Source organism: Pleurodeles waltl, chromosome 2_1, assembly GCF_031143425.1.
Source record: "Pleurodeles waltl isolate 20211129_DDA chromosome 2_1, aPleWal1.hap1.20221129, whole genome shotgun sequence".
Taxonomy (NCBI): Eukaryota; Metazoa; Chordata; class Amphibia; order Caudata; family Salamandridae; genus Pleurodeles; species Pleurodeles waltl.
The window spans coordinates 700,347,357-700,419,445 of NC_090438.1; positions in this window are offsets into that span (position 1 = coordinate 700,347,357).

The following is a 72,089-nucleotide window of genomic DNA, read 5'->3' on the forward strand; positions in this document are numbered from 1 at the left end:
ACTCTGAAGGGGGCGAGCATTAGGCCTACCCATGCAAGTGAGGTACCATTTTTATCGGGAGACTTAGGGGAACACAGAATAGCAAAACAAGTGTTATTGCCACTTGTTTTTCTCTACATTATTTTCCTTCCAAATGTAAGACAGTGTGTAAATAAAACATTTACTTGATAAATGGCCTGTAATTCACATGCTTGCATTGGCACCCCGGAATTCAGAGATGTGCAAATAACCACTCCTTCTCAACACCTTATCTTATGTCCATTTTGGAAATACAAAGGTTTTCTTGATACCTTTTTTTTACTCTTTATATTTCAGTAAATTAATTGCTGCATATTCCCCGTATAGAATGAAAACCCATTGCAAGGTGCAGCTCATTTATTGGCTCTGGGGACCTAGGGATCTTGATGAAACTACAAGCCCTATATATCTCTGCAACCAGAAGAGTCCAGCAGACATAAGGGTATATTGCTTTCAAAAATCTGACATTGCAGGAAAAAGTTACAAAGTAAAACATGGAGAAAAATGACTGTTTTTTTCAGCTCAATTTCAATATTGTTTTATTTCAGTTGTTATTTTCTGTAGAAAAACCTTGTAGGATCTACACAAATGACCTCTTGCTGAATTCAGAATTTCGTTTACTTTTCAGAAACGTTTAGCTTTTCTGGAGCATTGGTTTCACACCCATTCCTGTCACTAACTGGAAGGAGACTGAAAGCACAAAAAATAGTAAAAATGGGGTGTGTTCCAGTAAAATGCCAAAATTGTGTTGAAAAATGTGTTTTTCTGATTAATGTCTGCCTGTTCCTGAAAGCTGGGAAGATGGTGATTTTAGCACCGCAAACCCTCTTTTGATGCTATTTTCAGGGAAAAAAACACAAGCTTTCTTCGGCAGCCCTTTTTTTCCATTTTTTTTTTTTTATGAAATTTTAGCTGTATTTTGGCTAATTTCTTGGCCTCCTCCAGGGGAACCCACAAACTCTGGCTACCTTTAGAATCCCTAGGATGTTGGAAAAAAGGACGCAAACTTGGTGTGGATAGCTTATGTGGACAAAAAGTTATGAAGGCCTAAGCGCAAACTACGCCAAATAGCCAAAAAAGGGCTCAGTACTGGGGCGGGAAGGACCAGCAGCTAAGAGATTGAGGGTTCCAATGTCAAACGTGCACCGCAGACATCCCTCTTAGTGTCCAACATGCCACAACAATGTGTATACCTGGACCATTGCGGTCTGCTCCAGCCTGATGGTGCATACAAACACATCCTAGTCACTGTAGATTCTTGTTCTAGATTCCTGTGGGTATGGCCTAAGCGGTCAGCTGACACTCCAACTTGTTGATCTTTATCGGTACATATGCAGTTGCAGCACTCCACTCAGACCAGGGCCATGCCTTTGCCTCTAAGGCATTCAGGGACACCATGTGGTCAATGGGTGTTGAAATCCATTACTCCTCACCATTCCACCCGAGGGAATTTCAGTAATGGAGAGGAGGAATTGAGATCTAAAGCCAGAGTATTAGGTTCAGGCTGTGGTTAGCTTCATCACCTATATGGGGTCCAGAGAGCACTGAATAATCTGCCAAGACGGTCTTTGGGGGGACGCACTCCCTATGAGGTTTTCTTTGGGATACCTATGCATGTCCCAGATCCTGGTTGCCTTGGTATGGTGGCAGCAGGTACACCATTTGACATAACTGAACGTCTCACTGTCTTACAGGAGCTTTTGCAATTTTGTGTTGATAATTCATCCTCCAGTGCTGCCACCTTAGGAATAAGGGATGTACCAACAACTTCTACTGGCTGGATTCCTAAAGTTGGGGATCTGGTTCATGAGAAGATCACTGTGAAGAAGGAATTCGCCCATCCTGCAGAGCACCACTGCCAGGCTCCAAAGCGAACAGATTAATTTCCATTGATGACGTCAAACGTCACCATGTGGCCGATCCTGCACAGTAGACCCAGAGGTCCCTTCGGTAGTTCCCGGTCCCCTCTCACTACCCAACAGGATGTACCTCTTCAAAGCAGAAGTAACAACACTACTTTGGACTACACAAGTGTGTCCCACAACTCTACAAATACCTCCTCAACCATGGGGACGGCTGAAAATTAGCTTTTGCTGATTCCTGTCACCACTTCAACGACATCACCTATCCAAGATGTGGCTGTTTTCTTTCACGACACATAACACACTAAAGACGACATCTACTATGAGCCTCCACGTGAAATGGACCCATCCACCGGTAATGCACTTGTTCCTGCGTTAGCAGAGACTGCTTCTGGTTATTTCATCAACATTAATGACTTTTGTTCCACTTAATCTACTCCTGTGATTGAAACTGTTTCAAAGACCCATAAGCTGTACTTATGGCTTAAAAATAACTATCTAGTTCACCAACGGAACCCTTTATGATTATCATTGACACTATTTGCATTGTTTCTATGGATTGGTTTTGTGACTGTTTTCTGTCAGCTTATAAATGGTGATTACCTACCTGAACACTCCTCTGTTGAGCCTGTCGATGAAGTCTTAACTCCATATCATTCTTCACATAAGGTCCGTAGAGACTTATTCCCTATGAACATTTCAGCTGTGACAATATCTAATGGGTTTGTGTGGGATAAAGTTACATTCTATATATATGGGCCTACTGAGGTCATTCAAATTCCTTATGTTTTCAAAATATCTATGACTGATGTAATTAAATCTGGTGTTGTATCTGATGATTGGGATGTTCATACAGTTAATTCAATGTTAACTGAAATGAAAGACTATGCAATGTTTGAAAGTGGTGATGTGTATTCCAACACAAAGAATTATGGGGAAATGTTCTGCTACAACAACTGCGGAGATTACTACCTGCACCGTGCACCTAGACATAAAACAGTACACACAGTGGGAACTATGTTCAACACTGCCTGTGGGGAGTCCAAAACATTATGCAAACAAATTCACATATTTCTCTGGGCATTACACAAAAAATGCAGAGTTATATTGCTTCAAATTACCACCTTCATAAATGAGGAAAGTTTTGCTAACTAATACAAAGTTAATTTACTCAGATTCGTTTGTTTCCTCTCTTGCAGTTGAAGGTTACGAATACTGGAGGAACACTATTGATATAAAGAATACATGGGGACCACAAGACTGGCAAATACAGGGTAGGGAAGCTTTATTTAGAGTGTGCATAGATTCTGTGCAAATTAACTTTTTGAATGAGACCATTCAAGAAACAGTCTGTCTAGAGTTAGCAAAAATGAAGCAAATGAGTGCGCCCAGTATCCCCACACCAGTAAAATTTTAAAACTGGCAATACTTCTTGAATGTCACCGAGGAAGAACTAGAAGCAAAGGTTCAGGCTAGAACCTATAATTCTTCCCTTCCCAGTCCCGGCGGGTAGTTAATATGGCCAATAGGCACAAATGGGTATCAGGTACATTTTGTGAATTCTTCAGGGGGTTTCAAAATTAGCCGGCCAGACCCTTGCTTTGTCTTGGGTCAACACATGGGTATAGTTACAACTTACAGTGGGGGTAAACTGTGCCAACAATGGGTACAGACTAACATGTTAGCTGCAGTTAAGAAACATCTTAACACTCTTTCGGAAGATATAGACTTGCAGGACTTCTTGTTAGGTCCTAGAAAGCCACGCTCTAAAAAATTAATCTATGCCGTATATAATGAGATCTGGAAGCTTTCTCAGATAGAAACTGCTGCACGTTTAAGGCAGATAGACAAGGAACACTTAGCAAAGGCTTTAGTTGTTGTGAACAGAGGCATGAACACTCTGTCCAACAGCATTTATTCCCTAACAGACATAGGCCCTCATTACAACATTGGCGGTAAAAGGCGCTTACCGCTGTGCAGAAGACCGCCAACACACCACCGTGGCAGCGGAATTCTGCCACGGTCATTATGACCCACAGCTCGGAATCTGCCAAAATTGAGACACCCACACAAGTCCGCCACACCAAAGGTCAGTGATAAACTGATGAAAACAAAACCTCCACCGTCACGCCAACAGAAATACGCCCACACTATCACGACCCATGAATCCGTGCTCACAATACCCGCACATATACAAAACACAACCACATTGGACAATTCCAAATACAAACACCTGATACACATACACACACCACTCCCACAAACCCAATGCAATATAAAACACACACCCACATCACCCACAAACCCCTACGACCACAATAGTGACTGAAGGCCAGAGAGAGACACCACAATCTACAACCAAGCATCCAGAGGCACACAATACTATCATCCACATAACATCCACGCACCTCACACAACACACCACTAAATATCACCCCACATATCACAACACACACCACCCTACACATCACCCACACCACCCCATGGCACGGCAAAGACACCCCAGGTTCTCTGAGGAGGAGCTCAGGGTCATAGTGGAGAAAATCATCCGGGTAGAGCCGCAGCTATTCGGGTCACAGGTGCAGCACACCTCCATAGCTAGGAAGATGTAGCTATGGTGAAGAATAGTGGAAAGGGTCAACACAGTGGGACAACACCCAAGAAATAGGGATGACATCAGGAAGAGGTGGAACAACCTACGGGGGAAGGTGCGTTCCGTGGTCTCAAGACACAACCTTGTGGTTCAGAGGACTGGCGGCGGACCCCCACATCCTCCCCCACAACTAACATAACATAACATGTGTATTTGTAAAGCGCACGTTCACCCGCAGGCATCTTGGCGCTGAATAACAGATGTTTATTGTTACCCAACTCAATGGTACTCATTTTATCGACCTCAGAATTTTGGATGAAAGGCTGAGTGAACCTGCCGGGATTTGAACCTGTGACCATGAGGTCGAACACAGGCCCCTATAGTGGACGCATTAGTCCACTAAGCCACCAGACCAGACTAACAACATGGGAGGAGCAAGTCTTGCCTATTCTGCATCCTGAGGGCCTCGAAGGATTAGCTGGAGTAATGGACTCTGTTAAGTCAAACCTTAACTACTATATCCCCCACACTACCTGCATGCCATCACATACCCCCTCCCTCGCCCTCACCCCCATCACTCCTATTCCTCACAAATGTCCCAATATCACAAACCACACATCTCAACACCAAGCCCTGCACGCAACAACAACGCATGGACACCTATCACCAATGTATGGCCACTGCACATACCCATACACCCCCCTAAACCATCATCACACAAGGTCCACACAGGAATGCAAGCACTGGGGTACACAGTTACCCACCCATTGCACACCATGGTACACCCAGATGCAATAATCATGTATTTACACCCCTGCAGGACCCCTACCCAACGTCACCGCACAAGAGGGTCCACACATGTCCACACCACCAACAGAAGAGGCCCACAGTGATGACAGCAGCTCTGTCCAATTGGATCTAGACGACCAGCCCGGCCCATCCGGGACCTTGGGACAGTCGGTTCCCCTCACACTGGCACAGGCCACTACGGAGCTTGCCCCCTCTGGAAACACCAGCACAGCACCAACCCAGCGGGCCCATACCTCTGTCCCCAGGACAAGTCAATCAGCAGTGTGTCCACCACTACAGGGAACCAAGGCTAACCCACCACCCCAACAACAACTGGGACCTGGGGCAGTGGCAGTGGGCACACCGTTCAGGGGACAGAGGCCCAGGGAAACAGGGGAACTGGGAGGGCTGCTGTGTGACAGGGGGAGGACAGGCCCAGGGAACCCACTCTCCACGAGGCCCTCTCCGGAGACGATGGCAATGGTACTGGCCAAGTTTCAGGAGACCCGGCGGCTGCAGGAGGAACAGTATTTGGGGTTCAGGGAGGAACTCAGATCCATCAATTCCACCCTGGGCACCATCATAGGAGTGCTGAAGGAAGTCCTCAACACCAGGAGGGACACTGTGGCACAACAAGGGGCCCCTGACACTAGCCTGGATGATGAACTGCCCACCACTTCCGCCGGCGCTAGTGGACAGGAGGCACCGCCACAGGACCACCACACCAGCACCCCACCCCCTGCAGATGGAGAACCACCCCGCAAACGGTCCCTGAGATCCAGGACAAAGACAGAGAACGATGCCAAGACCCCCGCCAAGAAATGAGACCGCCCTGAATGTCATCCTTTTGTCCCACCTTGTCACCCTGTCCATCCTCAAACTGCCCCAGCTCTACTTCCTATGCCCCTTTGGACAATGCACCTGTGGGACTAATAGACTGGACTCTGCCATGGACATTCCTCCACCATCACCCCTGACCATTTTACAACCCCCTCCAATATTGAGCACCTAAATAAACACCCTTAAAGCACAAAACAATCTGGAGTCTGTCTGTGATTTCGAAATAGTGTATTAGCAATTACAGTGACAAAATGCTCTTTCAATTGTAATGTCAACATACCTATGTCACACAGCTGTCGTCCATGAGGAAACAAAGCAGATGTCACACAGTGGGGCCCGCATCTGTGAAATCGTAAGGGAAAGTGGCAACTCAGTAACCATACACTGGGTGAAAAGGACAGACAGTAGAGAGGTAGTAGTGTTAAAGTACATGTAGTAGCCAGGTTTGACTTCTTACCTGTGTCTCACTGGAAGTATTGCAGGATCACAGAGTTCCTGTTGTCGATGTCCTTTTCTTCTGCTTCCTCGTCTTCGCTGTCCACAGGCTCCCCAGCTGCCACAACACCTCCATCTGGACCATCCTCCTGCAGAAAAGGCACCTGTCGTCGCAAAGCTAAGTTGTGAAGCATACATCAGGCCACGATGATCTGGCACACCTTCTTTGGTGAGTAGAATAGGGAACCAGTTGTCATATGGAGGCACAGGAACCTGGCCTTCAGGAGGCCGAAGGTCCGCTCTATAATCCTCCTAGTTCACCCATGTGCCTCATTGTAGCGTTCCTCTGCCCTTGTCCTGGGATTCCTCATTGGAGCCAGTAGCCATGAGAGGTTGGGGTAGCCAGAGTCACCTGCAAATGGCGAGGGACAACTGTTAGACACACACTAACTTGTAAGCATATCCCCAGACCCAGACAACTATTCCCACTGATTTGGTTCCAGGTGCTCACCTAATAGCCACACACAGTGCCTCTGGAGTTGCCCCATCACATAAGGGATGCTGGTATTCCGCAGGATGTAAGCGTCATGCACTGAGCCAGGGAATTTGGCATTAACATGGGAGATGTACTGGTCTGCCAAACACACCATCTGCACTCTGTAACTCTTCCGGTTTCTGTACACCTGTTCACTCCTGCGGGGGGTACCAAGGCCACATGTGTCCCATGAATGGCACCTATGCTGTTGGGGATATGTCCAAGGGCATAGAAGTCACCTTTCACTGTAGGCAAATCCTCCACCTGAGGGAAAACGATGTAGCTCTGTACGTGTTTCAGCAGGGCAGACAACACTCTGGACAACACGTTGGAAAACATAGGCTGGGACATCCCTGATGCTATGGCCACTGTAGTTTGAAAAGACCCACTTGCAAAGAAATAGAGTACTGACAGCACCTGCACTTGAGGGGGGATTCCTGTGGGATGGCGGATAACTGACATCAGGTCTGGCTCCAACTGGGCACATAGTTCAAGGATTGTGGCACGATAAAGTCTGTAGGTGATGATTACATGTCTTTCCTCCATTGTCGACAGGTCCACCAGCGGTCTGTACACCAGAGGATGACACCATCTCCTCACATGTCCCAGGGGACGGTGCCTATGAAGGACAACAGCGAGCACAGAGTCAACCAACTCAGAGGTACGTAAACACAGCTTACTCAGAAAACCATTCATAACCCGATTTTTGCCTGTCTAAGTGTTGAGCCAAGGCCTAGGTATGTGTGACGCAGTTAAAAATAAAGCCATGTGGGCCCCTGAAATGGCAGCTGCCTGACCTGTAAAGTGGGACAATGGGATGTGAGGTAACTGCGCTGGCGTTGTACACCGTCACAGTAGGCGGTCGAAGGCCGCGGCTCAATTCAGCATTGGTTAACATTGGACCCTATGGGTCCCAGGAGCCAATGACGATGTACGCCAGTGGTGACGGTATGCACCGCCGCGGATGTGACCGCTATTTTCTATCTGTTCAATCACTCGATACCTGATCTTCGACAGGAGAGGACCTACACTGCAAGTGCTGCTGTGACCTCGGTCTGGAAGAGACAATGGCTTGTGCGTCTGGGGAAAGGGCCCCTGCCTTGATCACGGAGGAGTTGGAGAAACTCATTGATGGGGTCCTCCCCCAGTACACGCTACTCCACGGTCCTCCAGACAAACAGGTAAGTACACTGTGAGCATGCTGTATGGGCAATGCCTGTGTGGAGTGGTGTGGATGAAAGATAGGGGGGGAATGATGCGTGCATGAAACAACGGTGAGTGCATGTGCCACATGGCAAGGATAGGGAAGCGGGCCAATGACTGTGACGGTGCAGTTGGTAATAACTTCTCTTTTTCCCCTGTACAATTCATGTAGGTCAGCGCCCACCAGAAGTACCAAACGTACACCTCATATAACCACAACCTCTTCCTCCACTCCCAAACCCCCTCCAGCTACCCGTCCCAGTGTTCCTAAGAAACTTTTCCTGTCCACCCTTGACCTCTTTCCCTCAACTTCCCCCCCCGTCAGTCTCCTAGGGCCCGACTCTCCAGGTCCCAACCTAGCACCTCAGCCACAACATCAGCGGGACCAGTGGTGCCAGTAGTCACTGGATTCTCGAGTGCACCAGGCAGCAGGGCAGCCAGTGTGGCAAGGAGCCACGGCACGGACAGTCCCCCACCTGTCAAGCATCAAAAGTTGGCCAGTGCCTGGCGGCAGAGGGGGAAGACAACAGCCACCAAAGCTACTCCCAGGGGTACAGGTGGGAGTGTGGAGTCAGCTGTGACACCTTCCAAGGTGGGGAAGGGGCACAAGAAACCCGGCAAGTCTGGGAAGATCAGCACGGCGGAGAAGACCGCCATCAGCGCCACTGCCCAGGAGGCGACCACCAGCAGCCCTGCTGGCCCAGACAGGACCGCCAGCATCAGCCCTACTGCCCAGGAGGTGACCGCCAGCAGCCCCTCTGGCCCAGACATGACCGCCAGCATCAGCCCCGCTGCCCAGGAGGTGACCGCCAGCAGCCTTGCTGGCCCAGACAGGACCGCTAGCAGCTGAAGCGCTGCCAAGGACACCGCCGCCACAATCACCGCTGCCAAGGACACCGCCACCACAAGCACCGCTGCCAAAGACACCGCCACCACAAGCACCGCTGCCAAAGACACTGCCACCACAAGCACCGCAGGCCCATGAGCACCAAAAGCACTGACGCTTCTGAGGCCACCACAAGCAGGATGAAGCACTCTGGAGATTTACATCCACTACCTCTGTCCTTGGCAGGATGAAGCACTCTGGGCACAAATCCCCCTCCAGAACCAGTGGAGATTTACATCCACTACCTCTGTCCTTGGCAGGATGAAGCACTCTGGGCACAAGGCCCCTCCAGAACCAGTGGAGACTGTTATCCACTTGAGAGACTGTAGCTTTGCACTCCCCAGGATTGAGCAGTGTGCAACCCACCCACTGTAGAGACTTGAGAGACTGTGGCTTTGCACTCCCCAGGATTGAACAGTGGGCAAACCACCCACTGTAGAGACTTGAGAGACTGTGGCTTTGCACTCCCCAGGATTGAAAGGTGGACAAACCACCCACTGTAGAGACTTGAGAGACTGTGGCTTTGCACTCCCCAGGATTGAACAGTGGGCAAACCACCCACTGTAGAGACTTGAGAGACTGTGGCTTTGCACTGCCCAGGATATAGCAGTGGGTAAACCACCCACTGTAGAGACTTGTGAGACTGAGGCTTTGCACTCCCCAGGATTGAACACTGGGCATGGGGCCCCATCGTGGATTTGGCGTCGTGCACTCAACCGGCTGAGGTACCCACGCTTTCTCTTCCCCCTGAGGTGCCTGTTTTATTTCTATCTGATGCCCTTTCAGTGTTCTCTCCGTCATGTTCGGGTATCTTATGTGGGCCTCGCCATGCAGTGTGGGCCCAGTGGTCCACGGACTTTAAGGGTGGAATACCTTGGACTAATATTCTTGGTGTATATATTTGTAAATAGTGTATGTATATTATTTGACTACTGAATTTTAATATATTACAATCGTTCACCTCATTTCTTTTTGTCTTTGCATTCTTCCGGGGGGCTGGGTGGTGTAACTGTAATGTATCATGCTGTATTAGTGTGTGTGTTGTCGTGGGTGAGGGTGGGGGTGTTGCGTGTTGCGTGTGTGTGTCACTGTTTTTTCCCTCCCCCCTCCCCGTGTCGTAGGTGCAGTACTCACCGTGGTCTTCGCCGCCGGCGTTCGTGCTCCTGGTAGGTTGCCGTGGCGGTTGGAGTGTTAAAGTGGCTGTCTTTGTTGGCGGTTTCCCTCACGGTCGTAATTCCATTTTTTTTTCCGCTGGCCTGTTGACAGTCTTACTGCCGCTTTAACACCGACCGCCAGGGTTGTAATGACGACCATAGTGTTGTCTGCGTTAGGTATAATTCAGACAGATATGTCCCTTTTATATCATGGGCAAAGTCAGCTACATTCCATCATGCAGTTAGGTTGGACATTACAAACATTGAAAAATGGCTGCGTTCCATGGAAGTAAATTAACTGTAGTTTTTGCTTTTTTTAATTTATCCAAGGAACAACAGACAATGGATAAGTGGGAGGCTAGTTTCAGTTAAGTTAAAGAAGTTGTCTTTTACTGTTGCAGAAAGTCCATCTACGGTATGGCTTTTACATGGCATTATTTACTGCCATTTCCACTTCATTTTTTTAAATGCCTGAAATATCTTGCCATGGGCAGATACAAGCTGCTAGGCGATAGCTATATTAGAGAAGAGTGGGAGTCTCCCGTTGAATATAAATGTTTGAACGGCAAAACAGAGGTCTTTCTTAGCCGAAGCAAATGTGAGACTACTGTTAGTCATTCAACGATCTGCAAGCAGGTGTCCCTTCAAGGCCTTTGCAATGTGGAGGCCACAGACTTGGCCTGTTTTCAGAAGGGTACTCCCGTACTCCTGCACCCTTTGATTCTACCAGCATTTCATGTACTTTCAAATGGAAGTTATGTGGTCCTGAGCGACCAAAGCTGTTGCGGTATGCGACCTGGAATTGCCTACACAATCTCAGTCTCTAAGGGCGTTACGTGTTGTGGACATTTTTTATTCCTCCCTACATAAGAGATAAGAGCAGCAGAAGTGTGGCCACACATTGATCCTGCTAATTTAGATTATGACAATCTGAGCAGACTAAAGGCAGTACTGTTTCTAAAACAAGTGGCGTTGACATTCTGCTAGAGAAACATATGCTCTCCAGAGAGCAAGATCATCAGCCGAGATACAATCCTTATTAAAATCCAACTTCCCCAAGAACTATGGATAGCTGGTAGCCAGAATATTCAATGCCTCGAGCACTACAAGGGATTGTATATTTCTTTAATACTGTCGGCTTTGGATTCATGTCCATCTTCCAGTCTGTCTTCGGAGTCATTCTATCAGCCATCCATTCACTCTTTTCAAGTGTGTTTAGCGGCTTTCCTATAATTTTGGCATTACTAGGCGGAATACAGCTGTTGTTTGTGATTCGCCGTAGTTGTGCCTTTTCAGCTAAGCGGAGTAATGGAGCCACTACCACCAGCCCAGCTGTTCCGTGAATGCATGGTTCAGGACTTTAATGCTCCTTTGCTGGAAGAGTTGGAGCGTGATTGGTCATTGTCATTCAGACCAGTCCTATGGTACGTGCAGCCAGTCTTTCGCTGCGTGTGGTGCCTCTTTGAACATTTGCCTACTGTGTGCCTTGCTGTTACCCCAGTGCCTTCTGTGGACCAAGCACTGCTGTTGTACCCGATGAGGGTTCATTCACCGTCATGCCCCTTAAGACTAAGGCTGATTTGCGAGGCCACTTATGAGCCCCCATTGGTGAACGATATGGCTCTCTTTTGCACTGTGGAGAGTACCGCCTCTGCAGGATGTCCTGCACAAGAGACTGACAGACACTACTGCTCAGTGGATCCATCTGTCTATCCTCATGTCATTGATTTAACATCTTACGATGTAGCCTCCTTTCTAAGGGCCTTTCCATTTAATGACTTCGAAGAATCTCTTCAAGATCATGACTACTGTTAAATAAATTTGATGATTGGCTTACAATACTAAAAGAAAAAATTGCCTTTTTACTTTGGCCTGCTTTGCTTGTTATGATCGACATTATGGCCCTCATTACAACCCTGGCGGTTGGTGATAAAGCGGTGGTAATACCACCAACTGGCCAGCGGTAACAAAAATGGAATAATGACTATGGTGGAAACCGCCAACACATACAGCCACTTTAACACTCCGACTTCCACGGCGGTAGCAACAAACACCGCGGCGGTAACCACCAACAGCCAGATGGAAGACAATGTACCGCCCACTCCATTACAACCCGCCCATCCGCCAGCTTTTCCGGGGCGGTACCAACGTCATCAAAAGCACAGCAGAAACAGTACTTTGAAGGGAAACCACTCACCTCTCGACACTCAAGAAAGAACCAGGACGCCATGGAGCCTGAGCTGCAGGTCCTCCACATGCTGATGTATCTGCTCATATACCAGGAGCACCAACGCCGGTGACGACGAACACAGTGAGTACTGCACCTAGCACACAAGGGAGGGGGGAGGAAAAAGAGAGTGACACACACACGCAACACCATACACACAAACACTTGCAACACCATTACATATACACCCTGTAACCCTCTGGGATACACAAGGACACAAGGAATGGAGTCAAATGAGTGTACTATTAGAAGTAGTTAGAAATACGTACATAAATGTACAGTATGTACAATATATACAATATTTACAAAATGAGGGACAATGTCCACATAAAAATAGAGAGAACACTGTAGGGGCATCAGGTCGAAAAAACACAGGCACCTCAGGGGAATGGGGGGGACCTCAGCCAGAAGATGGTACTACACCACTGCTCCTAGAGGGGGCTACATTCCCACTGCTTAGTCCTGGGTAGTGCAAGGCCAGTCTCTCCAGTGGGTGGTTTGCCCACTTCTTGGTCCTGGGGAGTGCAAAACCACAGTCTCTCAAGTGAGTGGTTGCCCACTGCTTGGTCAAGGGGAGTGAAAAGACACTGTCCTTCAAGTGGGTGGTATGTCCAATGCTTGGTCCTGGGGAGTGCAAAGCCACAGTCTCTCAAGTGGGTGCCTTCTTCCACTGGTTCTGGAGGGGGATTTGTGCCCAGTGTGGTTCATCCTGGCAAGGAGGGGCTGAGTGGATGGCTTCTTCCACTGGTTCTGGAGGGGGCTTTGTGCCCAGTGTGCTTCATCCTGCCAAGGATAGGGTGAGTGGATGCCTTCTTCCACTGGTTCTGGAGGGGGCTTTGTGCCCAGTGATGCCACACTTGGGGAGTGCCAGGTCACAGTCCCTCACCTGGGTGTCAGAGCCACTAGATGTGCAGTGGCCAGGATGCATGATACTCCATGGAGGCAGGACTACAGTCCATCCGCCGGCTGCTAAGGCTGCACAGTGGTGGTAGTGCCGGTGCTGGAGGGGGTGCTGCCAGTGGTGGGGGGAGGCTCCAGCCCTTCCCCTGCAGCCTCAGACGGCTGCCCACTGGGGCTGCTGCTGCTCGCAGTGGTGCTACTTTCAGCGGTGCAGGTGGCAGTGCTTGTGGCGGTGCTCGCTACAGTGCAGGTGGCAGTGCTGGCCGCGGTGTAGGTGCTGGTGTTGCCAGTGGTAGGGGGAGGCTCCAGCCCTTCCCCTGCAGCCTCGGACGGCTGTCCACTGGGGCTGCTGCTGCTGACAGTAGTGGTGGCTGCGGCGGTGCAGGTGGCGTTGCTGGCTGCGGTACAGGTGGCGGTGCTTCACCTGCAGGCTTGGATGGCTGAAGTGCCTTGGCTGGTGTTCTGTGCCCCTTCCTTCCCTTGGCAGATGGTGGTACCTCCTTGGGTCTGCCAGCTGGAGTCTTTGACGTGGCCTTGCTGGGCGGTTGTGCCTCTTCTCCTTGCTGGAGGCTGTCCCCTTCTTAACCTTGCCAGGTGGTGGAACCTTCTTGGCCTTGGCAGGTGTTGGGGGCACACTGGCTGGGATGACGGGTGCCCCATTAGAGCCTCTGACAGCTGCAGAAACCACAGCGGACGTGGACTTGGTGGCTGAGGTGCTGGGCTGGGTTATGGCCAGCCTGGCCTGAGGTGAAGGATGGGGGGGTGGGGTAAGGAAGAAGTCAAAGGTGGCTAGGAAAAGCTTCTTAGGGACATTGGGGCGGGAAGAGGGTGAATGTTTGGGAGTGGAGGAAGAGGGAGTGGTTGTAGGAGGTGTCAGTCTGCTATGTTTGGGTGCAGGTGCATGAGCTGGATGCTGTTTTAAGGTGGATGGCTGTTGGGTGGGTGTGTGCTTGCATTTGTGTACTTTAGGAGGAGGGGTCACAGACACAGTGGGATAGGACACAGGGGACGTGTGCATGGATGTGGGGTGGTGACTGCCAGTGAGGGGCGAGTGGTGATAGGCGTGCTGGTGATGGAGGTAGTGGATGAGGATGTAGTGCATGCAGGTGTGATTGCAGACACTACTCGGATGGAGGTGGATGACGGGAGGAGGGGAACACAGTGGAGGCAGTGGATGTTGGTGTGTCTGAATGGGGATGGTGCTTGTGTGAGTACCTGTGAGATGAAGTGTGGTACTTGTGTTTGCCTGAGCCACTTTTGTGTGTTGATTTGGGTGAATGCTGGTCTGAAGGTGTGCTTGGGATAATCTAGGGTTGAGGGGATTGGGACTGGGTAGAGGAAGTTGGAGGGGGGGAGCTGGTGACAGGGACAATGGCTGCCATCAGTGCGGAGGCCAGAGCCTGAAATGCTCTCTGTTCAGCCGCCACGCCAGAGTGAATGCCCTCCAGGTGTGCATTTGTTTGTTCAAATGCCTTTTGACACCCTGGAAGTCATTCAGTATGGTCGACTGCCCAACAGTGAGGGATCTCAGGAGGTCAATAGCCTCCTTACCGAGGGCAGCAGGGCTGAGTGGGGCAGGGCTTGAGGTGTCTGGGGTGAATGAGAGGCCCACACTCTCTGGGTGAGCGGGCACAGGAAACACGCTGAGGGGCTGCTGGGAGGGTGGTGCTGGTACGGGGGTGGTGGCTGTACCTATTGTTGGGGTGGGCACAGATGTGTCCGCCACCACCAGGGAGCTTCCATCGGAGGAGGAGTCGCTGTCTGTAGTGTCCCCTCCTGTCTCCGTCGTGGTGTTCCCCTCACCCTCCGTCCCATTGGTGCCCTCACCCTCAGTGGATGCGGCCTCCAGGCCCATGTGGGAATCAGCTCCCTCCATCGCCGGTGCCTCTGCTTCTCCGACAGATGATGCTAATGCAAACAAGGACAGGGTAACAAAACAAACAAGCATTTGCAATGCAACGGGTCTCGCGTTTGCTCATGTTAGAGCTGATCGCGTTGTAAACTCCTAAGCCGACTTTTCATCTATCAGCAAAAGTGCTTTTATGTACGTAACCCAAAAAAGTGAAATTAACTGTGTAAAGCGCTCGACTTCTGCCAAGCGAAATCGCGCTAGGAAAATAGAGAAAAAGTAGTCCACGATCCGACAGAAAACAGCGAGCCTCGCATGTTTTCTGTACTTGGTCGCTGCGCTCGAGGAGGGCTAACCATCAGAAAAGGCATGACGTGTGCATGCCTTCCACTAATGAAAGCAAGCAGATTTTACTAGGCAAGCCCACGAACCAATGAAACACACTGACATGACGTCGACTGGGCTCCGAGCCCTTTTCTAATAACTAAAGCGTCTTGCTGTGAAATGCATGCGCGAGTGCATGCAAAGCAGGCTCGACCCTAAAAAGGGGGGGATAGATACTTGGTCAATGCCAGCAACAACACTACTGTTGACGTACTAAACACACAGGGATCAGCCCTATGCACTAGGCCATGCACTACCTGTTACAAAGCTAGTCACCAGCCCATGGGTACAACGCCATCAGCTGCACACCTGAAACAAACAGGATCCTGCCCAGTAGTAGATGCCCACTAACACTATTGGGGTTAGAGTGCTTCAGAGCCTGCCCTACAAGGGACCTACCCTGCCATGTTTGCCCTGGCCTAGGGGCACCCACAGCCCACCTCCCCCACCCAGGTAAAACCTTTACATGCGCAAAGTCATGACTCTGAATCTGTACTCACCCCCTTGTGGCTGCTGTGATGCCTTCAAGCGCCCATCCAACTCCGGAGAGGCCACCGTCAGGATGTGGAACATTACGTGGGTCAGGGTATGACGGGCACCCCTTCCTCGTTGGGAGGCCAGCCCCATATGGGCCTCCTCCTTCTTCCTTGCCCAGCGGGCGCAGGTCCTCCCACCAGTTGCGGCAGTGGATGCTCCACCTGTCAAAGACCCCCAGGGATGGCACGCCAAATACCCTTTTTCCGATGGGCGCTGACCTGCAGGAAAAAGACAGCAGAAAAGCGATTAGCCATACCGTCCGGACTGTCATACTCATGGCCCACCATATCCCTCTCATCCCCTTAGGCACATACATTGACCACCATACATGCAGCACTCTGCCCAGGATCCCTCAGCCTCCCCCTACATGAGGCTGACACAAACATCACTCCATACATTCATGGCCCACGCATCATGCTCACAGTGTACTCACCTGTTGATCTGGAGGACCATTGAGTTACGTGTACTGGGATAGGACCCCATCCACCAGTCTCTTCAACTCCTCCGAAGTGAAGGCAAGGGCCCTTTCCCCAGACACTTGACTCATTGTCTCTTCCAGACACAGGTCACAGAAGTACTTGCAGTGTAGGTCATCTCCTGTTGAAGGTCAGGTAGCGAGTGGGTGAACATTGCCATTACCTCCTGGAACCCATGGGGCCTAATGTTAACCAATGTGAATTTGTGCGGCGGTCATCGACCGATGATCACTACAGGCACAACGCCAGTGCAATTACCTCATTTCCACTTGTCTCTCCTCAGAGGTCAGGTAGCCCCCATTTCAGGGGGGCACAGGCCATGGTACCTAACTACAGGTTAGGACCAACAGGCTACCAGCACCCCACCCCCTGCAGAAGGAGAACCTCCCCGTAAACGGTCCCTGCGATCCAGGCAGAAGCCAGAGAACATTGCCAAGACCCCGCCAGGAAATAGGACCCTCCTGTCACCCTTCTGTCCCACTATGTCACCCTATACATCTTGAACTTCCATTACTTCCTGGACAATGCACCTGTGATACCGAGAGACTGGACTCTACCATGGACATTCCTCCACCATCACCCCAGCCCCTTGCACATACCCCTATACCCATTAGCACCTAAATAAACACCCTTTCATCAAAAAACTATCTGGAGTCAGTCTGATCATTCACAATGTATTACTACAACATTAGCAACAAATTGCAATGTAAATGTTCACCTACTCATACAAATGTATGACAGTTGTTGGGCAGCAGTACACATAGCAGAAGGCAGAATGGGGTACACATATCTGCAAAAAGGAAATCCAAAGGGAACAGTCAGTGTCCATAGACAGAGGTTAAGAGGCTGCCATGTACAATGTCCTAAAGCATACTGAAATGTGAAGAGGAGTTACAGTCTCTTACCTGTGTGTCACTGGAAGTACTGCATGATGATGGTCGTTCTATTGTCAATATCTTCTTCCTCTGCCTCCTCTTCCTCAGTGTCCACAGGCTCCACCGCTGCCACAAGACCATCACCAGGCTCATCCTCCTGCAGAAAAGGCACCTGGCATCTCAATGCTACTTTGTGCAACATACAGCATACCATGATTATCTGGCACACCTTCTTCGGAGCGTAGTAAAGGGAGCCACCTGTTAGATGGAGGCACTGGAATCTGGTCTTCAGGAGGCCGAACGTCCTCTCAATAATACGTCTAGTTTGCCCATGTGCCTCATTGTAGCATTCCTCTGCCCTTGTCCTGGTATTCCTCACTGGGGTCAGTAGCCATGAGAGGTTGGGGTAACCAGAGTCACCTGCAAATTTCGAGGGATACCTGTTAGACACACACTAACCCTTAGGGACTACTCCATACCCAGACACCTACTCATACTGTGTGGGAATCTTGGGCCACACCCAGCCTCTGGAGTTGGTCCATCACATAAGGGATACTGCTATTCCTCAAGATATAGGCATCATGCTCAGAGCCAGGATACTTGGCATTCACATGGGAGATGTACTGGTCCGCCAAACACACCATTTGCACATTCATCGAATGGTAGTTTTTTCTATTTCTCTACAATTGATCATTTCTGTGGGTCGGGGACAAATGCCACATGTGTTCCATCAATGGCACCAATTATGTTGGGGATATGTCCCAGGGCATAGAAGTGAGCTTTCACTGTGGCCAGATCATCCACCTGGGGTAACACGATGTAGCTGCGCATGTGTTTCAGCAGGGCAGACAACACTCTGCTCAACACGTTAAAAAACATTGGCTGAGACATCCCAGATGCCATGGCCACTGTAGTTTGGAAGGTGCCACTTGCCAGGAAATGGAGCACTGATAGTACCTGCACTAGAGGCGGTATACCTTTGGGCTGGCAGATAGCTGACATCAGGTCTGGTTCCAGTTGGGCACACAGTTCTTGGATTGTGGCCCAATCAAGTCTGTATGTGATTATGATGTGTCTTTCTTCCATTGTCGACAGGTCCACCAGGGGTCTGTACACCGGAGGATGCCACCATCTCATCATCTGCCCCAGCGGTTGTAGCCTATGGAGGAGAACAGAGACCAGATGGTCATTTACCACATAGGTAGCACAACTGTGTCTGAAGTAATGTTACAGAATCCATGTGTGAAATCGTGAGTCCGTATTGGTGCCAATGTGTGCTGTAACGCAGTTAGGTGCCATGCCATGTGCACCCCTGAAATGGTGGCTGCCTGACTTGTGAGGAGGGACAAGGGGAAATTAGGTAACTGCGCTGGCATTCTGCAGTGTTGCGGTAGGCGGGGGAAGACCGCCGCGCAACTCTGCATTGGTTATCATTATGCCCTATGGATTCCAAGAGCCAAAGGTGATGTACGCTGGTGGTGACGGTACGTACCACCGCAGACGTGAGCACCATTTTCTATATGTTCACTCACTTGATACCTGACCATCAACAGTAGAGGATGTACACTGCAAGTGGTGCTGTGACCTGAGTCTTGAAGCGACAGTGGCTACAGTGTCTAGGGAAAGGGCCCCTGCCTTCACTGCGGTGAAGTTGGACAAACTGGTGGATGGGGTCCTCTCCAGTACACGCTACTCTACGGTCCTCCAGACAAACAGGTGAGAACACTGTGAGCATGATGCATGGGCAATGCCTGTTTTGAGTGGTGTGGATGTAAGGCACATGTTGGGGGGTGGGCTGAGTGCTGCATGAGAGGATGGTCAGTGTATGTGCATCAGGGCATGGGTGGGAACTGGTGGGCAATGAGTATGACGGTCCGAATGGGTGAGTAATTTCCTTCCCTCCTGTCCTTTCCCTCTAGAGCAGAACCCACCAGAAGAAGGGTATTTGGCGTGCCATCGCCAAGAAGTGCGGACCCTGGGGGTCTATCACAGGCAGAGCACCCACTGCCGCAAGAGATGGGTGGACCTGTGCCGCTGGAGCAAGAAGACGGCGGAGGCCCAGCTGGGGCTGGCGTCCCAACGTGGAAGGGGTGCCCATCGCACCATCACCCACCTGGTGTTCCGCATCCTGGCGGTGGCCTATCCGGAGTTGGATGGGCGCTTGAGGGCATCACAGCAGCCACAAGGGGGTGAGTACAGTGTCATAAAGCTGACTCTGCGCGGTTTAGGAAGTATCTGGGTTGGGGGTGTGGCCTGTGGGTGCCACTAGGGCAGGACGGTCATGCCAGGGTAGGTCCCTTGTTTTCAGGCTCAGAAGCACCCCTACCCCTATGGTACAATTGGGCTGCTACTAGTGTGCAGGGTCCTGTGGGTGTCAGGTGTGCAGGTGCTGACATTAGGCATTGTACCCCATGGGGTGGTGACTAACATAGTGACTGGCTGGGCAAGGCCTAGTGCATATGGCAGCTCAGTGTGTGTTGTGTCCACCAATGATAGTGGTGTTGCTGGTATTGACCATGTGTGTCCTCTGTCTTTACCCCCTTCTTGTTTTGTCACCCTGTCCTTGTGTGCATTAGCATAATCTGGCGGAGGAGCAGAGGCACCGGTGACGGAGGAAGCTGCATCCCACATGGCCCATGAGGGTGAATCCACGGAGGGTGAAGGCACCAGTGGGACAGAGGGCGAGGGGAGCTTCACAACGGGGACAGGAGGGGATGCCAGCGACAGCGGCTCCTCCTCTGATGGAAGCTCCCTGGTGGTGGCGGACACCTCTGTGACCACCCCAAATACTGGTACAGCCGCCAGCCCCCCTACCAGCACCGCTCTCCCAGCAGCCCCTCAGCATGTTTCCGTGCCCGCTCACCCAGGAGGGTGGGCATTTCCTTTGCCCCAGGCACCTCGGGCCCTGCCCCAGTCAGCCCTGCTGCCCTCAGTGAGGAGGCTATTGACCTCCTGAGATCCCTCACTGTTGGGCAGTCAACCATTCTGAATGCCATCCAGGGTGTCGAGAGGCATTTGCAGCAAACAAATACATACCTGGAGCGCATTCATTCTGGCATGGAGGCCCAAGAGAGAGCATTTCAGGCTCTGGCCTCAGCACTGATGACAGCCATTGTCCCTGTCTCCAGCCTCCCTCCTCCAACTTCCACTACCCCGACTCAATTCCCTCTACCTCAGCCTATCCCAAGCACACCTTCAGACCAGCATGCACACACATCAACGCACAAAAGTGGCTGAGTAAAACACAAGCACCACACATAACACAGGCACTCACACAAGCACCATACCCATGCACACATACCAGCATCCACTTCCTCCACTGTGTCCCCCTCCTCCACGTACTCCACTTCCCATCCCAGTCTCGTCTCCACTCACACCTGCATGCACTACATCATCAGCCACTGCCTCCATCACCAGCACGCCCATCACAACACAACGCTCACGTGTAATCACAACCCCCACTACCATTCACACGTCCCCAGTGTCCTCTTCCAGTGTGTCTGTGAGCCCTCCTCCCAAAGTACACAAACGCAGGCACACACCCACTCAACAGCCATACACCTCACAACAGCCTCCAGCCCGTGCACCTTCACCCAAACTCAGCTGACGTACACCTCCTACAACCACTACCTCTTCCTCCACTCCCACACCCCCTCCATCTTTCCATCCCAGTGTGTCTAAAAAACCTTTCCTAGCTAACATTAACCTGTTCCCTACACCTCCCCCCTGCCCTCCCCATAGGGCCAGGACATCTAGATCCCAGCCCAGCACCTCAGCCACCACATCTGCATCTGCTGTGATCCGTTCAAGTCCGGGTGGATCGAAGGGGGCACCTGTAAGAGCTGCCAGTGTGCCACCTACAGATGTGAAGGACCACCCGATTCTGCCACCTGCCAAGGTAAAGAAGGGGCCAGCTTCCAGCAGGGGAAAGTCGCACCACCCACCCAGCAAGGCCTCACCCAAACACAGAGATGACAGTGCCAAGGTCCCAGCAGCGACTGCCAAGGTGGGGAAGGGACACAAGACAAAGGGCAAGTCACCTCAGGGCACAATGCCTCCTGTTGAGGGGCTGGTGACCACCATTTCCTCAGGGAAACCCCATGGAGTACCACAGTCACCACCGCCTCAACGACCGCCATGTGCACTGCCACTTGCACTGCCACCTGCACCGCCACTGCCACAACGTCACTCTGCAGCATCCTCCCCAAGTATCAGCCATCCAAGGCTGCCGGAGACAGTATGGTGTCTCCCTCCACCACAACAGACACCTGCACCACGGCCAGCACCAGCAGCATCTCTGCCACAGCCACCGCCGCAGCCACTGCTGCAGCCACCGCCGCAGCCACCGCTGCAGCCACCGCCACCTGCACCACCACGTGGCCAGCTGGTACCACTATATCGGACATCAGCAGCATCACCTGTGGGCAGCCGTTCGAGGCTGCAGGTGACGTCCTGGACCCTGGACACACCACTTGAGGCACCACCACCAGCACTGGCACGACCAGCAGTTGGCAGCCTAAGTCGCCACAGGATGGAGTGTGTCTCTGCCTCCATGGAGTATCATGCTACCTGTTCCATGTACATCTCGTGGCTCAGACACCCAGGTGACAGGAAGTAAACTGCACACCCCAGGTGCAGCATCACAGGGAACAATGCCCCCTCCAGAACCAGTGGAGAGATGCATCCGCTCCCCCTATCCTTGGCAGGATCAAGCACTCTGGGCACAATGCCCCCTCCAGAACCAGTGGAAAGATGCATCCACTCACCCTATCCTTGGAAGGATAAAGCACTCTGGGCACAATGCGCCCTCCAGAACAAGTGGAGAGATGCATCCACTCACCCTATCCTTGGTATGATCAAGCACTCTGGGCACAATGCCCCCTCCGGAATCAATGGAGAGATGCATCCGCTCCCCCTATCCTTGGCAGGATCAAGCACCCTGGGCACAATGCCCCCTCCAGAACCAGTGGAGAGATGCATCCAGGCCCCCTGTCCTTGGCAGGATCAAGCACTCTGGGCACAATGCCCCCTCCAGAACCAGTGGAGAGATGCATCCATTCCCCCTATCCTTGGCAGGATCAAGCACTCTGGGCACAAGGCCCCCTCCAGAACCAGTGGAGAGATGCATCCATTCCCCCTATCCTTGGCAGGATCAAGCACTCTGGGCACAAGGCCCCCTCCAGAACCAGTGGAACATGTCACCGACTTGAGAGACTGTGGCCTTGCACTCCCCAGGAGCAAGCAGTGGGCAAACCACCCACTTGAGAGACTGGCTTTGCACTCCCCAGGACCAAGCAGTGGGAAAACCATCCACTTGAGAGACTGTGGCTTTTCACTCCCCAGGAGCAAGCAGTGGGCAAACCACCCACTTGAGAGGCTGTAGCTTTGCACTCCCCAGGACCAAGCAATGGGCAAACCACCCACTTGAGAGACTGTGGCTTTTCACTCCCCAGGAGCAAGCAGTGGGCAAACCACCCACTTGAGAGACTGTGACTTTGCACTCCCAGGACCAAGCAGTGGGCATGGAGCCCCCTCGAAGGGCAGTGGCGTTGTACCATCTTCCGGCTGAGGTGCCCCCTCCCCTTCCCCCTGAGGTGCCTGTATTTTTTTCAACCTGATGCCCCTGCAGTGTTCTCTCCATTTTGAGGCAGGTGTCATGTGTGGGCTTCGCCCATGCTTCTTGGGACCACTGGTCCACGGACATTTACATGGGACAGTGTACAGCCTTGTGCATATAATGTGAACTTTGTATATACTGATTATTTGATTATTTCTCTTGCTATATCTGAATGTTCCAATATAACACTGGTTAGACTAATTTCCTTTTGTCCTTGCATTCTTCCAGGGGGCGACGGGGTGTATCAGTATTGTTGTTGGATGTGTTTGTGTGTATGTTGTTGTGGGTGAGGGTGGGGGTGTTGCGTGCTGCATGTGTGTGTCACTCTCTTTTTCCTCCTTACCTCCCCTGTGTGCTAGGTTCAGTACTCACCGTCGTCACCGCCTTCTTTCTGCTTCCTGGTGTATGAGAAGATACACCAACATGGGGAGGATCTGCAATTCGGGCTCCATGGCGTCCTGGTTGTTCGTGGAGTGTTGAAAGGTGAGTGGTTCCCCATCAATGTACTGTTTCCGCCGTGCTTTTGATGTCGTTGGTGCCGCCCCGGAAAAGCTGGCGGATTGGCCTCTCATAATAGTGTGGGCGGTACTTTGTCTTCCCCCTGTCTGAAAGTGATGACTTTCCCAGTGTTTGTTGCTACCGCCATGGCGGTCAGAGTGTTAAAGTAGCAGTCTATGTTGGCGGTTTCCGCCATGGTCGTGATCTCATTTTTTTTACCGCCGGCCTGTTGGTGGTGTTACTGCCGCTTTAACACCGACCGCCAGGGTTTTAATGAGGGCCTATATCTCTTTGTATGTTATTAGCTCTTATTTTAAACACGTTTTTAAATACAAGTTTTTAGCTTGTTTTTTATGATTTTAGCTTGCTTTAGTCCAGAGCACTTTTTGGCTTGGATTCATTCACCTTCAGTGGCGTCATCCTATGATGTCATACTTGTTACGGTAAAAGGGGGGGGTGGAATCCTATCTTGTTTTAATGGTAAGCAGGAGTTAGCTTAGTTCTCTGGCTTGTAGATTTGTGCCCCCGTCACCCACTGACTTTTATCCTACTTAGTTCGCTCTGTTTTAGCAAATTTATTTGTTTATATTTTTCAAGATGGCTGCATTGTTTCTAATTAGGCCAATGTTTTAGTTTCATGTTATCAGTGCCACTGCACTAAGGTGTCACTATCATGGGACATGAATACATGTCACACAGATAGACAATCAGAGGTATTCCGACCAGATGCCATCATGGCTATCGATGCTACACATCACCTTGATGCTGACAAGTCTTTGTGTCTCCATGGAATGTGAGCTCGAGACCTCATTCCAACGTAACGAGGGTTGGGGGTCTCTTCTCATGTACACCACATTGGCAGATTAGGATTCCCACACCTAGCTCTCTTTAGGTTAGGGGTCAGGTTCACCATTTTAGGGTATTAGGACATATTTAATATTTTATGACATTTCATGTTACTGTAAAATGGTGGGGATGTTCGTACTAATGGCTCTCGTTTTCACAATTCTGTTTCTTGCACTGTTCATTATCCTAATCATTGCAGCCCATGCATTTATCGTAGACTGCATTATTCTTAATAAAAAACGTATTAAGACTTTTACTGCATCTCTCTTCATTGCCTGTGTTTGATTGAGACATGTTGTTCATTTGAGAAAGGGATAATCTCCGTTTAACCACACTCCCTAAGATGTCACATTCTTGAGTCCATGCGTAAAGGCTGCCACAAGTCACCTTTTACTATTCAGGATTTTGGTGAGGTAGTGCTAGTGAGCCAAGAGAGTTGGGACGGCAGTTGCAACTTGTTATAGGGCAGGCATAGTCACCTACAAACATAAGTACTGTCTTCCTAGAGCAAGTGTCAAACTATGACATGGCGCCACCAATAGTGTTGTTTAGAGACTAATTTATGGATACCCTGACTATCACTGTCTCACACACAACAGGCACCCTAAGTACCATTATACAGAGACGTCTGTGGTCTTGGGGAAGATCCTCCTCAGCTGAACAGGGAGCACAGAATTAGGCTGTAGGTCGTTTAAGCTTGAGCGCTAAAAAGAACTTTTCCACCCACTTGGTGTTCCATCTCTATTATCCATTACACAAGACGGCTAACGCCATAGACATTCCTGAGAATGGTAGACAATCATTAAAATTATATCTAGAAGTATGTGGCTTAACAGTTGAGGGCGGGGATGTCACATTCATAGTAGAAGCTAATGAAGATTACCAAGTAGAAGCATTCTATTCTTGGGTCACCTTTCCTGAGGAAGACCAACAATCACATACATTACACATACAGAATAGATAATGTACCACAATGGTACAGAACATACCAGTATCTTGCAATACCGATCACCTATCAAGAAGATCAAAACTGGTTTAATGGCGCCCTACCACACGTAATACAGCAGGTGAGGCTAGGTCCCCTAGGTAATGACGGACCAACGTGGCCTCTGTCTGCTACATACACATCTCACCCAGCTATACAAAACATGCAGTCAGCCAACCTGCGCAACATATACATTGAGCTAGTAACACTATATAGATGACTTGTTCAGTTCGTAATGCGAACTCTGAACACTACACCAATGCGTCCAGCACTACCATGCTGGATACCAATTGGCTTCTACTGGGATTAATCCACAAACAGTACATTTTATCATGGGTAAAGTGCCCAGAGAACGAGAGAAAATCCCAGTCTGGATACCCCACAAAACAAATCAGCTGGAAGCTGTGTTTCCCCATATGGGACCACAAGGAAGAACAAAGAATTCTCACAATGTGCTTGCCGTTTGGGATGGTTCCCTCAGTTGATGACTGTGACACATGGGGGTACAGTCTTCATTGTGATTTAAACTACCACATATGGACCCCAACACTTGCTAATTTACCGGAAGTGTTAAAAAAATTCTGAATAAGGACAGGGCTGCTCGAACCCTAGATTTGGGGATGAATTTAAGGCGTAACTTCGATGCAGTATCAACAATAGCACTTGATAGCATTAAAGAGGAAGCGGTAGCATTTGCTATACGCCAGCGGCTCTGGGAAGTTCTACACTTGCACCAGGAGAAAGAGCTACTGAAAATTATTTCCAATACCTATACGAATATAGGATAGGAATATTTGAGATCCAAGGCGAAAAAGCCAGAAATACAAAGTACCAACCCGTAAGGAAGGTTCTAAACAAGCACAGGAGGGTTCTAAAAAGTGCTGGGAGAAACAAAAACAATTTAAAGATATTAAAGATATACGTCAGAGAGCAGATTCTCCACACCAGAAATAGAGAATATATAAAAGCTCTTGACAGATATACTGATTCACGTCCCGCTCATTCCTTTCAGGATGCAATGGATATACATAGCGAGAGAGAGGGCCGTCCTGGTCGACATCCTGAATATGTGAAACAGAAGAAAGACTCATCACAGTCTTCAGACAAAAAAGAAGATAAGTCCTCACAGCAAAAGCCACAGTTTAAAAAGAAAAAGGTGGCAGCACTGTCAATTACAAATGCCAGTACACTTGAGAACATCGCTGAAGAACAAGACGTGGGCAGTAACACTGTTAGACAGTGCAGCAGAGGTCACGATATATCACCAGAGTCTGAAAGATCATCTGGATGAGACAGCAACTAGTGATTTCATTGCAGTTGAGACTGTGGATGGGCGCGTCCTCCCACCAGACAGGGCTTATGATTTAAATATCCAAATTAAGGGAAATGTAGAGAGCACCATCGGTGTGATATTCTGGGATGAGCTAAGTTGTGATATCCTACTGGCCGAAAGGGACTGGCGACCTGAGCACGTCCATAAGCTCCCACATGGGGAAGATGTCATTCTGCCTTCTTTTCCTGATCTTGTTCCAAAAGCGGTAAAACAAGCCTACGCTCTCAATTGGGCTTTAGGACAGGCACCTGCATTATACCCTAACCATGTAGTTTGGGACAGGGATTCAACTTGTCATGTGATACTTATCAGGTCTACACCCCAGCCTCAGCTGCAATATCCTGTTCAACACGAAGCAAAAGCTCCAGGGAGATCCTCACTCAGCTTGAGTACCAGGGTGTAATTGAGCCCTGTGTCTCTGCAATGAGTAACCCGTTATTCCCCGTAGCAAAGCCAGATATTTTGTACAGAATATTCTTAGATTACAGACACTTAAACAGTCATACACGCACATATACTATACAAAATTCACATAGCAAGCACTAATTAACAATATAATTCATTCTCATTTGGCTCACAAAAATGTTTCTGCTGTTTTCCCCAAGGCTATAAGAACAGGCCAGGGCTGGCCTCAGCCTGTGTAACATCAATATTACATGATATTAAACCTGAGGTGTTGTCTTACATGAATGACATCTATCTCAATGACGACCTCAGTATTAATCTTTCCAGGGTTGATCGGATCATTCTAGGATTCACAACCCTTGGCTACAAATTTAATTTGAGGAAAACAAAAATAGCCTTTCTCAGCGTATTGTTCCTGGGATATGAGCTATCAAACGAGGGAAAGAGCCTTGCCCCACATTTTATAGAAAAATGCTCTTAACTCCAGCCACCAAATACAATAAAGAAACTAGTCTTTACTTGGTTTCTTCAATTTTGGCAGAACATACGTTACAGTCTATGTACAACGTATAAAGCCACTTTATGACTTAATACGTCTTGATTTTTCTAGCAGACACTGGACAGTTGAACCCACACACATCCTTAGGGAATTGCAACAGGACATGCTAAAAGCAAAACACTTACCTACCCGTGATAACAAAACAAATTTGATCATCAGAATAATTGCTGGTGCCATTGGGTTCACTTATGTCATCTTTAACGGAGGAGACACAGTATCCATTGCATAGAAATCACATTTATACTCCAATGCAGAACAATGTTTTGCACCCACAGAAAACATTCTAAGTGCAGTTCAGATGGCTGTCATCAAGGAGAGGCCACTTGTCCAAGGGAAACGTATTATTGACATATACCCCGCTGCCAACCTTAGAGGTCGTCACCAAAGCAAGCGTTCCAAACGCTAAAGCATTACATCCATGTTGGATTCCCTGGGCAACATCCCTGACTGCCACCAATGTAGATTACATCTTTGATCCAAAACTTCAGGCACAAGAATTCCTCCAATACAAACAGGAGTACCCCACACCTCCAGACATTTTGTCACTTGACAGATACCATGCTGTCATTTACACTGATAGTTCAGCACAACTGGCCACAGGTACTAAACATCAATACTTAGCCGCTTGCGCAGCTGTGAGCGGGGTGATGAAGGATGGTGCATTTCATCCTCATAATACCTACATGCAAACCCTATGGGACTGCACAGCCCAGATGGCTGAACACAAAGCCCTATTATTAGTGCTAGGACACACAGAGGCAGGATTACTCACTCTGATTGTCTGTGACTAATACTACTGCATCCAGTCCTACAATGATTATCTTAATCATTGGAAGTTGAAGGGTTGGAGACTCTGAAGTGGGCACCATAAAACACAGAACTCTTTGGGGGAGGGTGGCTGATCTCAAGCATAAGCTACCTTGTGTCCATGTAGTGCATACATTGGGCCACCAACTTGTAGGAGGTTTTCTTTGTGATACCTATGTATGTCCCAGATCTTGATGGCCTTGGTATGGTGGCAGCAGGTACAACATTTGATATAACTCAACGTCGCACTGTCTTACAGGAGCTTTTGCAATTTTGTGATGATAATTCGTCCGCCAGTGCTGCCACCTTAGGAATATGGGATTTACCAACAACTTCTACTGGCTGGATTTCTAAAGTTGGGGATCTGAGCACCGGTCCCAGTCCTGGAATAGAACTGTCGTCCTACCACCACTGCCAGGCTCCAAAGCGAACAGATTAATTTCCATTGATGACATCAAACATCACCATGTGGCCGATCCTGCACAGTAGACCCAGAGGTACCTTGGGGAGTACCTGGTCCCCTCTCACTACCCAACAGGATGTACTTCTTTAAAGCAGAAGTACCAGCACTACTTCGGACTACACAAGGGTGTCCCACAATGCTACAAATACCTCCTCACCCATGGGGAGGGCAAAAAATGAGCTTTTGCTGATTCCTGTCACCACTTCAATGATATCACCTGTCCAAGATGTGGCTGTTTTCTATCAAGACAGAAAACAAACTGAAGACGACGTCGACTATGAGCCTCCACGTGAAGTGGACCCATCTACCGGTAATACACTTGTTTCTGCATTAGCAGAGACTGCTTCTGGTTATATCATCAACATTAATGACTTTTCTTCCACTTCATCCAATCCTGTGATTGAAACTGTTTCAAAGACACATAAGCTGTACTTATGGCTTAAAAATAACTATCTAGTTCACCAATGGAACTCTCTATGGTTATCATTGACACTATTTTACATTGTTTCTATGGTTTGGTTTTGTGACTGTTTTCTTTCTGCTTATAAATGGTCATTACCTACTTGAACGCTCCTCTGTTGAGCCTGTCGATGAAGTCTTAACTCCATATCATTCCTCACATAAAGTCCATAGAGATTTGTTCCCTGTGAACATTTCAGCTGTGCCTATACCTGCTGGATATGTTTTCAAAATATCTATAACTGATGTAATTACACCTGGTGTTGTATCTGATAATTGGGATGTTCAGACAGTTGACTCACTGTTAACTGAAATGAAAGACTATGCAGTGTATGAAAGTGATGATGTGTATTCCAACACAAAGAATTATGGGGAAATGTTCTTCTACAACAACTGCGGAGATTACTACCAGCATCATGCACCACGACGTAAAACAGTACACACAGCGGGAACTATGTTCAGCACTGCCTTTGGGGAGCCCAAAACATTATGGGCCACATGTACAAAGCTTTTTGCATGTCACAAGCAGCGAATTTTGCTGTTTGCTACGTGCAAAAAGCACTTTGCAATGCACAAACCCCATTTTGTGATTCAGTAACCTGGTTACCGAATCGCAAAATGGGATTGCGAATTGAAATTAGGAAGGGGTGTTCCCTTCCTTATTGTGAGTCGCAGTGCAATGCAGGATTGCTTTGTGACTGCAAATGTGGTCGCAAACCAATCGCAGTTTGCACCCTTTTGAAATGGGTGGTAACCCATTCACAAAAGGGAAGGGGTCCCCATGGGACCCCTTCCCCATTGTGAACGGCACTGCAAACATTTTTTCAGAGCAGGCAGTTTTTCATAGCAGGCAGAGGTCCTATGGAAAAATGCTTTGAAAAAATGAAACTAAAACGTCTCATTTTTAGTTTTTGTAATGCATCTTGTTTTCCTTTAAGGAAAACGGGCTGCATTACAAAAAAATAAAAAACTGCTTTATTAAAAAGCAGTCACAGACATGGTGGTCTGCTGTCCGCAGCAGGCCACCATAACTGTGAGGGCCGCCATTCGCAACGGGGTCGCAAATTGCCACCCACCTCATGATTATTCATGAGGTGGGCCTTTGCGACCCCCTTGCGAGTCGCAGATGGTGTCAGGGACACCATCCAAGATTCCGAATTGCGACTCGCAAATTGAGTGTCGCTTTGACTCGCAATTTGCGTGTTGCAATTCGGAATATTGCTACATCTGGCCCTATGTGAATAAATTCACATCTTTCTCTGGGCATGACATAAAAAATGCAGTCAAAGTACTTCAAATTACCACCTTCATAAATGAGGAAAGTTTTGCTAACTAATACAAAGTTAATTTACTCAGATTCCTTTGTTTCCTGTCTTGCAGTTGAAGGTTACGAATACTGGAGGAACACTATTGATGTAGAGGGTGTATGGGGACCATAAGACTGGGAAATACAGGGTAGGGAAGCTTTATTTAGAGTGTTGCTCATTCCTATGCAAATGAGACCATTCAACAAACATCCTGTCTGGGGTTAGCAAAAATGAAGGACATGAGTGTGCAGAGTATACCCACACCAGTAAAATTTTAAAACTGGCAATCCTTCTTGAATGTCACTAAGGAAGAACTAGAAGCAAAGGTTCAGGCTGGTAGCTATAACTCTTCACTTTCCAGTCCCAGCGGGTGGTTAATATGGCCAATAGGCACAAATGGGTGTCAGGTATATTTTGTGAATTCTTTAGGGGGTTTCAAAATTAGCCAGCCAGACCCTCACTTAGTCTTGGGTCAACACATAGCTATAGTTACAACATACAGGGGCATATTTATACTCCATTTGCGCCGAATTTGCGTCGTTTTTTTAGACGCAAATTCGACGCAAAACTAACTCCATATTTATACTTTGGCGTTAGACGCGTCTAGCGCCAAAGTTCATGGAGTTAGCGTCATTTTTTTGCGTGAACACCTTCCTTGCGTTAATGATATGCAAGGTAGGTGTTCCCGTCTTAAAAAATGACTCCGATGCATATGCGTCGTATTTATACTCCCGGGCAAAAATGAAGCCCGGGAGTGGGCGGGTCTAAAAAACCCGCATTAGCGCCGGAATTTAGCGCCTGGGTCAGGGCAGGCGTTAAGGGACCTGTGGGCTCAGAATGAGCCCAGAGGTGCCCTCCCCTGCCCCCAGGGACACCCCCTGCCACCCTTGCCCACCCCAGGAGGACACCCAAGGATGGAGGGACCCACCCCAGGGACATTAAGGTAAGTCCAGTTAAGTATTTTTTTTAAATTTTTTTTGTGGCATGGGGGGGGCCTGATTTGTGCCCCCCTACATGCCACTATGCCCAATGACCATGCCCAGGGGACAGAAGTTCCCTGGGCATGGCCATTGGGCAAGGGGGCATGACTCCTGTCTTTGCTAAGACAGGAGTCATTTCAATGGGGGATGGGCGTCGTAAAAAAATGGCGCAAATCGGGTTGTGGCGATTTTTTTGCCTCAGCCTGACTTGCACCATTTGTGGACGCCCATACGCCATTTTCTCCCTACGCCGGCGCTGCCTGGTGTACGTCGTTTTTTTCAACGCACACCAGACAGCGCCGGCGGCTAACGCCGGCTAACGTCATTGAATAAATACGGCGCCCGCATGGCGCTTCAGAATGGCGTTAGCCGGCGCTAATTTTTTTGGCGCAAAACTGCGTTGGCGCAGTTTTGCGTCAAAAAGTATAAATATGGCCCACAGGGGCATATTTATACTCCATTTGCGCCGAATTTGCGTCGTTTTTTTCGACGCAAATTCGACGCAAAACTAACTCCATATTTATACTTTGGCGTTAGACGCGTCTAGCGCCAAAGTTCATGGAGTTAGCGTCATTTTTTTGCGTGAACACCTTCCTTGCGTTAATTATATGCAAGGTAGGCGTTCCCGTCTTAAAAAATGACTCCGATGCATATGCGTCGTATTTATACTCCCAGGCAAAAATGACGCCCGGGAGTGGGCGGGTCTAAAAAACCAGCATTAGCGCCGGAATTTAGCGCCTGGGTCAGGGCAGGCGTTAAGGGACCTGTGGGCTCAGAATGAGCCCAGAGGTGCCCTCCCCCACCCCCAGGGACACCCCCTGCCACCCTTGCCCACCCCAGGAGGACACCCAAGGATGGAGGGACCCACTCCAGGGACATTAAGGTAGATCCAGGTAAGTATTTTTTTTAATTTTTTTTGTGGCATAGGGGGGGCCTGATTTGTGCCTCCCTACATGCCACTATGCCCAATGACCATGCCCAGGGGACAGAAGTCCCCTGGGCATGGCCATTGGGCAAGGGGGCATGACTCCTGTCTTTGCTAAGACAGGAGTCATTTCAATGGGGGATGGGCGTCATAAAAAAATAGCCCAAATCGGGTTGTGGCGATTTTTTTGCCTCAGCCTGACTTGCACCATTTGTGGACGCCCATACGCCATTTTCCCCCTACGCCGGCGCTGCCTGGTGTACGTCATTTTTTTCAACGCACACCAGACAGCGCCGGCGGCTAACGCCGGCTAACGTCATTGAATAAATACAGCGCCCGCATGGCGCTTCAGAATGGCGTTAGCCGGCACTAATTTTTTGGGCGCAAAACTGCGTTGGCGCAGTTTTGTGTCAAAAAGTATAAATATGGCCCACAGTGTGGGTAAACTGTGCCAACAATGGGTACAGACTAACACGTTAGCCGCAGTTAAGGAACATCTTAACACTCTTTATGAAGATCTAGACTTACAGGACTTCTTGTTAGGTCCTAGAAAGCCATGCTCTAAAAGATTCATCTATGCCGTATACAATGAGATCTGGAATCGTTCTCAGATAGAAGCTGCTGCATGTTTACGGCAGATAGACAAGGAAAACTTAGCAAAGGCTTTAGCTGTTGTCGACAGTGGCATGAACACTCTGTCCAACAGGATTTATTCCCTAACATACATAGGCCCTCATTATGACATTGGCGGTAAATACCACTGACTTCCATGCTGATTGCCGCCAACATACCGCCGCCGCAGACGATATCTGTTCACCATATTATAACACACACACACCAATCTGTCACTATTCAGCCACACACACAAATCCGCCACACCAACGGTCAGTGTATAACTGGCGGTATCAAAACCCACACCTTACGCCAACAGAAAAACGCCCACAACATTATAACAGATTGTAAGGAAATGCCACCTTGGCATGGTTACCCCCTGAATTTTTGCCTTTGCTGATGCCAAGTTATGATTTGAAAGTGTGCTGAGGCCTGCTAACCAGGCCCCAGCACCAGTGTTCTTTCCCTAAAACTGTACCTTTGTTTCCACAATTGGCACACCCTGGCATCCAGGTAGGTCCCTTGTAACTGGTACCCCTGGTACCAAGGGCCCTGATGCCAGGGAAGGTCTCTAAGGGCTGCAGCATGTCTTATGCCACCATGGGGACCCCTCACTCAGCACAGACACACTGCTTGCCAGCTTGTGTGTGCTGGTGGGGAGAAAATGACTAAGTCAACATGGCACTCCCCTCAGGGTGCCATGCCAACCTCACACTGCCTATGGCATAGATAAGTCACCCCTCCAGCAGGCCTTACAGCCCTAAGGCAGGGTGCACTATACCATAGGTGAGGGCACAGGTGCATGAGCACTATGCCCCTACAGTGTCTAAGCAAAACCTTAGACATTGTAAGTGCAGGGTAGACATAAGAGTTATGGTCTGGGAGTCTGTCATACACGAACTCCACAGCACCATAATGGCTACACTGAAAACTGGGAAGTTTGGTATCAAACTTCTCAGCACAATAAATGCACAATGCTGCCAGTGTATATTTTATTGTGAAATACACCCCAGAGGGCATCTTAGAGATGCCCCCTGAAAACATACCCTACTTCAAGTGTAGGCTGACTAGTTTTGCCAGCCTGCCACACACCAGACATGTTGCTGGCCACATGGGGAGAGTGCCTTTGTCACTCTGTGGCTAGTAACAAAGCCGGTACTGGGTGGAGGTGCTTCTCACCTCCCCCTGCAGGCACTGTAACACCTGGCGGTGAGCCTCAAAGGGTCACCCCCTTTGTTACAGCGCCACAGCTTCTCACCTCCCCCTGCAGGAACTGTAACACCTGGCGGTGAGCCTCAAAGGCTCATCCCCTTTGTTACAGCACCACAGAGCACTCCAGCTAGTGGAGATGACCGCCCCCTCCGGCCACGGCCCCACTTTTGTCGGCAAGGCCGGAGGAGATAATGAGAAAACAAGGAGGAGTCACTGGCCAGTCAGGACAACCCCTAAGGGGTCCTGAGCTGAGGTGACTCTGACTTTTAGAAATCCTCCATCTTGCAAATGGAGAATTCCCCCAATAGGATTAGGGATGTGCCCCCCTCCCCTCAGGGAGGAGGCACAAAGAGGGTGTAGCCACCCTCAGGGCTAGTAGCCATTGGCTACTAACCCCCCATACCTAAACACACCCCTAAATTGAGTATTTATGGGCCCCAAGAACCAAGCAAGATAGATTCCTGCAGCCTGAAGACGAAGAAGGACTGCTGACCTGAAAGCCCTGCAGAGAAGACAGAGACACCAACTGTTTGGCCCCAGCCCTACCGGCCTGTCTCCCCACTTCAAGAAAAACTGCAAGAGCAACGCGTCCCCCAGGGTCCAGCGACCTCTGAAGCTTCAGAGGACTACCCTGCATCTAAAAGGTCCAAGAACTCCCAAGGACAGCGGCTCTGCTCCAAAGAAGATACAACTTTGCAACAAAGAAATAACTTTTAAAGGACTGCACGTTTCCCGCTGTAAGCGTGAGACTTTCCACTCTGTACCCGACGCCCCCGGCTCGACCTGTGGAGAAACAACACTACAGGGAGGACTCCCCGGCGACTGCAACCCTGTGAGTAGCCAGAGTTGACCCCCCTTACCCTCCCCCAGCGACGCCTGCAGACGGAATCCAGAGGCTCCCCCTGACCGCGACTGCCTGCTTCCAAGAACCTGACGCCTGGTAAAGACACTGCACCCGCAGCCCCCAGGACCTGAAGGATCCGACCTCCAGTGCAGAAGCGACCCCCAGGTGGCCCACTCCCTTGCCCAGGTGGTGGCTACCCCGAGAAGCCCCCCCTTGCCTGCCTGCTACGCTGAAGAGACCCCTGGGTATCCCATTGAAATCTATTGCAAACCCGATGCCTGTTTGCACTCTGCACCCTTCCGCCCCCGTGCCGCTGAAGGTGTACTTTTTGTGCTGACTTGTGTCCCCCCCTGGTGCCCTACAAAGCCCCCCTGGTCTGCCCTCCGAAGTCGCGGGTACTTACCTGCTGGCAGACTGGAACTGGGACACCCCCTTCTCCATTGAAGCCTATGCGTTTTGGGCACCACTTTGAACTCTGCACCTGACCGGCCCTGAGCTGCTGGTGTGGTAATTTTGGGGTTGCTCTGAACCCCCATTAGTGGGCTACCTTGGACCCAACTTTGAACCCTGTAGGTGGTTTACTTACCTGCAAAACTAACAAATACTTACCTCCCCCAGGAACTGTTGAAATTTGCACTGTGTCTAGTTTTAAAATAGCTTATTACCATTTTTGTCAAAACTGTACATGCTATTTTGCTGATTCAAAGTTCCTATGATACCTGAGTGATGTACCTTTCATTTAAAGTATTGATTGTAAATCTTGAACCTGTTGTTCTTAAAATAAACTAAGAAAATATATTTTTCTATATAAAAAACCTATTGGCCTGGAATTGTCTTTGAGTGTGTGTTCCTCATTTATTGCCTGTGTGTGTACAACAAATGCTTAACACTACCCTCTGATAAGCCTACTGCTCTACCACACTACCACAAAATAGAGCATTAGAATAATCTCTTTGTGCCACTATTTTACCTCTAAGGGGAACCCTTGGACTCTGTGCATGCTATTTCTTACTTTGAAATAGTACATACAGAGCCAACTTCCTACATTGGTGGATCAGCGGTGGGGTACAAGACTTTGCATTTGCTGGACTACTCAGCCAATACCTGATCACACGACTAAATTCCAAAAATTGTTATTAGAAACTGATTTTTGAAATTTTAGCTATTTTTCTAAATTTTTAAAAGTCCTGCTAGGGCCGTGTATTAGTCCCTGTTAGCATTTCTTTTAGAGTTTTAAAGTTTTGTAAAAGTTTGAATTAAGTTCTAGAGATAGTTTTAGATTCTTAAAAAGTATTCCAACTTTTAGAAACATAGGTGGTCATTCTGACCCTGGCGGTCTTTGACCGCCAGGGCGGAGGACCGCGGGAGCACCGCCGACAGGCCGGCGGTGCTCCAATGGGGATTCCGACCGCGGCGGTAAAGCCGCGGTCGGACCGGCACCACTGGCGGGGTCCCGCCAGTGTACCGCGGCCCCATTGAATCCTCCGCGGCGGCGCAGCTTGCTGCACCGCCGCGGGGATTCCGACCCCCCCTACCGCCATCCAGATCCCGGCGGTCGGACCGCCGAGATCCGGATGGCGGTAGGGGGGTCGCGGGGCCCCTGGGGGCCCCTGCAGTGCCCATGCCACTGGCATGGGCATTGCAGGGGCCCCCGTAAGAGGGCCCCTAAATGTATTTCACTGTCTGCTGCGCAGACAGTGAAATACGCGACGGGTGCAACTGCACCCGTCGCACAGCTTCCACTCCGCCGGCTCGATTCCGAGCCGGCTTCATCGTGGAAGCCTCTTTCCCGCTGGGCTGGCTGGCGGTCTGAAGGCGACCGCCCGCCAGCCCAGCGGGAAAGTCAGAATTACCGCCGCGGTCTTTCGACCGCGGAACGGTAACCTGACGGCGGGACTTTGGCGGTCGGCCTCCGCCGCCCGCCAAGGTCAGAATGAGGGCCATAATGTCTGCTGCAGAAGAGATAGTGATGGAACTCAACCTCACCCCTTACCTGCATCTTAGGATGTCAGAGTTAAGGTCTCTCTGCAAAATCAAAAAGATAAAGGTGGTCATTATGAGCCTGGCGGTCAAAGACCGCCAGGGGTAATGTAGCGTCCATACCGCCAACAGGCTGGCGGTACGGAGGCCCTCATTACGACCGCGGCGGTAGCGCCGCGGTCGCTCCGCCGGGGCCGGCGGTTTCCCGCCATTTTAGCCCCGGTAGTGATAATCCGCCAGGGCAGCGCTGCCCTGGGGATTATGACATCCCTTCCGCCAGCCTGTTTCTGGCGGTTTGCACCGCCAGGAAGATGCTGGCTGTAAGGGGTGTCCTGGGGCCCCTGGGGGCCACTGCACTGCCCATGCCACTGGCATGGGCAGTGCAGGGGCCCCATAACAGGGCCCCGGCCAGCTTTTCACTGTCTGCAAAGCAGACAGTGAAAAGTGCGACGGGTGCAACTGCACCCGTCGCACGGCCGCAACACCGCCGGCTCCATTTGGAGCCGGCTCCTATGTTGCGGCCTCATCCAGGCTGGGCCGGCGGGCGCAAACTTGGTTTGCGCCCGCCGGTCCAGTGGGAATGTCATAATGGGGGCTGCGCGGCACCGCCGCCCACCAAGGTCGTAATGACCCCCAAAGACTGGTTCAAACCCTACCAAAGTACAGCTCCAGGAGCTTTTGGCAGAGTTTGCTAAAAACAACCCCTCTGATGACATCTTCACAGAGGGGGAAGCTAGTGATGAGGAGGGAAATTTCCCACCCCCTCTCCTAGTTAGGGAGCCCAGGGTTTCTCCAACCCTGACTCCAGAAGTGATAGTCAGAGATGTTGCTTCTCTCACAGGAGAGTCCAACAGCTCTGCAAGCATTGAGGGCAGCCTCAATGAAGATGACCTCCTGCTAGCCAGGTTGGCCAATAGATTGGCTTTGGAAAGACAGATCCTAGCCATAGAAAGGGAAAGACAAGAGATGGGCTTAGGTCCCATCAATGGTGGCAGCAATATAAATAGGGTCAGAGATTCTCCTGACATGTTGAAAATCCCTAAAGTGATTGTAACTAAATATGAAGATGGTGATGACATCACCAAATGGTTCACAGCATTTGAGAGGGCTTGTGCAACCAGAAAAGTAAACAGATCTCACTGGGGTGTTCTCCTTTGGGAAATGTTCACTGGAAAGTGTAGGGATAGACTCCTCACACTCTCTGGAAAAGATGCAGAATCCTATGACCTCATGAAGGCTACCCTGATTGAGGGCTTTGGATTCTCAACTGAGGAGCACAGGATTAGGTTCAGGGGGGCTCAAAAATCCTCGAGCCAGACCTGGGTTGATTTTGTTGACTTCTCAGTCAAAACACTGGATGGTTGGATTCATGGCAGTGGTGTAAATGATTAGGATGGGCTGTACAATTTATTTGTGAAAGAACACCTGTTAAGTAATTGTTTCAATGATAAACTGCATCAGCATCTGGTAGACCTAGGACCAATTTCTCCCCAAGAATTGGGAAAGAAGGCGGACTATTGGGTCAAGACTAGGGTAACCAAGACTTCCACGGGGGTGACCAAAAGAAAGGGGTCACAAACCCTCCCCAGGGGAAGAGTGTTGAGACATCCAAGGGAAAAAAGTAGAGTCTTCTACAGGGCCCCAAAAACCTGCTCAGGAGGGAGGGTCCAAAGCCTCTTCACAATCCAATTTTGGGTACAAGGGTAAAACCTTTGATCCCAAAAAACCTGGTGTCGTAGCTGTAATCAGCAGGGACATCAAACTAGAGACAAGGCCTGTCCCAAGAAAGATTCCACTTCGTACTCTACTCCAGCTAACACTGGAGTAGCCAGTCTCCAGGTGGGATCAACAGCGTGCTCAGAGCAAATCAGGTTTCACACTGAAGCTACATTAGTCTCTGAGGGTGGGGTGGACTTAGCCACACTGGCTGCCTGGCCCCCTAATATGCAAACATACAGGCAGCAACTCTTGATTAATGGGATTAGTGTAGAAGGCCTGAGGGATACAGGTGCCAGTGTCACCATGGTGACAGAGAAACTGGTTTCCCCTGGTCAATACCTGGCTGGACAAACTTATCCAGTCACCAACGCTGACAATCAGACTAAAGTACATCCCATGGCTATGGTAACTTTAGAGTGGGGAGGGGTCAATGGCCTGAAAAAGGTGGTGGTCTCCTCAAATATCCCTGTAGAATGTTTGCTTGGAAATGACCTGGAGTCCTCAGCATGGGATGAGGTAGAACTCAAAACCCATGCAGCCATGCTGGGTATCCCTGAACTGGTGTGTGTCAAGACAAGGGTAGAGTGCAAAGCTCAGGGTGAAAAAGGGGTGTTGGAGCCTGGAAAAAGGGCCCAACCCTCCAAGAGAAAAGGAAAGAAGACTGGGGAACTAGCTTCCACACAACAAGAGAAAGAAAACCTCTCTTCCCAGGAAGAAGTTCTGCCCTCTGAGGGAACTCAGCCCATGAAGTTGGAACCTTATCAGGTTGAACTCTTAGGTCCGGGGGACCCACAAGGGAACAGTTGTGTAAGGGGCAAGAAACATGTCCCTCTCTTGAAGGCCTTAGGCAGCAAGCTGCTGAAGAGACCAAAGGAAAGATCATTGGAACACATAGAGTCTATTGGGAAGATGGACTCCTCTACACTGAGGCAAGAGATCCCAAAACTGGTGCCACTAGGAGAGTGGTAGTGCCTCAAGAGTTTAGGGAGTTCATTCTAACCTTAGCTCATGATATTCCACTTGCTGGGCATTTGGGACAAACCAAGACTTGGGAAAGGTTAGTTAACCATTTCTATTGGCCCAACATGTCCCAGAAGGGAAATGAGTTTTGTGTCTCCTGTGCCACCTGTCAAGCCAGTGGTAAGACAAGTGGACACCCAAAGGCCCCCCTCATTCCACTTCCAGTTGTGGGGGTCCCCTTTGAAAGAGTGAGTGTGGACATAGTGGGTCCACTTGAACCTCCCACAGCCTCAGGGAACCAGTATATCCTAGTGGTAGTGGATCATGCCACTAGGTACCCCGAAGCAATTCCCCTTAGGTCCACTTCTGCCCCTGCAGTAGCTAAAGCACTATTTGGTATCTTTACCAGGGTGGGATTTCCTAAGGAGGTGGTGTCTGACAGGGGTACCAACTTCATGTCAGCATACCTGAAACATATGTGGAATGAGTGTGTGGTGACTTACCAATTCACCACACCATACCATCCACAAACCAATGGTCTTGTAGAAAGATTTAACAAGACATTGAAAGGCATGATCATGGGGCTCCCTGAAAAGCTCAAAAGGAGATAGGTTGTCCTCTTGCCATGTCTGCTTTTCGCCTACAGAGAGGTGCCTCAGAAGGGAGTAGGGTTTTCCCCCTTCGAACTTCTGTTTGGCCATCCTGTAAGGGGACCACTAGCTCTTGTAAAAGAAGGCTGGGTGAGACCTCTTCATGATCCTAAACAAGATATAGTGGACTATGTACTAGGCCTTCGTTCCAGGATGGCAGAGTACATGGAAAAGGCAAGCAAAAACCTTGAGGCCAGCCAACAACTCCAGAAGATGTGGTATGACCAAAAGGCTGCTATGGTTGAGTTTCAGCCAGGGCAGAAAGTCTGAGTTCTGGAGCCTGTGGCTCCCAGGGCACTTCAGGACAGATGGGGGCCCTTACCCAGTGCTAGAAAGAAAGAGTCGGGTCACCTACTTGGTAGACCTAGGCACTAGCAGGACCCCCAAAATGGTGATCCATGTGAACCGCCTCAAACTCTTTCATGACAGGGCAGATGTGAATCTGTTGATGGTAACAGATGAGGACCAGGAAGCTGAGAGTGAACCTCTCCCTGATCTCCTCTCCACAGACCCTAAAGATGGCTCAGTAGATGGAGTGATCTACTCAGACACCCTCTCTGGCTAACGGCAATCTGACTGTAAGAAGGTCTTACAACAGTGTACTGAGCTCTTTTCCCTAACCCCTGGTCAGACACACCTGTGTACCCATGATGTGGACACAGGAGACAGCATGCCTGTCAAAAACTAAATTTTCAGACAGTCTGACCAAGTTAAGGAAAGCATCAAAGTGGAAGTCCACAAGATGCGGGAATTAGGAGTCATTGAGCACTCTGACAGCCCCTGGACTAGCCCAGTGGTCTTAGTCCCCAAACCTCACACCAAGGATGGAAAGAGAGAGATGAGGTTTTGTGTGGACTACAGAGGACTTAATTCTGTCACCAAGACAGATGCCCATCCCATCCCAAGGGCAGATGAATTGATTGATAAACTAGGTGCTGCCAGATACTTAAGTACCTTTGACTTGACAGCAGGGTACTGGCAAATCAAAATGGCATCAGGAGCAAAGGAAAATACAGCATTCTCCACACCTGATGGGTACTATCAGTTCACTGTTATGCCCTTTGGTTTAAAGAATGCCCCTGCCACCTTCCAAAGATTGGTGAATCAAGTCCTTGCTGGCTTGGAGTCCTTTAGTGCAGCTTATCTTGACAATATTGCTGTCTTTAGCTCCAGCTGGCAGGATCACCTGGTCCACCTGAAGAAGGTTTTGAAGGCCCTGCAAACAGCAGGCCTCTCTATCAAGGCATCCAAATGCCAGATAGGGCAGGGAACTGTGGTTTACTTGGTCCACCTTGTAGGTGGAGACCAAGTTCAGCCACTCCAGCCCAAGATCCAGACTATTCTATTAGCTCCAAAAACCCAAACTCAAGTCAGGGCATTCCTTGGCTTGACTGGGTACTACAGGAGGTTTGTGAAGGGATATGGATCAATAGTGACACCCCTCACAGAACGTACCTCCAAGAAAATGCCCAAGAAGGTAAACTGGACTGTAGAATGCCAACAGGCCTTTGACACCCTAAAACAAGCTATGTGCACAGCACCAGTTCTAAAAGCTCCAGATTACTCCAAGCAGTTCATTGTGCAGACTGATGCCCCTGAACATGGGATAGGGGAAGTTTTATCCCAAACAAATGATGATGGCCTTGACCAGCCTGTTGCTTTCATTAGCAGGAGGTTACTCCCCAGGGAGCAGCGTTGGAGTGCCATTGAGAGGGAGGCCTTTGCTGAGGTTTGGTCCCTGAAGAAGAAGAGACCATACCTCTTTGGTACTCACTTTGTAGTTCAAACTGACCACAGACCTCTCAGATGGCTAATGCAAATGAAAGGTGAAAATCTAAAACTGTTGAGGTCACCCATCTCCCTACAGGGAATGGACTTTATAGTGGAACACAGACCTGGGACTGCCCATGCCAATGGAGATGGCCTTTCCAGGTTCTTCCACTTGAAAAATGAAGACTCTCTTGGCAAAGGTTAGTCTCATCCTCTTTCGTTGGGGGGGGGGGTTGTGTAAGGAAATGCCTCCTTGGCATGGTTACCCCCTGACCTTTTGCCTTTGCTGATGCCAAGTCATGATTTGAAAGTGTGCTGAGGCCTGCTAACCAGGCCGCAGCACCAGTGTTCTTTCCCTAAAACTGTACCTTTGTTTCCACAATTGGCACACCCTGGCATCCAGGTAAGTCCCTTGTAACTGGTACCCCTGGTACCAAGGGCCCGGATGCCAGGGAAGGTCTCTAAGGGCTGCAGCATGTCTTATGCCACCCTGGGAACCCCTCACTCAGCACAGACACACTGCTTGCCAGCTTGTGTGTGCTGGTGGGGAGAAAATGACTAAGTTGACATGGCACTACCTCCTCAGGGTACCATGCCAACCTCACACTGCCTATGGCACAGATAAGTCACCTCTCTAGCAGGCCTTGCAGCCCTAAGGCAGGGTGCACTATACAATAGGTGAGGGCACAGGTGCATGAGCACTTTGCCCCTACAGTGTCTAAGCAAAACCTTAGACATTGTAAGTGCAGGGTGGCCATAAGAGTATATGGTCTGGGAGTCTGTCATACACGAACTCCACAGCACCATAATGGCTACACTGAAAACTGGGAAGTTTGGTATCAAACTTCTCAGCACAATAAATGCACACTGATGCCAGTGTACATTTTATTGTGAAATACACCCCAGAGGGCATTTTAGAGATGCCCCCTGAAAACATACCCGACTTCCAGTGCGGGCTGACTAGTTTTGCCAGCCTGCCACACACCAGACATGTTGCTGGCCACATGGGGAGAGTGCCTTTGTCACTCTGTGGCTAGTAACAAAGCCTGTACTGGATGGAGGTGCTTCTCACCTCCCCCTGCAGGCACTGTAACACCTGGCGGTGAGCCTCAAAGGGTCACCCCCTTTGTTACAGCGCCACAGGGCACTCCAGCTAGTGGAGATGCCCGCCCCCTCCGGCCACAGCCCCACTTTTGGCGGCAAGGCCGGAGGAGATAATGAGAAAAACAAGGAGGAGTCACTGGCCAGTCAGGACAACCCCTAAGGTGTCCTGAGCTGAGGTGACTATGACTTTTAGAAATCCTCCATCTTGCAGATGGAGAATTCCCCCAATAGGATTAGGGATGTGCCCCCCTCCCCTCAGGGAGGAGGCACAAAGAGGGTGTAGCCACCCTCAAGGCTAGTAGCCATTGGCTACTAACCCCCCAGACCTAAACACACCCCTAAATTGAGTATTTAGGGACCCCCAGAACCAAGCAAGATAGATTCCTGCAACCTGAAGACGAAGAAGGACTTCTGACCTGAAAGCCCTGCAGAGAAGACAGAGACACCAAGGCCCATATTTATACTTTTTGACGCAAAACTGCGGTAACGCAGTTTTGCGTCAAAAAAATTAGCGCCGGCTAACGCCATTCTGAAGCGCCATGCGGGCGCCGTATTTATTGAATGACGTTAGCCAGCGTTAGCCGCCGGCGCCGTCTGGTGTGCGTTAAAAAAAACGACGTACACCAGGCAGCGCCGGCGTAGGGGGATATGGGGCTTGGGCGTCAAGAAATGGGGCAAGTCAGGTTGAGGCAATTTTTTTGCCTCAACCCGATTTGCGCCAATTTTTGTTCACTCCCAACCCCCATAGAAATGACTCCTGTCTTAGCAAAGACAGGAGTCATGCCCCCTCGCCCAATGGCCATGCCCAGGGGACTTCTGTCCCCTGGGCATGGTCATTGGGCATAGTGGCATGTAGGGGGGCACAAATCAGGCCCCCCTATGCCACAAAATATATATTTTTTTAAACTTACCCGAACTTACCCTAATGTCCCTGGGATGGGTCCCTCCAGCCTTGGGTGTCCTCCTGGGGTGGGCATGAGTGACAGGGGGTGTCCCTGGGGGCATGGGGGGGCACCTCTGGGCTCCTTCAGAGCCCACAGGTCCCTTAACGCCTGCCTTTTGCAGGTGCTAAAAAACGGCGCAAAAGCGGCCGTACGTCATTTTTTTTTACCCGCCCACTCCCGGGCGTGATTTTTGCCCGGGAGTATAAATCCCACGCACATGCCTCGGAGTCGATTTTTTAGACGGGAACGCCTACCTTGCATGTAATTAACGCAAAGTAGGTGTCCACGCTAAAAAATGACGCTAACTCCATGGACTTTGGCGCTAGACGCGTCTAACGCCAAAGTATAAATATGGAGTTAGTTTTGCGTCGAAATTGCGTCAAAAAAAACAACGCAATTTCGGTGCAAACAGAGTATAAATATGCCCCCCCAACTGCTTTGGCCCCAGCCCTACCGGCCTGTCTCGCCACTTCAAGAAAAACTGCAACAGCGACGCGTCCCCCAGGGTCCATCGACCTCTGAAGCCTCAGAGGACTACCCTGCATCTAAAAGGACCAAGAACTCCCGAGGACAGCGGCTCTGCTCCAAAGAAGATACAACTTTGCAACAAAGAAATAACTTTTAAAGGACTGCACGTTTCCCGCCGGAAGCGTGAGACTTTCCACTCTGCACCCGACGCCCCTGGCTCGACCTGCGGAGAAACAACACTACAGGGAGGACTCCCCGGCAACTGCAACCCTGTGAGTAGCCAGAGCTGACCCCCCTGATCCCCCCCAGCGACGCCTGCAGAGGGAATCCAGAGGCTCCCCCTGACCGCAACTGCCTGCTTCCAAGAACCCGACGCCTGGTAAAGACACTGTACCCGCAGCCCCCTGGACCTGAAGGATCCGACCTCCAGTGCAGAAGCGACCCCCAGGTGGCCCTCTCCCTTGCTCAGGTGGTGGCTACCCCGAGGAGCCCCCCCCCCTGCCTGCCTGCTTCGCTGAAGAGACCCCTGGGTCTCCCATTGAAATCTATTGTAAACTCGACGCCTGTTTGCACTCTGCACCCTTCCGCCCCCGTGCCGCTGAGGGTGTACTTTTTGTGCTGACTTGTGTCCCCCCCGGTGCCCTACAAAACCCCCCTGGTCTGCCCTCCGAAGTCGCGGGTACTTACCTGCTGGCAGACTGGAACCGGGGCACCCCCTTCTCCATTGAAGCCTATGCTTTTTGGGCACCACTTTGAACTCTGCACCTGACCGGCCCTGAGCTGCTGGTGTAGTAACTTTGGGGTTGCTCTGAACCCCCAACGATGGGCTACCTTGGACCCAACTTTGAACCCTGTAGGTGGTTTACTTACCTGCAAAACTAACAAATACTTACCTCCCCCAGGAACTGTTCAAAATAGATTATTTCCATTTATGTCAAAACTGTACATGCTATTTTGCTGATTCAAAGTTCCTATGATACCTCAGTGAAGTACCTTTCATTTAAAGTACTGATTGTAAATCTTGAACCTGTGGTTCTTAAAATAAACAAAGAAAATATATTTTTCTATATAAAAACCTATTGGCCTGGAATTGTCTTTGAGTGTGTGTTCCTCATTTATTGCCTGTGTGTGTACAACAAATGCTTAACACTACCCTCTGATAAGCCTACTGCTCGACCACACTACCACAAAATAGAGCATTAGAATTATCTCTTTTTGCCACTATATTACCTCTAAGGTGAACCCTTGGACTCTGTGCATGCTATTTCTTACTTTGAAATAGTACATACAGAGCCAACTTCCTACACCCATGAATCACCACGGCAGACATTCAATGGCGGTAAACCATTGGTGGTACATACTGCTGCACTCAAAATACACATACACAAACAAAACAGCACCACATTGGACAATTCAAACAACACACACCTGACACCCATAAACACCCCACAGCCACATACCCACACCACTATAAAACATCCACCCACATTACCCACAACCCATTACCAATACAAACGATTGGTACGAGACAGACACCACGACCACAGACAAGACCAGAGCCACACACCACCATCACCTATACACCACACACACACCACACATCACATACTCCAACACATCACCCTACACACCCTTACCAAAACTACTCACACAACACCCATGGCACCACAACGACACCCCAGATTTTCAGAGGAGGAGCTAAGGTCATGGTTGAGGAAATCATCTGGGTTGAGCCACAGCTATTTGGAGAACAGGTGTAGCAGATATCGCTTTCTAGGAAGATGGAGCTATGGCTGAGGATCGTGGACAGGGTCAATGCCATGGGACAGCACCCCAGAACAAGGGATGTCATCAGGAAACGGTGGAACGACCTATGGGGGAAGGTATGTTCCATTGCAGCAAGACACCAGCTCGCACTACAGAGGACTGGCGGTGGACCCCCACCTCCTCCCACACAATTAACAGCATGGGAGGAGCAAGTCTTGGCAATCATGCATCCTGAGGGCCTGGCCGGATTAGGAGGAGGTATAGACTCTGGTAAGTTAACTCTCTACAACTACTACCTCTCTACCTGCATGCCATCACATACCCCCACCCTCACCCTCACTCCCATCACTCCACCACTTCCCACACCCCATCACATCTCACTCATCCTAATGCGAAGCCCTGCATGCCATACCAATGCATGGACACCACTCACAGGCCTGCATGGACACCATTCACTAAATCATGCACACTAGAGACAATCAGCTAGCCCACCACATAACAACTCACACAAGGTAAAGCTGCCACAGCAATTACAACCGTAGAGGGCAACCCACCCATGCACAATATGTCACACACAGAAACAATAACACTGCATTTACTTCCCCACAGGTATCCCAGCCAATGTCCCCGGAGAAGGGGGTGCCAGCACTATCTAGTCCCCTCACTGACGAGGCCCACAGTGATGACAGCAACTCCGCTCGCCTGGATCTGGATGACCAACCTGACACATGAATCAGCAGTGTGTCCACCTCTACAGGGACCTCAGGCCACACTCCAAACCCAAGACAATCAGGGACCTGGGGTCAGTGGCAGTGGGCACACGGTTCAGGGGACAGAGGCACAGGACAACAGGGAAGCTGAGAGGACTGCTGTGTGTCAGGGGGAGGACAGGCCCAGGTAACCTACTGTCACTGAGATCCTGGGATCATACCAACATTCCCAGGATATGCTGGGCCAGACCCTGGACAATGTGCAGGGGAACAGGTGGCTGCAGGAGGGACAGTACCAGGGGATCAGGGAGGACTTGAAGGCCATCCACACCACCCTAGTCCCCATTGCAGGGGTGCTGGCAGACATGGCCAACAATATGAGGGAGGCAGTCGTACAACAGCACGCCCCTGCCACTAGCCAGACTACAGAACTGCCCTTCACCTCTGCTGCTGCTGCTAGTGGACAGGAGGCCCCACCGTAGGACCAACAGGCCACCAGCACCCTTCCCCCTGCAGAAGGAGAACCAGCCCGCAAACGGTCCCTGCGATCCAAGCAGAAGCCAGAGACTATTGCCAAGACCCCACCAGGAAATGAGACTCTCCTGATTGCCATCCTTGTGTCCCACTCTGTCACCCTGTCTACCTTGAACTACCATTGCCCCACTTCCTATGCCCTTGGACAATGCACCTGTGATACAAATGGAATGAACTCTATCCTGGACTTTCCTCCATCATCACCCCAGCCCATTGCACATCCCCATTTACTTCTCAGCACTGAAATAAACACCCTCTTAAAAAATAAAAGTAAGGAGTCTGTCAAATGAATTAAGGATGTATTTGTTTAACAATCTGTAGACATTACAATTACACTGTACAGTTATGTATACATAGGTATGGCCCTTAATTTGCTGCAGTCAATACACCATGAACCAGAGTAGGACAAAAAGATCAGTGAATAGACATGTCAAAATGTACAGTAAGTGGCCAGAATAGTGGGAACAGCAGCCTGCCTAGAGAAAATTAACTACACTAAACTGCAATGTAAGGTGAAGTTACAGTGTCTTACCTGTGTGTCACTGGAAGTACTGCTGTATGAGAGTTGTTCTGTTGTCCACATCCTCATCCTCTGCCTTCTCTTTGTCACTGTCCACAGGCTCACAGCTGCCACACGCACATCTCCAGGCCCATCCTCCTGCAGAAAAGGCACATGGCCCTTGTCCTAGCATTCCTCACTGGGGTAAGTAGCCATGAGAGGTTGGGGTAACCAGAGTCACCTGCAAATATTGAGGGATACCTGTTAGCCAGGCACTCACCCTTAGGGACAACCCCACACCCATATACCTACATCAACTGGGTGGGGGCCAGGGCTCACCTATTAGCCACACTCTGGGGCATATTTATACTTTGTTTGCGCCGGAATTGCGTCGTTTTTGTTGACGCAATTCTGACGCAAAACTAACTCCATATTTATACTTTGGCGTCAGACGCGTCTAGCGCCAAAGTCCATGGAGTTTGCATCATTTTTTAGCGTGGACACCTACTTTGCGTTAATGATATGCAAGGTAGGCGTTCCCGTCTAAAAAAGTGACTCTGAGGCATGTGCGCCGTATTTACACTCCCGGGCAAAATTCACGCCCGGGAGTGGGCGGGTCAAAAAAATGACGTCCAGCCGCTTTTGTGCCGTTTTTTAGCGCCTGGACAAGGCAGGCGTTAAGGGACCTGTGGGCTCGGAAGGAGCCCAGAGGTGCCCTCCCATGCCCCCAGGGACACCCCCTGCCACCCTTGCCCACCCCAGGAGGACACCCAAGGATGGAGGGACCCATCCCAGGGAACTTAAGGTAAGTTCAGGTAAGTATTTTTTGTATAAAAAAAATTGTGGCATAGGGGGGCCTGATTTGTGCCCCCCTACATGCCACTATGCCCAATGACCATGCCCAGGGGACAGAAGTCCCCTGGGCATGGCCATTGGGCAAGGGGGCATGACTCCTGTCTTTGCTAAGACAGGAGTCATTTCAATGGGGGTTGGGAGTCGAAAAAAATGGCGCAAATCGGGTTGAGGCGAAAAATTAGCCTCAGCCTGACTTGCCCCATTTTTTGGCGCCCAAGCTCCATATTCCCCTACGCCGGAGCTGCCTGGTGTTCGTCATTTTTTTTCACGCACACCAGGCAGCGCCTGCGGCTAACACCGGCTAACGTCATTGAATAAATATGGCGCCGCATGGCGCTTCAGAATGGCGTTAGCCGGCGCTAATTTTTTTGACGCAAAACTGCGTTAGCGCAGTTTTGCCTCAAAAAGTATAAATATGGCCCTCTGTGCCTCTGGAGTTGAGCCATCACATATGGGATGCTGCTATTCCTCAGGGTTAAGGCATCATGCACAGACCCAGGATACTTAGCATTCACATGGAAGATGTACTGGTCCGCCAGGCACACTATCTGCACATTCATAGAATGAAAGCTCTTTCGATTTGTGAACACCTGTTCATTTCTCCGGGGGGAACAAAGGCAATATGTGTACCATCAATTGCTCCAGTGATGTTGGGGATATGTCCCATTGCATAGAAGTCACCCTTCACTGTGGCCAAATCCTCCACCTGGGGGAAAACGATGTAGCTGCGCATGTGTTTCATCAGGGCAGACAACACTCTGGTCAGCAAGTTTGAGACCATTAGCTTAGACATCTTTGCTGCCATGACCACTGTCACTTGGAAGGAACCACATGCCAAGAAATGTAGCACTGATAGGACTTGCACAAGAGGGGAGATCCCAGTGGCCTGAAGGATAGCTGAGATCAGGTCTGGCTCCAATTGGGCACACAGCTCTTGGATTGCGGCCCTATCAAGTCTATAGGTGAGGATAATGTGCCTGTCCTCCATTGTTGCCAAGTCCACCAGGGGCCTGTACATGGGGGATGTCTCAATCTCCTATTCATCCTCAGCGGTTGTACTCTAGGGGTAAAAACGATGAGCATCTGGTCACTTTTCAAGATTTTATCATTGTACAATGCATTAAGGGGCATATTTATACTCCGTTTGCGCCGAATTTGTGTAGTTTTTTTCGACGCAAATTCGACGCAAAACTAACTCCATATTTATACTTTGGCGTTAGACGCGTCAAGCGCCAAAGTTTATGGAGTTAGCGTCATTTTTTTGCGTGAACACCTTCCTTGCGTTAATGATATGCAAGGTAGGCGTTCCCGTCTTAAAAAATGACTCCGATGCATATGCGTCGTATTTATACTCCCGGGCAAAAATGACGCCCGGGAGTGGGCGGGACTAAAAAACCCGCATTTGCGCCGGATTTTAGCGCCTGGGTCAGGGCAGGCGTTAAGGGACCTGTGGGCTCAGAATGAGCCCAGAGGTGCCCTCCCAAGCCCCCAGGGACACCCCCTGCCACCCTTGCCCACCCCAGGAGGACACCCAAGGATGGAGGGACCCATCCCAGGGAAGAAAAGGTAAGTTGTGGTAAGTATTTTTTTTTTAAAACTTTTTGGCATAGGGGGGCCTGATTTGTGCCCCCCTACATGCCACTATGCCCAATGACCATGCCCAGGGGACAGAAGTCCCCTGGGCATGGCCATTGGGCAAGGGGGCATGACTCCTGTCTTTGCTAAGACAGGCGTCATGTTAATGGCGTCTGGGCGCCCAAAGAAAATGGCGCAAATCGGGTTAAGACGATTTTTTTGCCTCAGCCTGACTTGCCCCATTTTTGGACGCCCAAACGCCATTTTTCCCTACGCCGGCGCTGCCTGGTGTACGTGTTTTTTTTTCACGCACACCAGGCAGCGCCGGTCGGCTAACGCCGGCTAACGCCATTCAATAAATACGGCGCCCGCATGGTGCTTCAGAATGGCGTTAGCCGGCGCTAATTTTTTTGGCGCAAAACTGCGTTAGCGCAGTTTTGCGTCAAAAAGTATAAATATGGGCCTAAATGTTATGAAAGAAACAGTATGTTTATGTTTAATCCCAAAATGTGGTTATGCCGGCTGTGATGCAGTTAGGTGCCATGGCCTGCCCCCCCCTGAAATGGCGGACGCCTGTCCTGTGTGGAGGGACAGATGGAAATGAGGTAATTCCGCTGCCATTGCGGGAGGCGGTCGATAACTACCGTGCAACTCCTCATTGGTTATCATTGGGCCCTATGGGTTCCAGTAGCCAATGGTGATGTACGCCGGTGGTGATGGTACGCACTGCCGCGGACGTGACCGCCATTTTCTATCTGTTCACTATCTTGCTACCTGACCTTCAACAGGAGAGGACCTACACTACAAGTGCTGCTGTGACCTGTGTCTGGAAGCGACCATGGCTCAAGTCGCTGGGGAAAGGGACCCAGCCTTCACTTCGGAGGAGATGGAGAGACTGGTGGATGGGGCCTACCCCAGGACCGTTGCTATGTGAGCCTCTAGACCAACAGGTGAGTACTCTGTGTGCACGATGCATGTGACATGAAAGCATGGAGTGCTGTGGGCGAAGGCCTCATGTAAGGAGGTTCTGGTTGTGGGGTCCTGGGCAGAGTGCTGCATGTATGGTGGGCAATGTATGTGCATAAGGGGATGGAGGGATATGGTGGGGCATGAGTGTAACAGGCCGGACGGTATGACTGATAGCATTATTCTATGTTTATTTCCCTGCAGGTCAGCACCCATCAGAAAAAGGGTATATGGCATGCCATCGCCAAGGATGTGCGGCCCCGGGGGGGTCTATGTCAGACAAAGCACCAACTGTCTCAAACGGTTGGAGGACCTGAGATGCTGGGCAAGGAAGACAGCAGAGGCCCAGCTGAGGATGGCCTCCCAACGCGGAAGGGGTGCCTGTTGAACCCTTACCCCCTGATGTTCTGCATACTGGTGGTGCCCTATCCGGAGTTGGATGGGAGCTTGAGGGCATCACAGCAGCCACAAGAGGGTGAGTACAGTTTCCAATTCTGCAAATTGCACGTGGTGGGGTGTTATCTGGGTGGGGATGTAGGCCTGTGGGTGCCCCTAGGCCAGGTCGAACATTGCAGGGTAGGTTCCATGTTGGGCAGGGTCTGTTGTACTCCACCCCCAAACATGCTAGTGGGCTACTACTAATGGGCAGGGTTCTGTGGGTCTCAGGTATGCTGCTATTGGCGTTAGGCATTATTCTCCATGGCATGGTGACTAGCATTGTGACTGGTAGTGCATCGCCTAGTGCATGTGGCTGTCCCCTGTATGTTGTGTACGCCAACGGTGGTGTTGTTGCTAGCATTGACCAAGTGTATACTCTGTCTCTTCACCCTCCTTTTTGTTTTGTCACCTTGTCCTTCTGAGCATTAGTGTCATGTGGTGGAGGAGCAGAGGCACCAGCGACAGAGGGAGCTGCATCAAACATGGGCCTGGAGGCCGAATCCACCGACCGTGAGGGCACCAGTGGGATGGAGGGCGAGGGGAGCACCACGGTGGAGTCTGGTGGGGACAGTTCGGACAGTGATAGCTCCTCCGATGAAAGCTCCCTGGTGGTGGCGGACACCTCGGGGCCCACCCCAACTACAGGTACAGCTGCCACCCCCGTACCAGCACCGCCCTCCCAGCAGCCCCTCAGCGTGTTTTCCATGCCCTCTCACCCAGAAGGGTGGGCATCTCCTTCCCCCCAGGCACCTCAGGCTCTGCCCCAGTCAGCAACATCACAAAACAAAATAAAATGATGAACGGAGTGTTGAAACTTTTCAAACACTCACCCCCAGTCACAGATCTAGATTTAATCCATCGTTGTTTTGCTCGCAACGTCACCCCAGTTTGGACCCAGCCATATACAAATCAGTCTCAACCCTGTTCCCCATGGGAACAGTCCAGCCCGAGCTGCTAGGCCAGGTCCTCCCTGGACAGGAAACAAGCTTCCGGGGACCGGTTTCTGGGTATCACCCTTCATCAGCCAGGCTAGCTTGAATCCAGTGGCGTAGCGAGCAAGGGACCCATGACTGGGCACACCCCTGCCACTTAGGGCGCATAAAGCAACATCACAAAACAAAATAAAATGATGGACGGAGTGTTGAAACTTTTCAAACACTCACCCCCAGCCACAGATCTGGGTTTAATCCATCGTAATTTTGCTTGCCACGTCACCCCAGTTTGGACCCAGCCAAATGCAAATCAGTCTTGACCCTGTTCCCCATGGGAACAGTCCAGCCCGAGCTGCTAGGCCAGGTCCTCCCTGGACAGGAAACGAGCATCCTGGGACCGGTTTCTGGGAATCACCCTTAATCAGCCAGGCTAGCTTGAATCCAGTGGCGCAGCGAGCAAGGGACCCATGTCTGGGCACACCCCTGCCACTTAGGGCGCATAAAGCAACATCACAAAACAAAATAAAATGATGGACGGAGTGTTGAAACTTTTCAAACACTCACCCCCAGTCACAGATCTGGGTTTAATCCATCGTTATTTTGCTCGCCACGTCACCCCAGTTTAGACCCAGCCATATGCAAACCAGTCTTGACCCTGTTCCCCATGGGAACAATCCAGCCCGAGCTGCTAGGCCAGGTCCTCCCTGGACAGGAAACGAGCATCCTGGGACCGGTTTCTGGGTATCACCCTTTATCAGCCAGGCTAGCTTGATTCCAGTGGCGCAGCGAGCAAGGGATCCATGTCTGGGCACACCCCTGCCACTTAGGGCGCATAAAGCAACATCACAAAACAAAATAAAATGATGGACGGAGTGTTGAAACTTTTCAAACACTCACCCCCAGTCACGGATCTGGGTTTAATCCATCGTTATTTTGCTCGCCACGTCACCCCAGTTTGGACCCAGCTATATGCAAATCAGTCTTGACCCTGTTCCCCATGGGAACAGTCCAGCCCGAGCTGCGAGGCCAGGTCCTCCCTGGACAGGAAACAAGCATCCTGGGACCGGTTTCTGGGTATCACCCTTCATCATCCAGGCTAGCTTGAATCCAGTGGCGCAGCGAGCAAGGGACCCATGTCTGGGCACACCCCTGCCACTTAGGGCGCATAAAGCAACATCACAAAACAAAATAAAATGATGGACGGAGTGTTGAAACTTTTCAAACACTCACCCCCAGTCACAGATCTGGGTTTAATCCATCGTTATTTTGCTCGCCACGTCACCCCAGTTTGGACCCAGCCCAATGCAAATCAGTCTTGATCCCGTTCCCCATGGGAACAGTCCAGCCCGAGCTGCTAGGCCAGGTCCTCCATGGACAGGAAACAAGCATCCTGGGACCGGTTTCTGGGTATCACCCTTCATCAGCCAGGCTAGCTTGAATCCAGTGGCGAAGCGAGCAAGGGACCCATGTCTGGGCACACCCCTGCCACATAGGGCGCATAAAGCAAAATCACAAAACAAAATAAAATGATGGACGGAGTGTTGAAACTTTTCAAACACTAAACCCCAGTCACAGATCTGGGTTTAATCCATTGTTATTTTGCTCGCCACGTCACCCCAGTTTGGACCCAGCCATATGCAAATCAGTCTTGACCCTGTTCCCCATGGGAACAGTCCAGCCCGAGCTGCTAGGCCAGGTCCTCCCTGGACAGGAAACAAGCATCCTGGGACCGGTTTCTGGGTATCACCCTTCATCAGCCAAGCTAGCTTGAATCCAGTGGCGCAGTGAGCAGGGGACCCATGTCTGGGCACACCCCTGCCACTTAGGGCGCATAAAGCAACATCACAAAACAAAATAAAATGATGGACGGAGTGTTGAAACTTTTCAAACACTCACCCCCAGTCACAGATCTGGGTTTAATCCATCGTCATTTTGCTCGCCACGTCACCCCAGTTTGGACCCAGCCAAATACAAATCAGTCTTGACCCCGTTCCCCATGGGAACAGTCCAGCCCGAGCTGCTAGGCCAGGTCCTCCCTGGACAGGAAACGAGCATCCTGGGACCGATTTCTGGGTATCACCCTTCATCAGCCAGACCAACTTGAATCCAGTGGCGCAGCGAGCAAGGGACCCTTGTCTGGGCACACCCCTGCCACTTAGGGCGCATAAAGCAACATCACAAAACAAAATAAAATGATGGACGGAGTGTTGAAACTTTTCAAACACTCACCCCCAGTCACAGATCTGTGTTTAATCCATTGTCATTTTGCTCGCCACGTCACCCCAGTTTGGACCCAGCCAAATGCAAATCAGTCTTGACCCGGTTCCCCATGGGAACAGTCCAGCCCGAGCTGCTAGGCCAGGTCTTCCCTGGACAGGAAACAAGCATCCTGGGATCGGTTTCTGGGTATCACCCTTCATCAGCCAGGCTAGCTTGAATCCAGTGGCGCAGCGAGCAAGGGACCCATGTCTGGGCACACGCCTGCCACTTAGGGCGCATAAAGCAACGTCACAAAACAAAATAAAATGATGGACGGAGTGTTGAAACTTTCCAAACACTCACCCCCAGTCACAGATCTGGGTTTAATCCATCGTTATTTTGCTCGCCACGTCACCCCAGTTTGGAAACAGCTATATGCAAATCAGTCTTGACCGTGTTCCCCATGGGAACAGTCCAGCCCGAGCTGCTAGGCCAGGTCCTCCCTGGACAGGAAACAAGCATCCTGGGACCGGTTTCTGGGTATCACCCTTCATCAGCCAGGCTAGCTTGAATCCAGTGGCGCAGCGAGCAAGGGACCCATGTCTGGACACACCCCTGTCACTTAGCGCGCATAAAGCAACATTACAAAACAAAATAAAATGATGGACGGAGTGTTGAAACTTTTCAAACTCTCAACCCCAGTCACAGATCTGGGTTTAATCCATCGTCATTTTGTTCGCCACGTCACCCCAGTTTGGACCCAGCCAAATGTAAACCAGTCTTGACCCCGTTCCCCATGGGAACAGTCCAGCCCGAGCTGCTAGGCCAGGTCCTCCCTTGACAGGAAACGAGCATCCTGGGACCGGTTTCTGGGTATCACCCTTCATCAGCCAGGCTAGCTTTAATCCAGTGGCGCAGCGAGCAAGGGACCCATGTCTGGGCACACCCCTGCCTCTTAGGGCGCATAAAGCAAAATCACAAAACAAAATAAAATGATGGACGGAGTGGTGAAACTTTTCAAACACTAAACCCCAGTCACAGATCTGGGTTTAATCCATTGTTATTTTGCTCGCCACGTCACCCCAGTTTGGACCCAGCCATATGCAAATCAGTCTTGACCCTGTTTCCAATGGGAACAGTCCAGCCCGAGCTGCTAGGCCAGGTCCTCCCTGGACAGGAAACAAGCATCCTGGGACCGGTTTCTAGGTATCACCCTTCATCAGCCAAGCTAGCTTGAATCCAGTGGCGCAGCGAGCAAGGGACCCATGTCTGGACACACCCCTGCCACTTAGGGCGCATAAAGCAACATCACAAAACAAAATAAAATGATGGACGGAGTGTTGAAACTTTTCAAACACTCACCCCCAGTCACAGATCTGGGTTTAATCCATCGTCATTTTGCTCGCCACGTCACCCCAGTTTGGACCCAGCCAAATGCAAATCAGTCTTGACCCCGTTCCCCATGGGAACAGTCCAGCCCGAGCTGCTAGGCCAGGTCCTCCCTGGACAGGAAACGAGCATCCTGGGACCGGTTTCTGGGTATCACCCTTCATCATCCAGGCTAGCTTGAATCCAGTGGCGCAGCGAGCAAGGGACCCATGTCTGGGCACACCCCTGCACTTAGGGCGCATAAAGCAACATCACAAAACAAAATAAAATGATGGACGGAGTGTTGAAACTTTTCAAACACTCACCCCCAGTCACAGATCTGGGTTTAATCCATCGTCATTTTGCTTGCCACGTCACCCCAGTTTGGACCCAGCCAAATGCAAATCAGTCTTGACCCCGTTCCCCATGGGAACAGTCCAGCCCGAGCTGCTAGGCCAGGTCCTCCCTGGACAGGAAACAAGCATCCTGGGACCAGTTTCTGGGTATCACCCTTCATCAGCCAGGCTAGCTTGAATCCAGTGGCGCAGCGAGCAAGGGACCCATGTCTGGACACACCCCTGTGACTTAGGGCGCATAAAGCAACATTACAAAACAAAATAAAATGATGGACGGAGTGTTGAAACTTTTCAAACACTCACCCCCAGTCACAGATCTGGGTTTAATCCATTGTCATTTTGCTCGCCACGTCACCCCAGTTTGGACCCAGCCAAATGTAAACCAGTCTTGACCCCGTTCCCCATGGGAACAGTCCAGCCCGAGCTGCTAGGCCAGGTCCTCCCTGGACAGGAAACAAGCATCCTGGGACCGGTTTCTGGGTATCACCCTTCATCAGCCAGGCTAGCTTGAATCCAGTGGCGCAGCGAGCAAGGGACCCATGTCTGGACACACCTCTGTCACTTAGGGCGCATAAAGCAACATCACAAAACAAAATAAAATGATGGACGGAGTGTTGAAACTTTTCAAACACTCACCCCCAGTCACAGATCTGGGTTTAATCCATTGTCATTTTGCTCGCCACGTCACCCCAGTTTGGACCCAGCCAAATGTAAACCAGTCTTGACCCCGTTCCCCATGGGAACAGTCCAGCCCGAGCTGCTAGGCCAGGTCCTCCCTGGACAGGAAACAAGCATCCTGGGACCGGTTTCTGGGTATCACCCATCATCAGCCAGGCTAGCTTGAATCCAGTGGTGCAGCGAGCAAGGGACCCATGTCTGGGCACACCCCTGCCACTTAGGGCGCATAAAGCAAAATCACAAAACAAAATAAAATGATGGACGGAGTGTTGAAACTTTTCAAACACTAAACCCCAGTCACAGATCTGGGTTTAATCCATTGTTATTTTGCTCGCCACGTCACCCCAGTTTGGACCCAGCCATATGCAAATCAGTCTTGACCCTGTTTCCCATGGGAACAGTCCAGCCCGAGCTGCTAGGCCAGGTCCTCCCTGGACAGGAAACAAGCATCCTGGGACCGGTTTCTGGGTATCACCCTTCATCAGCCAAGCTAGCTTGAATCCAGTGGCGCAGCAAGTAAGGGACCCATGTCTGGGCACACCCCTGCCACTGAGGGCGCATAAAGCAACATCACAAAACAAAATAAAATGATGGACGGAGTGTTGAAAATTTTCAAACACTCACCCCCAGTCACAGATCTGGGTTTAATCCATCGTCATTTTGCTCGCCACGTCACCCCAGTTTGGACCCAGCCAAATGCAAATCAGTCTTGACCCTGTTCCCCATGGGAACAGTCCAGCCCGAGCTGCTAGGCCAGGTCCTCCCTGGACAGGAAACGAGCATCCTGGGACCGGTTTCTAGGTATCACCCTTCATCAGCCAGGCTAGCTTGAATCCAGTGGCGCAGCGAGCAAGGGACCCATGTCTGGGCACACCCCTGCCACTTAGGGCGCATAAAGCAAAATCACAAAACAAAATAAAATGATGGACGGAGTGGTGAAACTTTTCAAACACTAAACCCCAGTCACAGATCTGGGTTTAATCCATTGTTATTTTGCTCGCCACGTCACCCCAGTTTGGACCCAGCCATATGCAAATCAGTCTTGACCCTGTTTCCCATGGGAACAGTCCAGCCCGAGCTGCTAGGCCAGGTCCTCCCTGGACAGGAAACAAGCATGCTGGGACCGGTTTCTGGGTATCACCCTTCATCAGCCAAGCTAGCTTGAATCCAGTGGCGCAGCGAGCAAGGGACCCATGTCTGGGCACACCCCTGCCACTTAGGGCGCATAAAGCAACATCACAAAACAAAATAAAATGATGGACGGAGTGTTGAAACTTTTCAAACACTCACCCCCAGTCACAGATCTGGGTTTAATCCATTGTCATTTTGCTCGCCACGTCACCCCAGTTTGGACCCAGCCAAATGTAAACCAGTCTTGACCCCGTTCCCCATGGGAACAGTCCAGCCCGAGCTGCTAGGCCAGGTCCTCCCTGGACAGGAAACAAGCATCCTGGGACCGGTTTCTGGGTATCACCCTTCATCAGCCAGGCTAGCTTGAATCCAGTGGCGCAGCGAGCAAGGGACCCATGTCTGGACACACCTCTGTCACTTAGGGCGCATAAAGCAACATCACAAAACAAAATAAAATGATGGACGGAGTGTTGAAACTTTTCAAACACTCACCCCCAGTCACAGATCTGGGTTTAATCCATTGTCATTTTGCTCGCCACGTCACCCCAGTTTGGACCCAGCCAAATGTAAACCAGTCTTGACCCCGTTCCCCATGGGAACAGTCCAGCCCGAGCTGCTAGGCCAGGTCCTCCCTGGACAGGAAACGAGCATCCTGGGACCGGTTTCTGGGTATCACCCATCATCAGCCAGGCTAGCTTGAATCCAGTGGTGCAGCGAGCAAGGGACCCATGTCTGGGCACACCCCTGCCACTTAGGGCGCATAAAGCAAAATCACAAAACAAAATAAAATGATGGACGGAGTGTTGAAACTTTTCAAACACTAAACCCCAGTCACAGATCTGGGTTTAATCCATTGTTATTTTGCTCGCCACGTCACCCCAGTTTGGACCCAGCCATATGCAAATCAGTCTTGACCCTGTTTCCCATGGGAACAGTCCAGCCCGAGCTGCTAGGCCAGGTCCTCCCTGGACAGGAAACAAGCATCCTGGGACCGGTTTCTGGGTATCACCCTTCATCAGCCAAGCTAGCTTGAATCCAGTGGCGCAGCAAGTAAGGGACCCATGTCTGGGCACACCCCTGCCACTGAGGGCGCATAAAGCAACATCACAAAACAAAATAAAATGATGGACGGAGTGTTGAAAATTTTCAAACACTCACCCCCAGTCACAGATCTGGGTTTAATCCATCGTCATTTTGCTCGCCACGTCACCCCAGTTTGGACCCAGCCAAATGCAAATCAGTCTTGACCCCGTTCCCCATGGGAACAGTCCAGCCCGAGCTGCTAGGCCAGGTCCTCCCTGGACAGGAAACGAGCATCCTGGGACCGGTTTCTAGGTATCACCCTTCATCAGCCAGGCTAGCTTGAATCCAGTGGCGCAGCGAGCAAGGGACCCATGTCTGGGCACACCCCTGCCACTTAGGGCGCATAAAGCAAAATCACAAAACAAAATAAAATGATGGACGGAGTGGTGAAACTTTTCAAACACTAAACCCCAGTCACAGATCTGGGTTTAATCCATTGTTATTTTGCTCGCCACGTCACCCCAGTTTGGACCCAGCCATATGCAAATCAGTCTTGACCCTGTTTCCCATGGGAACAGTCCAGCCCGAGCTGCTAGGCCAGGTCCTCCCTGGACAGGAAACAAGCATGCTGGGACCGGTTTCTGGGTATCACCCTTCATCAGCCAAGCTAGCTTGAATCCAGTGGCGCAGCGAGCAAGGGACCCATGTCTGGGCACACCCCTGCCACTTAGGGCGCATAAAGCAACATCACAAAACAAAATAAAATGATGGACGGAGTGTTGAAACTTTTCAAACACTCACCCCCAGTCACAGATCTGTGTTTAATCCATCGTCATTTTGCTCGCCACGTCACCCCAGTTTGGACCCAGCCAAATGCAAATCAGTCTTGATCCCGTTCCCCATGGGAACAGTCCAGCCCGAGCTGCTAGGCCAGGTCCTCCCTGGACAGGAAACGAGCATCCTGGGACCGGTTTCTGGGTATCACCCTTCATCAGCCAGGCTAGCTTGAATCCAGTGGCGCAGCGAGCAAGGGACCCATGTCTGGGCACACCCCTGCCACTTAGGGCGCATAAAGCAACATCACAAAACAAAATAAAATGATGGACGGAGTGTTGAAACTTTTCAAACACTCACCCCCAGTCACAGATCTGGGTTTAATCCATCGTCATTTTGCTCGCCACGTCACCCCAGTTTGGACCCAGCCAAATGCAAATCAGTCTTGACCCCGTTCCCCATGGGAACAGTCCAGCCCGAGCTGCTAGGCCAGGTCCTCCCTGGACAGGAAACGAGCATACTGGGTCCAGTTTCTGGGTATCACCCTTCATCAGCCAGGCTAGCTTGAATACAGTGGTGCAGCGAGCAAGGGACCCATGTCTGGGCACACCCCTGCCACTTAGGGCGCATAAAGCAACATCACAAAACAAAATAAAATGATGGAGGGAGTGTTGAAACTTTTCAAACACTCACCCCCAGTCACAGATCTGGGTTTAATCCATTGTCATTTTGCTCGCCACGTCACCCCAGTTTGGACCCAGCCAAATGCAAATCAGTCTTGACCCTGTTCCCCATGGGAACAGTCCAGCCCGAGCTGCTAGGCCAGGTCCTCCCTGGACAGGAAACGAGCATCCTGGGACCGGTTTCTGGGTATCACCCTTCATCAGCCAGACTAGCTTGAATCCAGTGGCGCAGCGAGCAAGGGACCCATGTCTGGGCACACGCCTGCCACTTAGGGCGCATAAAGCAACATCACAAAACAAAATAAAATGATGGACGGAGTGTTGAAACTTTTCAAACACTCACCCCCAGTCACAGATCTGGGTTTAATCCATCGTCATTTTGCTCGCCACGTCACCCCAGTTTGGAACCAGCCAAATGCAAATCAGTCTTGACCCCGTTCCCCATGGGAACAGTCCAGCCCGAGCTGCTAGGCCAGGTCCTCCCTGGACAGGAAACGAGCATCCTGGGACCGGTTTCTGGGTATCACCCTTCATCAGCCAGGCTAGCTTGAATCCAGTGGCGCAGCGAGCAAGGGACCCATGTCTGGGGACACGCCTGCCACTTAGGGCGCATAAAGCAACATCACAAAACAAAATAAAATGATGGACGGAGTGTTGAAACTTTTCAAACACTCACCCCCAGTCACAGATCTGGGTTTAATCCATCGTTATTTTGCTCGCCACGTCACCCCAGTTTGGACCCAGCTATATGCAAATCAGTCTTGACCCTGTTCCCCATGGGAACAGTCCAGCCCGAGCTGCTAGGCCAGGTCCTCCCTGGACAGGAAACAAGCATCCTGGGACCGGTTTCTGGGTATCACCCTTCATCAGCCAGGCTAGCTTGAATCCAGTGGCGCAGCGAGCAAGGGACCCATGTCTGGACACACCCTTGTCACTTAGGGCGCATAAAGCAACATTACAAAACAAAATAAAATGATGGACGGAGTGTTGAAACTTTTCAAACACTCACCCCCAGTCACAGATCTGGGTTTAATCCATCGTCATTTTGCTCGCCACGTCTCCCCAGTTTGGACCCAGCCAAATGCAAATCAGTCTTGACCCCGTTCCCCATGGGAACAGTCCAGCCCGAGCTGCTAGGCCAGGTCCTCCCTGGACAGGAAACGAGCATCCTGGGACCGGTTTCTGGGTATCACCCTTCATCAGCCAGGCTAGCTTGAATCCAGTGGTGCAGTGAGCAAGGGACCCATGTCTGGGCACACCCCTGCCACTTAGGGCACATAAAGCAAAATCACAAAACAAAATAAAATGATGGACGGAGTGTTGAAACTTTTCAAACACTAAACCCCAGTCACAGATCTGGGTTTAATCCATTGTTATTTTGCTCACCACGTCACCCCAGTTTGGACCCAGCCATATGCAAATCAGTCTTGACCCTGTTCCCCATGGGAACAGTCCAGCCAGAGCTGCTAGGCCAGGTCCTCCCTGGACAGGAAACAAGCATCCTGGGACCGGTTTCTGGGTATCACCCTTCATCAGCCAGGCTAGCTTGAATCCAGTGGCGCAGCGAGCAAGGGACCCATGTCTGGGCACACCCCTGCCACTTAGGGCGCATAAAGCAACATCACAAAACAAAATAAAATGATGGACGGAGTGTTGAAACTTTTCAAACACTCACCCCCAGTCACAGATATGAGTTTAATCCATCGTTATTTTGCTCGCCACGTCACCCCAGTTTGGACCCAGCCAAATGCAAATCAGTCTTGACCCTGTTCCCCATGGGAACAGTCCAGCCCGAGCTGCTAGGCCAGGTCCTCCCTGGACAGGAAACAAGCATCCTGGGACCAGTTTCTGGGTTTCACCCTTCATCAGCCAGGCTAGCTTGAATCCAGTGGCGCAGCGAGCAAGGGACCCATGTCTGGGCATACCCCTGCCACTTAGGGCACATAAAGCAACATCACAAAACAAAATAAGTCAGACAGCAGACAGTCAGCCCTGCTGTCCTGAGTGAGGAGTCTATTGACCTCCTGCAATCCATCATTGGGCAGTCAACCATTGTGAATGCCATCCAGGGGCTGGCAGGGCATTTGCAACAAACAAATACATTCCTGGAGGGTATTCACTCTGGCGTGGCTGCCCAACATAGATCATTCCAGGCTCTGGCCTCCTCTCTGATGGCAGCCATTGTCCCTGTCTCTAGCCTCCCCCTCCAACTTCCTCTACCCAGTCCCATTCTCCTCAACCCCAGCCTATCCCAAGCACACCATAGGACCAGCATGCACCCAAGACAACACACAGGAGTGGCACAGGTAAACACAAGCACCACACATAATCCGACAGGCACTCACACAAACACCATCCAGATGCAGACATAACAACATCCACTGCCTCCACTGTGTCCCTCTCCACCTCGTCCTCCACCACTCTCCCAGTAGCGTCTCCACTCACACCTGCATGCATTACATCCTCATCCACTACCCCATCACCATCACGCCTATCACTGCACACCCCTCACTGGCAGTCACCAACCCCAAATCCATGCGCACGTCCCCTGTGTCCTCTCCCACTGTGTCTGTGCCCCCTCCTCCCAAAGTACACAAAAGCAAGCACTCAGACACCCAACAGCCATCTACCTCACAACAGCATCCAGCCCATGCACCTGCACCAAAACACAGCAGACAGACACCTCCAACCACCACTCCCTCTTCTTCCACTCCCAAACCTTCACCCTCTTCCCGCCTCAGTGTCCCTAAAAAGCTTTTCCTCTCCACCCTTGACTTCTTCCCTGCCCTTCCCCCCGGTCCTTCAATTCGGGCCAGGGTGGGCAGAACCCAGGCCAGCACCTCAGTCCACGGCCACTGTAGTTTCGGAAGCTACTGCAGTTGTGAGAGGCTCCAAGGAGACACCCATCAGCACTGGCAGTGTGCCTGCACCAGCTGCAAGGGAAAGAACGGACCACCAGCTACCAAGGGCAAGGAGGCACCACCAGCTGGCACGGAAGCACCACCAGCTGTCAAGGGCAAGAAGGCACCACCAGCTGGCAAGAGCAAGAAGGGTCCACCAGCTACCAAGTGCAAGGAGGCACAATCAGCTGGCAAGGGCAAGAAGGGACCACCAGCTGCCAAGGGCAAAGACATAGAGCCGGCCACTGCAGGCAGGATGGATAGGAGGCCTGGTGCTGGATCTGAGCACACAACACCAACCTTGGCACTTCAGCTGTCCGAGGCAATAGGGGAAGGGCTGGAGCCTCCCCTCCCCACTGCCAGCACCGCTACTGCACTGCCACCTGCAGCGTCACCTGCACCACTGTCAGCACCACTGCCAGCAGCAGCCGCCCCAGTAGGCGGCCGTCCGAGGCTGCAGGGGAAGGGCTGGAGCTTCCCCCCACCACTGCCATCACCCCCACCATTCCCGCCACCAGCACCACCAGCTGCACCGCCACTTACAGCACCACCTGCACCACTGCACCACTGGCAGTAGCAGCAGTCCCAGTGGGCAGCCCTCCGAGGCTGCAGGGGAAGGGCTGGTGCCTCCCCCCACCACTGCCAGCCCTGCCACCAGCACCGGCACAACCACCAATGTGCAGCCGTAGCCGCCGGTGGATGGACTGTAGTCATGCCTCCATGGAGTGTCATGCATCCTGCCCACTGCAGATCTTGTGGGTCTGACACACGGGTGAGGGACTGTGATCTGGCACTCCCCAAGTGCTGCATCACTGGGCACGAAGCCCCCTCCAGAACCAGTGGAAGAATGTATCCACTCACCCCCACCTTGCCAGGATGAAGCACACTGGGCACTAAGCCCCCTCCAGAACCAGTGGAAGAAGGCATCCACTCACAACATCCTTCCCAGGAGGAAGCATACCGGGCACTAAGCCCCCTCCAGAACCAGTGGAAGAAAGCATCCACTCACCCCCTCCTTGCCAGGATGAAGCGCACTGGACACAAAGCCCCCTCCAGAACCAGTGGAAGAAGGCATCCACTCACCCCCTGGAAGTAGACATCCACTCACCCCCTCCTTGCCAGGAAGAAGCACACTTGGCACTAAGCCACCTCCAGAACCAGTGGAGAAGCTACTAAGAGACTGTGGCCTTGCACTCCCCAGGACCAAGCAGTAGGCAAACCACCCACTTGAGAGACTGTGGCCTTGCACTCCCCAGGACCAAGCAGTGGGCAAACCACCCACTTGAGAGAATGTGGCCTTGCACTCCCCAGGACCAAGCAGTGGGCAATCCACCCACTAGGGAGATTGTGGCCTTGAATTCCCCAGGACCAAGCAGTGTGCAAACCACCCACTTGAGAGACTGTGGCCTTGCACTCTCCAGGACCAAGCAGTGGGCAAACTACCCACTTGAGAGACTGTGGCCTTGCACTCCCCAGGACCAAGCAGTGGGCATGTAGCCCCCTCCAGGAGCTGTGTATTTTCGATCTGATGCCCCTGCAATGTTCTCTCCGTATTGAGGCAGGAGTCAAGTGGGGCCTTGGCCTATGTGATATGGCCCTGTGGCCCACTGACATTATGGACTGGGCATTGTCCCTCCATTTGTATATATGTATATACTGTTTTGATTTTGAATCACAAATTTCTAGTACTGTATCTTATTACACTCACTTTAATCAATTATTTTTGTCCTTGCATTATTCCTGAGGAGTACGGGGTGGATAAATAATGTTATTGAATCTGTTGGTGTGTATGGTGTTGGGGGTGGGGGTGTTGTGTGTTGGATGTGTGTGTGTCACTCTCTTTTTCCTCCCCCCTCTCCTGTGTGCTAGGTGGTCGTCTTCGCCTGCGTTAGTATTCCTGGTGTAGGAGGAGGTAGACCAGCATGGGTAACACCTGTAGTTCGGACTCCATGGTGTCGTGGTTGTTCCCTGATTGTCCAGAGGTGAGTCGTTTCCCTTCTGTGTAGTGTTTCTGCCGTGCTTTTGATGGCATTGGTATCGCCCTGGAAAAGGTGGTGGATTGGCTTGTTGTAATAGGGTAGGTGGTACATTGTCTTCCTTCTGGCTGTTGGCGGTTACCGCCGTGGTGCTTGTTGCTACCGCCGTGGCAGTCGGTGTGGTAAAGTGGCTATCTGTGTAGGCGGTTTCCACCATGGTCATAATTCCATTTTTGTTACCACCGGCCCGTTGGCGGTATTACCGCTCTTTATCACCGACTGCCAGGGTTCTAATGAGGGCCAAAGTGTCTTAAGTCTTTTAAAAGCAAACAAAGTCTCTTTCAAGCACAAAGTACCTGGTTCACATGAAAAATCTCTGCAAAGGGCCACAGAGGAGGAGAAGCGTGGAACAAAGGAGTGTGCGTTGATTTCTCGGGCCCCACAAGGCGATGCATCGTTTAGTTTCCACGCAGGGACGGCTGTGCGTCAATTTCCGGCGCTCGGTCATGGATCCTGGTTCGGGGGTTTCAGACGCCCCGGGGATGGTGTGTGGATTTCCTGCGTTGGCAGAACAAAGTCACAGAAGCTGCGTCGATCCAGTGGATGTTGCGTCAGATTTTCTCCCACACGGCAGGCAGGCAGGCGCTGTGTCGATTCCTCTCTGAAAGCTGGGCTGCGTCATTCCGGAACAGCTCTGCGTCGATCCAGTGGGCCATGCGTCAAATTTACAGTCGCCTTGCTGGCGCTGCGTCAATCTTCTGGTTGCAAAGTCAGGCTTAGTCGTTCAGGTTCGTCGTGCAGTGTAATTTTCACCGCGGGGCAGGCTGTGCATTGTGTTTGGCAGGCTGTGCGTCGAATTTCACCACACAAGGAGTCCTTCTTGAAGAGATTAAGGTGGTCATTACAACCTCAGCGGTCTTTTTGCAAGACCGCTGAGGGACCGCCGTGCTGAACACCGCCAGTGCAGGTGGTTTTCCGCTCAGCGAATTATGACTGCTGGCAGCTCTCCGGCCTTTTCCGGATGGAGAGCCGCCAGCAGCCATACTGGCGGTCGGCGGGGAAATGGCGGTTGCTCCAGCTCCCCCGCCCCATCAACAGAACATCGCCCACCAAATCACATTCCGTGATTCGGCGTGGCGGTGTTCTGTTGACGGGGTGCTGGTGGCGGAGCAGCCCCCATGGATCCTATCCCCTCCCGGAGGATCAACGGACCAGGTAAGTTGATCTTCCATTAGGGGAGGGGGGTGAGGGGGTGTTGTGTGTTGTGTGCTTGCATGGGTGTGTGCGTGTGAGTATGTAGGTGGGGTATGTGAGTGCGTGTATGTATGCAGGGGTGTATTGTGTTTGGAAATGTGTGTGTGTCTGTATGTCTGAATGGATGTGTGCGTGTTTGTCTGTATGTGGGTGTGCATGTATGACTGTGTGTGTGGCTGTTGGCATGTTTTGTGATATGTGTGCGGGTATGTGTGTTGGTGGTGTATGCATGCGTGTACTGTGTGTGTCTGGGTTGCGATGTTGGGGGTAGGGGTGAGAGGGGGGTTCTGCCACCTTTGGGGGGTGGCAGGTGGATGTAGGTGTGGGGGGAGGAAGCGGGTGGGGTTGGGGGTGGGGGAGACCCCTATCAGTGCCAGGGAAGGAATTCCCTGGCACTGATAGTGCTTACCGCCAAGGATTTCATGGCGGTTCCCAACCCCATGAAATCCATGGCGGTCAGCCGGGTCGTGATACCGCCGGCAGTCTTGTGTCGGCCGCCGGGCTGGAGACCCATGTCTCCAGCCCAGCGGTCGTCTCCACCCTGGTGGTCGGATCGGAGAAGTGGCAGATAACCATGACGGTAACTGCCATGGTCATAATTCCAATTTTTTTACCGCCAGCCTGTTGGTGGTAAAACCGCCACTTCTCCAACAACTGCCAGGGTTGTACTGACGGCCTAAGTATTTTTGGTCCTGAGATTTCAGGGAACAGGAGGCAAGCTCTATCCAAGCCGTTGGAGAACACTTCTTCACCTCAGCCAGAGAGCAGCAAGGCAGCAGTCCTTCACAGAAAGCAGTCAGGTGAGTCCTTTGGGCAGCCAGGCAGTTCTTTTTGGCAGGATGCAGGTTCTGGTTACAATTTTCTTTTCCAGGAAGTGTCTGACTTGGTAGGGGCAGATGCCCTGTTTATATACCCCAATGTGCCTTTGAAGTGGGGGAGACTTAGAAGTGCACCAGGTCCCCTTTCAGTTCAATCCTGTCTGCCAGGTTCCCAGTAGGGGGTGTTGCAGTCCTTTGTGTGAGAGCAGGCCCTCCCCTCTCCCAGCCCAGGAAGACCCATTCAAAATGCAGATGTATGCAAGTGAGGCTGAGTATCCTGTGTTTGGGGTGAATGCACAAGGAGTTGTCAACTAAACCCAGCCAGACGTGGATTGTAAGGCACAGAAAGATTTAGGTGCAGAGAAATGCTCACTTTCTAAAAGTGGCATTTCTAAAAGAGTAACATTAAATCCAACTTCACCAGTAAGCAGGATTTAATGTCACTATTCTGGCCGTACTAAATATGACCTTTCTACTCATTTCAGATCAGCAGCTACCACTCAAACAATGTATGAGGGCAGCCCCAATGTTAGCCTATGAAGGGAGCAGGCCCTCACAGCAGTGTAAAAATTGATTTAGGAGTTTTACACTACCAGGACATGTAAACTACATAGGTACATGTCCTGCCTCTTGCCTACACAGCACCCTGCCCTATAGGTTACCTAGGGGTGTCTTGTATGTAGAAAAAGGTGAGTTTTAGGCATGGCAAGTACTTTTAAATGCCAAGTCGAATTAGTAGTGAAACTGCACACACAGGCCCTGCAATGGCAGGCCTGAGACAAGGTTAAGAGACTACGTAAGTGGGTGGCACAATCAGTGCTGCAGGCCCACTAGCAGCATTTAATCTACAGGCCCTGGGCACACTTTGTGCACTCTAGTAGGGACTTATAAGTAAATTAAATAGTCCAATTGGGTATGATCCAATGTTACCATGTTTAAAGGGAGAGAGCATATGCACTTTAGCACTGGTTAGCAGTGTTAAAAGTGTGCAGAGTCTTAAAACCAGCAAAAACAGTGTTCAAAAAGGGGACAGAGGCAGGCAAAAAGTTAGGGGTGACCACCCTAAGATTGACAGGTCTAACACTCGAGCACTACAGGGATTGTATAGTTCTTTAAGGCTGTTGCCTTTAGATTCATGTCCATCTTCCAGACTGTCTTCTGAGTCATTCCATCAGCCATCCATTCACTCTTTTCAGGTGTGTTTGGTGGATTTCTATAATTTTGGTATTACTAGGCGGAGTACTGCTGTTGGTTGTGTTTTGCAGTAGTTGTGCCTTCCCAGCTAAGCGGAGTAATGGAGCCACTAGCACCAGCCCAGCTGTTCCATGAATGCATGGTTCAGGTCGTTAATGCTCTGTTGCTGGAAAAGTTGGAGAGTGATTGATCATTGTCTTTCGGACCAGTCCTATGGTGCGTGAAGCCAGTCTTTCTCTGCATGTGGTGCCTCTTCGAACATTTGCCTACTGTGTGCCTTGCTGTTACGCCAGTGCCTCCTGTGGACCAAGCACTGCTGATGTCCTCAATGAGGGTTCATTCACGGTCATGCCCCTTTGGACAAAGGCTGATTTGTGAGGCCAATTATGAGCCACCCTTGGTGAATGATCTGGCTCTCTTTGGCACTGTGGAGAGTATCGCCCCTGCAGAAGGTCCTGCACAAGAGACTGACAGACACTACTGCTCCGTAGATCGATCTGTCTATCCTGTCATTGATCTAACATCTGACGATGTGGCCTCCTTTCTGAGGGCCTTTTCATTTAATGACTTCGAAGACTCTCTTCAAGATCATGACTACTGTTAAATAAATTTGATGGCTGGCTTACAATACTAAATGAAAAAATTGCTTTTAATTTTGGCCTGCTATGCTTGTCATGGTCAACATTATGGGGGTGATTCTAATCCTGGCGGGCGGCGGAGGCCGCCCGCCAGAATTCCGCCCCCATAATACCGCTCCGCGGTCAGAAGACCGCGGAGGGTATTATGAGTTTTTCCCTGGGCTGGCGGGCGGTCTCCAAAAGACCGCCCGCCAGCCCAGGGAAAAACTCCCTTCCCACGAGGATGCCGGCTCGTAATCGAGCCGGCGGAGTGGGAAGGTGCGACGGGTGCAGTAGCACCCGTCGCGTATTTCCGTGTCTGCAAGGCAGACACTGAAATACCTTGCGGGGCCCTCTTACGGGGGCCCCTGCCGTGCCCATGCCATTGGCATGGGCACGGCAGGGGCCCCCAGGGGCCCCGCGACCCCCCCTACCGCCATCCTGTTCATGGCGGCTTTCCCGCCATGAACAGGATGGCGGTAGGGGGGGTCAGAATCCCCCATGGCGGCGCAGCAAGCTGCGCCGCCATGGGGGATTCTGAGGGCAGCGGTAAACCGGCGGGAGACCGCCGGTTTACCCTTTCTGACCGCGGCCAAAGCGCTGCGGTCAGAATGCCCTGCGGGGCACCGCCGGCCTGTCGGCGGTGCTCCCGCCGACCCTCGCCCCGGCGGTCGAAGACCCCCGGGGTTAGAATCAGGGCCTATATCTTTATGTATGTTATTTGAAACACGTTTCTAAATACAAGTTTTTTATGATTTTAGCTTTTTTTAGTCCAGAGCACTTTTTTGCTTGGATTCATTCAGCTTCGGTGGCGTCATCCTATGGCGTCATACTTGTTACGGCAATGGGGAGGGTGTAGTGAATCCTATCTTGTTTTAATGGGAAGCAGGAGTTAGCTTAGCCCTCTGGCTTGTTGATGCGTGCCCTATCACCCAATGACTTTTACCCTACTTAGTTTGCTCTGTTTTAGCAAACTTATTTAATTACATTTTTCAAGATGGCTGCATTGTTTCTAATTGGGCCAAATGTTTTAGTTTCATGTTATCAGTGCTACGGTGCTATGGTGGCACCATCATGTGACATGAATATATCTCACACAGATAGATGATCAGAGAGATTCCAACCAAATGCCATTGCTGCTATCGATTCTGCACGTCACCTTGACCCTGACCCAGTCTTCGTGTCCCAAAGGAGTCTGAGCTAGAGACCTCATTCCAAGGTAAAGAGGGTTGGGGGGCTCTTCTCATGGACACCGCATTGGCAGATTGGGTTTACCACACCTAGCTCCCTTTAGGTTAGGGGTTAGGTTCACCATATAATGGTATTAGGGCATATTTCATATGTTATGTAATTTCATGTTATTGCAAGCTGGTGGGGGGTCTTCGTACTAATGACTCGTTTTCACAATTCTGTTTCTTGCGCTGTTCATTATACTGATCATTGCAGCCCATGTAATTTATCATAGACTGCAGTATTGTTAATAAAAAAAACTTATTAAGACTTTTACTGCATATCTCTTCATTGCCTGTGTTTGACTGAGACATGTTGTTCATGTGAGAAAGGGGTAATCTCCCTTTAATCATGACACTCCCTGAGATGTCGCACTCTTGAGTCCATGCGTAAAGGCTGCCACAAATCACCTTTTAATGTTCATGTTTTTTTGTGAGGTACTGCTAGTGAGCCGGGAGGGTTGGGACGGCAGTTGTGACTTGTTGTAGGTCATCCAGACACCTAAAAACATGAGTACTGTCTTCCTTCAACCAGCAGTCTTGCCTAGAGCAAGAGTCAAACTATTACAAGGTGCGAGGGATTGCTTGTTTGGTGCAGTCTTA